The 72089-nt window shown below is 35.5% G+C and overlaps 2 protein-coding genes and 3 pseudogenes across 2 annotated transcripts; 2 read left to right on the top strand and 3 right to left on the bottom strand.

The window, feature by feature from the left end:
• Positions 1-1724, top strand: part of LOC107013870 — a 2209-nt pseudogene extending 485 nt beyond the window's left edge.
• A 37831-nt stretch (positions 1725-39555) lies between these two features.
• LOC107013182 lies at positions 39556-42741 on the bottom strand. The gene is made up of 3 exons (XM_015213158.1): positions 42272-42741; positions 41148-41240; positions 39556-39631 (listed from the first exon to the last, which is right to left on the bottom strand). Exons 1-3 carry the CDS (start codon positions 42739-42741, stop codon positions 39556-39558), a joined length of 639 nt encoding a protein of 212 aa, XP_015068644.1.
• A 7180-nt stretch (positions 42742-49921) lies between these two features.
• On the bottom strand, positions 49922-51882 carry LOC107013180 (annotated as a pseudogene).
• Positions 51883-59944: 8062 nt separating this feature from the next.
• On the top strand, positions 59945-61952 carry LOC107013179 (annotated as a pseudogene).
• A 2873-nt stretch (positions 61953-64825) lies between these two features.
• LOC107013019 (methylesterase 10-like) lies at positions 64826-68842 on the bottom strand. The gene is made up of 3 exons (XM_015213002.2): positions 68387-68842; positions 67317-67454; positions 64826-65415 (listed from the first exon to the last, which is right to left on the bottom strand). Exons 1-3 carry the CDS (start codon positions 68786-68788, stop codon positions 65131-65133), a joined length of 825 nt encoding a protein of 274 aa, XP_015068488.1. The 5' UTR covers positions 68789-68842; the 3' UTR covers positions 64826-65130.
• Positions 68843-72089: the final 3247 nt, after the last annotated feature.

The following is a 72089-nucleotide window of genomic DNA, read 5'->3' as shown; positions in this document are numbered from 1 at the left end:
TTTCTATATGCTTACACTACACAAAAATATGGAATTAATGATTGAAAGAACTTTGTAGCTAAGCAACAAAAATTTCATGCTAATCTTATTTAGCTACGAAAAATGACAAATTACAAAAAAATAATCAATTAGCTAGGACCTATTTAGTGAAGGATTAGATGAGGACTGCCTATAGATTACATAGCTAATTTCATTTTCTCTAATAATAATAATAACGATGTATAAAAACACTTTATAAAATTGAAATTAGCGATAATCTATTTAAGCAAGAACGGATTTGGGTGGGTTTTAAATTGTGTCAGAATTAATGAACCATCATTTAGTGGGAATCCTAATTGATTATTTAGGTGAAAGGATTAGCCATATGTGGCCTATCACATCAGTAAATATCTAAATTTTTCTCTCAAGGATATTTGTAAACTCTTGAGATAATAATAAGAACATCTTTAAATCCAAATAACAGAGAATATACGTGATCTATACATATCATTCAGATACAATTTTGACTCTTTGGGTGTGTACATGTATTACTACTATTATATTGCTGATACACAAAATATATTAGTAATAATTGTTTTGTTTGCAAATTGACAGTATAATCAACAAGTGGATCACATATGGATACTGAATTTGTGTACAACAACGGACTGGATAAAGCCCCTACCTCTCTCGTGTTAGGCCCTAAAGTCTTAGCAACCAACTTTTATCAACTCTCCCCTCCTGAGGTGACTATGTATAAACTATAAACTCTTTTTCTCTACCAAAAAAAAAAAAGAAACTACTACACACTTATTTTCCCCAACTTTCAATTTTTTACATCTTTTTGTGTGTTAATTTTACCTATAATTGTTGAATATCTTATCCACCGTACAATCACAATAATATGTTCACAAGTAAAATCTGAAGAAAATAAAATATACATAGACCTTTAAAACGAATTATAGAACAATATTGAGTGTAAGAATACAGTACTTTATTTTATTTTTTTCAGTTAATTCATACATATAGATAGTTCTTATATAGTTCAATGTCAATATATCTATTGTACTAGGGTATTAGAATTCTACTTCCTAATCATAAACTATACTTCCTTTAGTCCATATTAATTGAACGGTTTCTTTTTCAAAAATTCAAAATAAGTGAATTATTCATTGTTGCAATTTATTTTCACGTTTACTCTTCATTTAATGAGTTCCTAACTACTAGAGTACATATTTTTTAGTAATAATAGTTTGAAAACAATCAAAAGGATAATAATAATAATTTAATATATGTCCTTATCATACCCAAATTATTCGCTTTAATTTGCATTGTTATGGTATATTCAATTAATCTAATATGACAAATGAGTCAACTACTTTTTTTGATAAATTATGATAAAACTCAATAATTGTTGTCTTTGGGACTCTATAGGACTTAACTCTTGCAACATATTTGGTGAGACCCGTACCATTGTTCGATGAGTCAATCCTATTGACAAACACTACACTTTCAAAAGAGAAATATGGTAGTGTTCATCGTGTTTATGTTGTATGTGACAAGGACAATGTGCTCAAGGAACAACAATTCCAAAAGTGGTTGATAAACAATAATCCACCAGATGAGGTCCACATGATTCACAATGCAGACCATATGGTCATGTTCTCTAAACCTAGGGAGCTTTCTTCTTGTCTTGTTATGATTTCACAAAAGTATTATTGATCGTTAATCTTTTTGGCATCTTGTCAGTTGACTATTATTCGTAAAAAATTATATTGTATGCATAGAAAAGTAATATAAAATATATTGATTATAAATTAACTTTTGTAAATTTCTAATTTCGATATTATTGTTCTTCTATCGAGATTATCCTTTCTTTTGTCGAGCGTGTATTTGTTTGTATTGTATGTGGTGGACCAAAACTGCACAATCAACTCTTCATGGAGATAAAAATTGGTAGGGATGACAAATGGAGGGGTAGGGTGGGTGCGGGTTAAACCTGCAAGTCTTTACCCCGCTCCGCCCTGCATAGTACAATTCTTTTTTCTTCTTATCCCGCTCCGCTCTACATGAACCCGTCTTGCCCCGCCCCAACTGACAATGATTAATTCTTTTGTTGAAGGCATTGTGTTATTTAAATAGCTATGATACGGATTTCAAAGGTGGTGTCTTTTGAATGTTAATATTATATTATCTGGATGCTGGTCTTTTGAGCAGTTTCTATTCACTACAAGGCGAAAGTTATATTCATTCACCAAATTCACTAAAAATATTAAAAACACTAAAATTCACATTGTTATGATTGTAAAAAAAATAAAATCTGCACAAACTATATGCATAGACAAGTTGAAACACCAAAACTGATTCTGAACATATATTTTATTCCATCCAACTCAAATTCAAGAATTTTTTAACTTCTAAGAATTGAGATTTCAATTAAAAGAGATTGCTAATCACATTCTTGGATATTATAACAACAAAAGACTACTATCACATTCAACAAAATCAAAAGACATTCCAAGGCACTATTAATCATAAAATTTTTGAATCCCATGTGATCAACTATGGACAGTGGATATTCATGCAAAATGATGGCATGAGCAAGTTCTCTTCTTGAAACGTCTTTATCAGAGTATTGTTGTTGGCTGCCATAATTCACTCCTGAACCACTCTCAGTTATAAAGTTAGTTGGCTTTCTGGGACATCTACGGAAATGTTCTAACATAGATGTTGTCCCACAATTTCTAGTCGACTTGATACGAGCATTACAATACCTACAAACACTAAAACGGACACCATCAATATAATCTTCACTGGTTTAAAATGTTGCCAAGCTTTAGAAGTAAATCTTCTTTGCTTGATTTCAATAACTTCATTAGTAGCTTCATTTGTTTGTGAAGGCATTTGACTCTCATTTCCAATAGGAACAATATTAGAGGATGAACAAGTTGGATTTTATTCGTCTTGAGACTCAATCGGTTTACTGTAAGAAAATCAACAAAAGAAGATATTAAGAAGAGGTAAACAAATTATTATTATTAGTACTATAAGAAAATCAATGAAAAGGAATAAAACACACGTAATCGATTCGGATCAAAATATATGTAATAGATTTACATATATTTTATAGAATCAAAATCGAGTAACAACATATTCTACAAGACACGAATAAAAATGACCAATTCTAGATAAACTCATACAAGAATTAGCCATTAAAAGTCATACAAATCGTGGATTGAAACAAATTCAACACTCACTACTTCAAAAATTCAAAAAATCAATCAATTTGGATTATACACTTGCAGTCAAGCTCAAATACTCAAGTTAATGGACCAAAAATAGTAAAACTCAACAAATAAAAACAATATCTCGCCAGCAAGCTCAAATACTTAATTAAATCAACTGCATTATACTATGTGAAACTAGAGTTAACTAGAATAGAAAATAGACTGTTTGAGAAAACTTACTTAGCGGACGTTGAAGCTGCTTTATGGATAGTGACTCTTTCAGCAGAGCAATAAATCAAGTTTCTGGAGCAGAATCAACTGTAATACGGAGAGTAGTACATTTCGAAGAATCAACAAAGGAAAAGGTAATAGTTTACCTCCTCTTTCTATGGTATTTTGCGAGAGAGAGCCGAGAGGCAGAGCTTTTTCTTTGCTTCACTCCATTGCGTTTCGTCTACCGCTGTAAGCCCAATTTTGAATGGGCAACTTACGAGAGGCAGAGCTTTATTAATGTTTACCTGATCTACCAACATTGAAGCTTGTTTGACAACAAATTGTACTTTCTAATAAATTGTATAAAAATAGATTATACAAGATACAATCTAAAATACAGTGACAACAAATATATATAAAAATATACAATTTGAATTACAAAATGAAATTATGAATTTTTACAAATTGACATTGTAAAAAAAAATCCCAAAACAATGACAAAACTATTACAAATATATAATTTGGATACATAAAATGGTTCATATATAAAATCAATCATATTTCCTAAGTAATGTAAATTTTGAAACTGTATAACTACTTTACAACTAAACAAGTCAATATAGTTTATACAAAACACAAAACATCATAAATATACAATTCGAATAACATTATACAGTTTCAAGTACAACTGAGAAAGAAATCCCAAAACAAGGACAAAAACTATACAAATATACAATTTTGAATACCTAACAATCGAATTTCGTTTCCGATATAATATAAATTCTAAAATTGTATAATCATAGTAATACTAGACAATTCATTATAATATATACAAACATAAACATCAGAAATATACTATTTGAAAAAGCATGTATACAAAAATGCATTTTTCAAACAATGAGTACACATGTAGATCCAAACTTTAAGAGTTTATACAAATTATAATATATAGATTTTTTAATAAAAGGTAGGGAGAAAGTAAAATTGCATAATAGTAACCTTAAAAATCTGGTAGCACGATTTCAGAAAGAATAGATGAAAATTTTTAATTTTGGAATCAATTTGTTTTGAGTGATTAAAGGAGAAAATAAGGTAAGGGATGATGAAGAGAGAGAAGGAATGAACTTGTATATAGAAAGAGAGATAGCGTACAATTTATATAAAACTAAAAAATTGCACCACGTAATTATAACTTAATCTTAGAGGTGAGCTGTAATTTTTAATTTAGGTTAAGTTCAAAAGCAAAAGAAACACTAACTCATATTTTTTTTTTTGTAATTAGCAGCAAACATCTCATTTTTTGTCATTTGGTTGGATATACAATTAGTCATTTTCAGTATACAATTACTCATTCGATATACAAATGCATAAAATGCGTTTGTGTTTGATAAAGCGAGAGAAGTGTATATACAAGTATAAATGCATATATTTTTGTCTTATACACTTATAATCATACAAATGTAGATCTTATTAAACAAATTACAATGTATAAATGAATTTATAGAAAACTGAATAATTTGAATAAAATTGGATGTATCTAGCGAATTATACAGATCAAAAGCTCCATAGTAAACATAAAATTTGTTATGGAGCAATTATGCAAATTATAGCAATAACATATAAATATGATTTTTATGTTTGCTATATGTCAAAATTTCTCAATTAATAATGACTTAATTATTAGAATACACTACCTTAATTAACATATTCTTGTTATAAAATAATATATTGTGGATGTCCACTACACCAAAAGGTTACTACATTATCCCTCCATTATGAAGATAATCCACTACACCAAGAAGTTACTATATTACTTCCCTCCATTATGAAGATAACCTCCACCTTTATGATAATTATTCTTGTAACCTTTTATCTCCATAACTTCCTTCTATATATTCATGTTTAATGTCATGTTTATGACTAACCTTTTGTATGCCTCTATGTTACACTATAAATATAGACATAAGGATTCATATTGTATACACTTGAAGATTTGAGGAACACTTGAAAAAAGGAAAGTTAGCTTATATTGTTCTTCTATTGTCTTGTATTCTTCTTCTCTTCAACTTGTTATTGTTCTTTTGTTCATAAGTTTTATAACAATTCTTAATTTTTCCCTACTATTCTAAAAAGATACAATAATTCTTATTTTTCCCACAAAATTAAACTACCAGATACATTATTCTTGAAGAAGTCCAAACCTTAGTTTTTCACCTTTAAATTTACTCCTCTAATTTCTCCACAGATTTTACTGTTCACAACCCATGATTTCCACTCCAAAGTTTTCTACGCCATATCCTCAACATATTCACTCTCCTTTCAACCAATTTCGGTGTTTGAAATAGGTTGTCTCTTCATCTTCAATTTTTTTTTTTATAATTTATAATACTTCATGGATCATCCATCTTTTAGTATTTGGATTGCCAAAATAGTCATTGATCTGGGCATATTTATATGCCCATAATGCTACGTATGTCCATATTTATGCCCTAGTTTAAATTCACAAAGTATGTGTTTAGAGTCGTATCGAGTCAATTATGTATTTCTGATCTAATCGACATGATTAATTGTGTATGGAAGCTAATTGGGAGAAACGTGCACAAAAAGGGGATAAAGGGAGCAATCGGAAGATTCAAGTCAAAAGGAAGCAAGGAAGAAGCTAAAGTAAATGCTCCAAGGCATTCGCGTGCTGCCTCGCGTCGCACAAAGGGAGTAGAAAATCAGTATGAGAATTAAATTTGAGGCAAAAGGCCTAGTGTCACTTGCGCGTCACGCGAAAGAGCCAGAATCCTTGGACGAGAATTTGAAGAAGCTCGCGCGTCGCGCGCCTGAGGCCTAGAATCGGCCGTTTCGACTGTTAGTATAAATAGGGTCTTATTTTATTTTATTAATTATTCTTTTTTTAATTTCAAACAGAGACAACTTGAGAACTACGCTTTGGAGTTTTTAGGGTTAATTCTCTATCTTTTTTTTTTCCAATCTTAATTGATGATTCAGAGCCATTGTAAGATTGATAATTTGATTATGAGTAGCTAAATACCTGTCATGCCTCAAAACCCATTAAGACGGATAGGCATCTTAAAGTCCCGAGAGAACCAACCTGTAACCTATTCTTACTATGCATATAACTATAACAATCGTGACAAGTTTACCTAGGACGCATCGATACAAAACCAACATAAGTAGACCCAAAAGTTATATACAAAACTTGGCCCTTGAGGCCACAACTCCTTAAGACACAACTGAACCATGTACATACGTCTACAAAGACTCTAAAAAATAAAAGACTAGAGTAGGTCGGGACAGACCCTGCCTTACCCTTAACTACGATGCAATATCGAAATGAATTTTCAAGAACTCAATAAAGTTCCGAATCAACTTGGAGATCACCAAAAGTAGCAGAGTGTCGTGTGCTCCTACTGAGGAGGTCTACTAGCTGGAGTACCTGTGCCTGCAGCATGAAATGCAGCGTCCCCTGCGAGGGACGTCAGTTAAAAAAATGTACTGAATATGTAAGCAATAGCATATGTAATACGAGAGCTAAATGAAATCAAGACCAACATATGAGTGCATAGATTAGGAGAGAACACCACCTTTGCGTTGTGGGATCATGTAAGTTACATTATTTTCTTTACTTTTCTGTATGTTATAATCTTTGTAGGGAATGTGATACAAATGACTAGCTGATTAGTGGTAGAAAAGGATGATCCATAGGAATTTTAACCCCTGGGATGGGGTCCTCATAATTACACCATTTGGGATCGGCCAATGCTAGGCTTTTGCTCCTAAGCTGCCACCCTTATATACCAATACGGATCGATCCATGCTAGGCTTTCGCCCCTGAGTTGCCAGCCTTTAGTTGGGATCGACCCATGTTACGCATTTTCCCCTGGGCTTCCACCCGTAATTATATAGATTGCTTCACTTAGATTCTTTAATCTTTGAGATTGTTGTTTATCAATTCATAACTCTTTTGAGATTGTTCAATCATAACTCTATTGAGATTGTTGTTTTGGTGGTCATAATCATTTTGAAGATATGAAAATACAGACCAATAGTAGAAGACAAGAAAACAATACTTCAAGGCTGTAACAATGACATAAGGAGCTATGTAACATCAACACATTACTCGTGAGCTTAATGATACAATTGACTTCAATTGACTAAAAAAGGATGCACAAAACTTTCTTTTGCAAATACATTTCTAAACCAGCACAAGTGGCGGCGGCGGGGGGAGGGGGGGGGAGGGGGTATAAATTACACAAGTAGAGAATAATGAACATATAATGAAGTAGTTCTATGCACTAAGGAGAAGGGAAATATAAGTCGCTCCTCTGCTCGCGTCCTAAGAGTTTGACACTCCTCTTTGGACTATGTCCCAGTTTGCTGCTAAGAAAAAGTTCCACGTTGTGCTGCATCCTTTTTGATGTCGTCCGCACCAGTGGTTTGTTTTTGGAGAATTCATCCTTTCGGATTCTCTCGAGAAAGACTGAGATAGAACTCATTAGGATAAAAAATGCAATTAAAATGAGAGAAAGTGTTTTTTACCGTGTTTCCACTTAATTGTTCTCCTTGACATTTGACATCAACTCGATCGGTTTTGACGTAAAGAAAATGAATCTTATGTCTTATGTTTGCAATGTAATTTTCAATGTACTCTTCATGTGATGTCAACATAAATAAAAGTTGATGCAGTGCTAATATTTCTCTTGATGTCAGTGTATTATTCATCTGATGTCGACATAAGTGAAAGATGATGTAGCGGTGATATTTCTCTTGATGTCGTCTTCGATGCTCTTCTTGATGTTTACTTTTATCATAAATAAAAGAAATGTAGCTGATGCCGGTGAGTAAATATTTCTCTTGTGATGCACGACTTCTACCCTGGTAGTGTATGATTTCTTGTGGAGCATGAATATCTTCCCGTGATGCGTGATTTCTGCGAGACATGAATATCTTCTCGCGATGCATGAATATTAACACGCGATGGATGATATTCCATGATACATGATGATCTTCTACGGGGCATGAATATCTTCCTACTATGCATAAATTTCTGCGAGGCATGACTATGTACTAGCGATGCATAATTTTCTGCGAGACATGAATATCTTCTCGCGATGCATAATTTCTGCGAGGCATGAATATCTTCTCATGCTGCATAATTTTCTTCGAGGCATAAATATTTACTCGCAATGCATGGTCTTCCGCGATAAATGAATATTGACTTGCGATGTATGATCTTCTGCGATGCATGAATATTGATTCGCGATGCATGATCTTCCACGATGCATGAATATTTATTCGCGATTCATGAATATTAACTCTTGATGTCATCCTTGGTACCAAATGAAGATAGTGTTTCAATCAAGCAACATAGTGATCGTTTGGGTGCCTTCTGCATAATCATATCGTCTCAATTGAAAATAACGATAAAATGATTTTCCAGATAGTGTATTATCTTGATCAACAATAAAATAAATGACCCCTCCAGGTAATTTATAATATCATATCCGATATTATGCTGCAAATGACGTCCTTTACGAAAACCGTAAACTCTTTCTTGAAATTTTTACTTGATTCAACCTCGAATCTAGCTGGTCGTTTTTTATAGAATTCATATTGTTGGAAATTTGACTTAAATAAACCATTCATACACCCAAGTCTGTGGTATGAGGAGTGCAAAATAATTCCTGCGTCTAGTATCCGGATGTTTAATCATTGACGCAATTGTGACAAGGTCATCCGCCAACTAATTTTGTATTCTAGGAGTATGTCTGAACTCGATCTTACAAAACCTCTTGCACACCTTCTGCACATATTGCACGTACGGTATAATCTTTGGGTTCTTCACGACCCATTCTCCTTGAACTTGATGAATCAAAAGATCTTAATCTTCAATAACCAACAACTCGTAGACATTCATGTCTATGACCATTTTCAACCCAAAAATACATGCTTCGTATTCAGCTATGTTGTTCGTGCACTTAAATCGGAGCTTAGCCGTCATGGGATAGTGTTGACCGGATTCTAACACTAAAACCGCTACTATACCTTTCCCTTGGTGATTGGCCGCTCCATCAAAGAATAATCCCCAACCGGGATACGCTTCAGAAATATCTTCACCCACAAATGACACTTCTTCATCGTGAAAATAAGTCTTAAGCGGCTCATACTCTTCATTAACAGGATTTTCTGCAAGACGATCATCCAAGGCCTGTGCGTTTATTGTTTTCTGAGTGACATACACAATATCAAATTCACTCAATAGCATTTGCCATTTAGCTAACTTTCCGGTCGGCATTGACTTCTCGAAAATATACTTCAGCGGGTCCATTCTGGAAATGAGATATGTAGTATACGAAGACAAATAATGTCTCAACTTCTGAGCAAGCCAAGTCCAAGCAAAACATGTTCTCTCCAATAGAGTTTAACGAGACTCATATGGAGTAAACTTCTTTCTTATGTATTAGATAGATCTTTTGTTCTTCCATGTCTCATCGTGTTGACCGAGTACGCATCCGAATGCACTATCTGATACGGACAAATACAACAACAAAGGACTCCCTTCTCGCGGAGGAACCAACATCGGTGGATTTGACAAATAGTTCTTAATAGCATTGAAAGCAGTCTAACACTCTTCATTCCATTTTGTCGGGGCATCTTTCTTTAGCAGCTTAAAGATAGGCTCACACACCATAGTTGATTGAGCTATGAATCGGCTGATGTAGTTCAACCTCCCTAAGAAACTCATCACCTCTTTTCTCGTCTTCGGCAGAGGTAACTCTTGTATTGCTTTGATCTTGGAAGGATCGAGCTCAATACCTCCTCTGCTAACTATAAATCCCAACAACTTGCCAGCTGGAACTCCAAAAGCGCATTTGGAGGGATTCAATTTCAAGTTATAACGATGCAAATGGTCAAAGAACTTCCTTAGATGTGTCAAGTGATCTGAACTCTCGCGGGACTTGATTATGATGTCATCTACATACACCTCGATCTCCTTATAAATCATATCATGAAATATAGTCTTCATATCCCGCATATAGGTAGCACCAACATTCTTGAGGCCAAATGGTATCACCCTATAATGATATACACCCCAAGGTGTAAGAAAAAGCTGTATTTTCTGTATCTTTCTCATCCATCATAATCTAATTATAATGTGCGTAACAATCTACAAATGACTGCATTTCATGTTTAACATAATTATCGATCAAAATATGAATATTTGGCAACGGAAAATCATCCTTAGGGCAAGCTTTGTTGAGATATCTGTAGTCGACACAAATCCTAATTTTCCCGTCTTTCTTGGCAACTAGAACAACATTGGCTAACCAAGTCGGGTATTGTGTCACTTCCGCCAATTGAGACTCGATCTGCTTGGTAATCTCTTCTTTGATCTTTAAACTCAATTCAGGCTTGAACTTTCGAGCCTTCTGTTTCACCGGACTAAACCGTGGATTAATCGGCACTTTATGAGATACAACATCGGTACTCAGCCCTTGCATGTCACCAACTTCCAAGACGATCACATAAATATATTCAGCAAGCAAATGAATTAGATCCTTCCTCTGAGTTTCATTCAAGTGACACTGATTTTGTCCTCTTTAACACACTCTTGGTCTCCTAGATTTACAGTTTCAGTTTCCTCTAGATTCGGATTATTCTGGTTTTCAAACTGTAGAAATTTTTCAGCAACATATTCTGGTACCTCACTTTCTTCCTCGTAACCATCAACCTCGTCATCACCTGCCTCATTGCGTTCGTTCAGCTTGTGACATGACACGACATTGGTAGGTTTAAAACTTACATTACTAAAGCCATAAACAAACAAAGTTAGGAAAGCAAAGTATAACAGATGAATAAATTAAACAAATTTTAAAATAAAAGAGGCCTTCATTCAAATTGGGAAAAAATGGTGCAAACTTTGTCATGACATAGGGCCGTGTTTCCTTTTTAAACATCACGATGGAAAATTAAAAATTCAAACAATTAAGAAAAATTCAAAGTGGTGGGTCTCGGGCCTCTTCCGGACTACCACTGATTTAAATATGCATAAAACGACGCCCTTCTACCAAGGAGTTCGGGGAATCAGGATGGGCGTGGAGGTCCAATTCTGCAGCATCTCTCCTGGCTCAGCATCGCGGAATCCTGTCAGATCGACCTCTTCTTCAATGATAGCATCAATCTCTTCAAAAATACCACATATTCCTTCCCTAAGGTCCTCCTGCTCAGCATATTCATGGACTGGAAAGGATTGATATAAATGAGGGATTGGCTTGGCCAATGCTTGATCCTTCTTCTTCTTTGTCTTCTCATCATCATCTGTGGGGACGTACCCCAATCCATACCTTGACCCTTTGACAGGAACTTGAAAGGGCTCAACAATTCCGTGGGAATTCCTTCCCTATCCGAAACCTAGTTCAAATCCACTTTGCAACATCACAGTAGCAATCATTTATACACATAAGGCATGAGAGGCTGTGGGGCCAAGTCTTCACCAGTGGCATTTACCATCTCCACCGTGTAGAAATCAGTACCTCAAGACACTGCATCATAATCGGGGCCTGTCTGCCAAAATGACTGCCTTCCCATGAATGACTAGCTCTTTATTCTTCCAAAATGAGTTTCATCATCTAATGCAGGGTGGAAGAAGCACAACTCCAGCCATGTGAATGAAAGGCCTTCCTAGAAGAAGGTTGTAGCTGGTGTCAATATTGAAACTGTGCATTAAACTCGGCAGGGCCCAATTGGATAACCAGATTTACGGCTCCCAAGGTATCTCTTTGGACCCCATCGAAGGCTCTCACGTTAACTTGATTTTGCTCAAGTTTTCCCATGTCAAACTTTAACTTCCTTAGCATCGACAACGGGCAGATGTTCAGACCAGATCCATCATCTACTAGGACGCAATTGATAACCTTTTCGCGATAGACAAAAGTGATATGCAATGCCTTGTTGTGGGACTTGCCTTCAAAGGGAAGCTCATCATCATAAAAGTTGATTCGATGCTCTCGAATAACCTGGTGGATCATAGCGGCCCTATTATCGCTGCTTGTGCCCGCGGGTACATACGTATCATAGATCCTTCATCAAAGTCTGCCTGTGCAATTGAGAACTCATCAGCAGGGCCCATACAGAAATCTGGGTTGGAGTCTTCTCTAAATGCTTGACAATAGAATAATTTTTCGGCTGCATTCTTCTCTGAACTCTTCTGCCTCATCACCGCTTATTGGCCTTTTAGCTTGATCCTTCTTTTGACCTCCGAGAGCAAGCTTCTCAAGAGTATAAAATCTTCCCAATCGAGTCATGCCTTGTGCAACAACACTCTCAATCACAAATTTTTGTTTGATAAGAGTTTTTTATGGAACCAAGGCAACAACCTTTGCGGGTGTCAAGATAACGAACTCTTTCTTCTCTTTGATGCTCAAGGAAGCTACAACCTTTTCCAATTCGTCATGAACGATTGAAGTTATCACTGTTGTTCCACACCAATCATCGTCTGTTTCTATCATACTGATGTTACCACCTCCATGATTCGGCAAAGGATTGGTATTGACATTAGGTGCAGCTGGTTGGAGAGAAACCATCTCTTGGTCAATTAAATCTTGAATATTGTGCTTGAGGTTGATACAATCCTCAGTATCATGCCCAACACTGTTAGAATGATAAGCACATCTCTGATCTGGCCTATAGAATTTCAAATTGATATCCACGGGTATGGTCCCCACTGGGTGGATATATCCGACCGCAGCCAGTCGCTTGTACAACTTTGTTCGGCTTTCTGTGAGCGCGGTGAAATTCATTGAAGGTTTCTTCTCAAACCGAGGTCAAAGGGGATCATATCTTCCTTGTGGGGGAGACATCTGTTGATAACCTTGATTGTTCGAACAGGGAGCTTGATTTCTGGGATATGAGTTTTTCTGGAACTTTGGCATTGGAGCTTGGTAGTTCGGGTGGGGATTTTGATATGGTGAAGCTTGGACTTGATACGCAGGAGGGGGTGTTCGGTAGCTCGACTGCACGTTAGCACAGTTGGGAGCAACACCCTGGCAGGGAGATGGAATTTGGTAGGGTGGAGGATGATTTGGGTAAATGAGAGATGAATTTTGGTAATTCGGGGGTGGACTTTTGTGTAGTCGAGCTTGGACGTTTGGATAAGTGGAGGTAGCATTCTGTTAAATTGGAGGATTATTGGGATGACTAGCTTGCGTGTAGCAAGCTTGGTAGGAATTTTGGGAAGGCCCAGAGCGACCTTGGGAATATAAAGAGCTTCTGGGGGTTTTGTTTTCCTATATGAAACAACATTCTTCTTAAACGTTCCTGATGATCCGGGTAATGCAGCAACACGGGATATGTCCACCTTTGCCTCTTCTTTTGCCCTCCACTCCCTTTCTTGTTCCTTATAATGGCCCAGCTCAGAACCGTGCACATCGTGCACGGCAGGGACGTGAATTTGTAAAGTGGTTCTTTTAGGTAAGGGTGGAGCTACAGAGGGACTCTGAGCATTTTGAGTAGTTTGATAATTCTGTGGTAAGTCTTAGGATTGGTGTTCTGATTTAAGTGGTGGTGGGGTATTTGGGGATTGAAAGTATTTTGGTTTTGTTTTTGTGGTGGTGGAGCGGTTTGATGGTGGGTATTGAGGATGGGGTGGCATTTGGGGGTGTTTCTTTTAAGGAGGAGTTGGAGTTTGGTAAGATGCGGAAGCATATTGGGAATTTTGGGTAGTCAGATCTTTAACCGACGGATTCTTAGCAGGTGTAGATGGCTGGTTCTGAGCTGTATCCATATTTGACGAAGGGAAGTAGATTGAGGTCTCCCATCAGCAGCGTTAGCAGTAAATCCTGGTGGAGGCAGATCCTGTCTCCTTTGCATTTCTACCCTCATCTCTGCAATCGTTGCATCAGTTGCAGAATCAACTCATTCTGGTCCGCTATGGTAGGTTGAGACACCATAACATTAGTAGGACTTACTTTTTCATTACTATCTCCCATAACTGTCTTTTTTTTTTGTCTGAATTTTGTTTAGAGAAGGAATCTGCACGACCTTTTGATCTGGTGAAATAGGGATGATCTGCCAACTTTTGATCGACACAGATCAGTTTCAAAGTACCTGAGAAGGAAAACAACTCAAAGACAGATTTGCCAGTGCAAATTCAGAATACAAAATGCATTATATCGCATAGAGAGTAGATAAACACACAAGTTGCTTTGTTTGAGGATATCTTCAACTCACGAGTAAGGACGGAAACACATTTTTTAAAAAGCAATAGTTTGCTCGTTTTAGTTTTGACACTGTCTTAGAAAAGCTAAATCACGTTGAGCTGCGGTCTTCTTGAAGCTTCTCTTTGACGTCCGTTGATTTGGTCTTCGTATCTTCTCGTAACATGAATGGGGAGAATGAAAATTTTAAAAAGATAGGGGCCGGGCCAGGTTAGGCTGCCTACGTATCTCACAAGGAGAATTCAGGCCCAACGTAGTTCGAGTACAAGATAAAACATTTTCATTCATTTGTTCATTACGATTACAAGGAAATTGAAAGGCAACAATAGAGCTTTTAAAGATAAAATGATGACGACACGTTAGTCATTTTCCTTCTTGTTGCAGCATTAGTCTCCTCCTTCCAGACGATTTCGTCATTGTCGTCTTCCCCGGTCGCTCCATGGTGAGGGTTATCGGGATCACTATTAGCTTCCTGCTCGTAAACGGGGTATTTTTCGCGCATTCTCTGAAGTTTATCAATCATGTTGCTATAGAAGGCTTTGTTCTTCTTCCTTAGTGCGGCCATCCTTTCTCTCATGGAGGCGAATTTTTCCATTTCCACTGTCAGCTCCTCATCAAGTGACACACTTTTAGCTAACGGAGCGGCGATTTCCAATTCTATCCTCAACTCTCTCGCTTCTCTTTCTTGCACTTTCAACCGAAGCATGTCCAACTTCACTCACAAGTCCTCTGTCTCCATCTCAACATTCTTCTTTCTCTTCATCTGTGATGCCAGATCCTCATCCAACGTCACGATTGCAAATTTGTAGATTGCGGTGTCCATGTTGACTCTGCGCTCTTCCTCCTTAGCCTCTTGAATTTCCCGAGTGATCTGTTCGATCTTTTTTTTGTAGTTCTTCTCTAGTGAGTTCCATTTGGATGTTCTTACCTTTGTCCGTAACAGTGATTTTTGCCTTTCCTGAGATGGTAGAGTAGTGTTTTAGGATTTGTGGTATAGGAGGTGTCATTTGAGAAACTTAAGACTCGGAAAATTTTGGTCGGACATTTTGTGATAGTGACTTGTACATTTCTGGGAATTTCTTCGAAGGAGTGGGTTAACGATATCCTCATTCAAAGCAACATATCACATAAATAGTTAAAACACATATATCGCGTCCTAACCATGCATGTGACCCTTCTGTGGCAAGGGTAGGCCTAGCGATATGAAGGATGTATTGCATTATTTGAAACATATTGTTGCAACCCCCAAAATAAACTTTGCTTAAAATCATAACGTCCGTTACATAGTTTCAATCAAATCGGGATACATTCAGGGAGGGGAACACAATGCGAATACAGATTAAAAACAATCCTGCTCAGGGGAATTAAAAGGTCGATGGCTCTGCTCCTCCTCTGGCTTTCTCTACTTCTTCAGGGATGATGCACTTGCTTGTTAACACGTACGGCTAGCGAACACAGCTTTGGAGGATATCGGCATGACTTGTAGAGTGTTCATCTGCTCATCTAGGGTCGCATCCAAACGCATTAGACAAGCTCTTGCATCGGCTAGTTCTTGTGATGTCACAGCTAAAACCCTCTGACTTTCTAACTCTTTAGACTGATACTCTTGCTCCCTACGCTGAAATTCTTGCTCCTTCCGGTCCCATTCTTCCTTAAGATGGTATGCATGGATCTGAAGCCTTGTTTGTACGTCTTCGATTTCTCGACCAACGCGCGATGTTGGATTCATTACACCATGCAGATCATTCTGCAACCATGTCTTGTATTCGTCGACATACCCAACTTCATATCTATTTTCAGCCATGTCCCATTTCATGTTGACATGTCCAACCCATTCTTGAGGATGATCTTAGCAAAAGGTATTTTGCCGCTCCCGCTGTAATCGACATCAGAAAAGCTAGCATCCCCTTGGACGGGTGTGATTTGTGTTCTACCAAATTGTCGCATCACTCTTGCTGGGTTGTAGGGCTGCAATCCCCTATGCTGCTATCCTCTCGGACATGATGTTTGGTAACCCACTGTATATCTCCGTCTCTCAAATCATAAAATACCCTTTCCCACGCATCCTGGTGGTGTGAATTAGGAATCTGCGGATGCTTAGGTAGAATTCATAATTATCGAGGGGACTCGCCTGGCTTGGCTTGGAAAACTCTTGTGGATGGGCACCGTCCCTTTTGCAGAGATGCTCAATCATCCACCATTGAAGTAGAATGTTGCAACCTTGGAAAAAGGGGAACCCATTCTTACACAAACATAAAGATCGATAAATGTCGGCCAAAATGACCGGGGCCAAACTACAGTATTTCTTTTCTTCTTATTTCTTACCAGTTCCTCTGAAGATGGAGTCTACTACCATCATGACCCGGGTGTCGATTTCCTGTCCTTCATATTTAGGGAATACCATTGTTCCTAAAAGGCATGCAGAGAACGCATTGACCTGAGTTTGTCTCCAAATACTGTGATCATGGAATTCGTTTGGAAATTGCGCGAAATAACTATCGTGCCCCCATATTTCGAATAATCTCATTAGTGGTATACTTTGGGAATCTAACCAGTTAGCCCTTACCAATAACAACATGTCTCTCAATTGTCCACTAGTTGGCCTTTCTGGCAGAAGCATGTGATGATCGGAAAATTTTTTCCTCTTGCCACATGTCCCGATAGAGTTCAAACAGTCCTTAATTTCCTTTAGTGTTGGTGTTATTTCGACATCTCCAAATCAAAAAACTATCTTCTTATCGTACTAGAACCGAGTGATAACCTCGATAAACGTGGGCCAAACCTTGAAGTCCATCATTGAAGGTAAGTGACTCAGGTGAATCGAGATTTCTCTCTTTTGTCAATCTTTGAGGTTGTCCCACCATACGCGGAGAATGTCTGGCGTCTTAGTGACCATGTTGAATTGGAGGAAGTGAATCGATATCTATGAAAACATACAACTAGTTAATTTCCACCCCTACGATACAACAAACATTTGAAAACGCAATACATCCTTCAGATTTAACACGCAAATATGATCGTCCTATCGAGCCGTGGGCTCATTAGACTCAAGGCGGTCTTTCTAATGGGCCCAACACTCCTTGGGTGTTGGGTCATCTTAGGCCAATGCGCTATTTTCGGGATTGGGTTTCGCTCTATTTTGGTTTAATTAGGAGTGGGTTGTATTTAGAGTAGAAAGGGTAACCCAAGCGGACTACTTAGGCTGGGACAGTTAACGATCGTTGACTATCAAGTAGCCAACTACACTCGTCAGGGTGCCCCGAGAAAATTTTGGTTAATGAATGACTGCGAACCCGCATAATTGTTATTTAGTAGAAATGAAAAAATCATCGTTTGACGGAAAATGTTATGTCATGAATGCAACAGTTTAATAAAGCGATAAAGTAAGCAAATAAAAAATTATGCATATAGCCAAATAATGTCAATTTTAAGATTAAAATCCTTCTGTCTCCCCAGCAGAATCACCATTTCTGTTTTATCGAAAAAATAATTTTTAATATGTTTTTGAATTTTTAGAGTCGCCACTTAATTTTCGAGAAAAATTAAGAAAACTTCTAATTTCAAAAGACTTAACAGAAAAATCAATTTAAAATAATTTTAAAGGGGTTCGGGGATTCCTATTAACGTCTTATGAAGGATTAAAAGCACCTAAGATGTCCACTAACTTGCGGTTATCCGACAACTAATTTATTTGGCAAAACTTAAAATCACGATAAAAATATTTCTTAGAGTTGTTTGAAAAATGAATGCCCAATTCATTTATGATTGTTTTGAAAGTGAAAAATTATTCATCTAAGTGAATTATAATTTGTAAAACCTAAACCATTTACTTGATTTGATTGAGTCGTTAAAACCAAAGTGGCATTTTGCGGAGAATCAAATTTTCGTAACCCAAAGAACCAACGACAAGTAAAACATATAAGTAATTAAAAGGAAGTAAAGAGAGAGCGGGAAAGAGATTTGGGTCCAAATCCGGGTTCTGTTCTCGTGGACCGGATTTTGGACCCACCTGCTTTCGGATTTTGACTCGTTGGTTTTGGGTCTTTGGCCCACTTCACCTGTGCCTGTCCTAAATTCTAAGAATACATTAAGCAAATAAATAAATGGTCTTAGTCCCAACAACAACAAAATATAAATTTTAAAAGAATAAAAGTTGGGTCCTAATGACCCAACTTTCTTCAACTTTTCAATTTACTTTCTTTGGATTCTTCAACTTTGGGAAGTGCGAGTACCTAAGTTAGCACTATTTTAAACTAAGCATAGGGTGGTGTGCGCACACCACTCGTCTCTTGCTCGTCAATGTAGTGTGTTGGGATGAACGTTGACATATCTTGCTGGTACTAATGTTATGTCACAACGCCCCAGAAAAGTTGTGGCTCAGCCATCACAAAAGAAGCGGCCAAGTAGCGTAAATGTATCTATAGCACTTTCGACTACAAATGGGAAAACTAAGAGGTTTGGAGCCAAAGCAGTGTCAAAAGAAGGCAAAAATTGGTATAAGAAGCATACTGAGGCTTCTTACTTCTCTATTGTTTGTATTGATCGTGATAGCCTAGGTCGTGAATTTTCTTAGATCTTAATGCGGATGCGAGAATTGAGAATAAACTTTAAATTTGTTGAGCCAGATGAATGCAAACTTAGCGTCGTTCATGAGTTCTATGTGAATTCGGTGTCGGAGACTCGCTCCCATTATGTCACTGTCCGAGGGATGAACGTGCCTATCACACCTGCAAGCATCAATGCCATCTTGAGCACGTCTGAGGAGACAAACCCATTGGTTTTAACACGGCTGAACATCAGACTTCCCTACCAGGACATCCAACACTTGCTTTGTGGACCGCAATCCATGGCTTATTGGACCAAGCATAGCAACAAGAGATATCACAAATCTCTTTCGTATGCTCACCTGCTCCAAGAGATACCGGTTTGGTTGAAGGTAGTGATGAACTCTCTGATTCCAAGTTAGCACTACACGGACATCACCCATGACCGACTGTGTTTTTTTATATGCATTGATGACAGATACAGGGCTCAACATAGGGGCCATCATTAAATCAACGATGCCAAAGGCTCAGGTTTTCAAGGGCTACATGTATGCATTTGGGGGGATCATTACTAATATGTGTCATCTTGCAGGTGTTTTGGAGGAGAGACTGGATTACATGGCACAATTGAACCCAGTAACAGTGGATATAACTCGTACGAAAGGGTCAGACACTAATTTAGGCCCCACTCTCATCACTGTTGAGCCCCACAGAACAGATGAGCTGATCATGGCGAGAATGTATGGATTGGAGATGCTACGACACAGAATTGGTGGTAGGACATCTAATGTGGAAGAGCTTGGTGAGGTCAACAGGTTTTACCCATTGAATGCTCATGCTGAAGCATTGTTGGGTATTGTTTTGGAATTAGCCGATTGATAATGACATCCCAACGGATGAGGAGAACTTGCACACAGGGTCTGATGTTGACTAGTATTCTGACGAAGAGATGGACCAAGAACAGGCGGGTGATGATGCATATTGCAATGACGCCATGGAGGATTGATCAGGGAGTTGTTCTACCTTATCCTTCGAACTTGGTTGAATTTTTGTAATGCACTGGGGACAGTGCTATTGTATAAGTGTGGGAAGGGGTAAGCAGTATGTCTGATTCGTACATATTTTAGGACTTATCTATGTTTGTTTTGATTTTGGGTTTCTTGGTAGTTGTTTTTGGTTCTTTAGCCAAGGATATCGTACAAAAAAAATCTCTATGAGGATTGAGTCTGTAGTCATATATTGAGTCAAACTGCCTAATGGTAGATAAATGACAACCTTTTTAAGGGAAATTTCATCATCTGAGTCGTAGGTTGGGTTGTACTGAAGCTGTAACTCTCTGAAAATCGTATGTATGAAAAAAAATGTTTGAATTGATGTATGAATGCAGTGAAATTTTAGGCATGTGATGGAAATGTACAACTTAAATTTAAATGAACATTCAGCATAACATGATTGTGTACCGGAATTGATCTTTATGAATACAACTTGTGCCATGAGTGGTGAGCTTTGTGATGATATCCATGACATGTTTCTGAGTCTAGAACTTGCCTAGGTTGTTATTGAAGTGAAATGTAGGTGTTATTGTGCTTAAAAAGATGAGAGCAACACACCCAACCCTAATCGAATCGTTCATTGTAAAGATCCTAACGGTGCAGAAAACAGGTCTAAGAACTTGCATGATCCTCTAACAATGAATAAGTGAAGTTTCAAGAAGTCAAAAGCTATAAAGGAGGTACATGATAAAACACCAAAGAAAAATGGTAGAAAGATTGACACACCATATCCAGGTCTGCACTACCAACTGTATGTATTTTAATATTATTAATATTTTTTTATAATTTTCTGTATTCACATGTTATGAGTTTTGTTAAATAGTAGATCCATTATTGTTAATTAAAATTTATTATGTTTATTGATTAAAATATTCATTTGTTACACAAAATTCTAAATTTTGGTACATTTTATTTATTTATTACAATTAATGTATCAAAAAGTTAAAATTCAAATAATGAGATAGAACTGTTAATATTTACTATAAATTTATCAAATGATGGTTTTGTTTATAATTTATTCATTTTACCAGATAAAGCATTATTGGTCATTTTTTTCGTTGTCAAAAGTGTATGAAAGTTTAAAATTCAAATTAAAGGATTACATGTATGTTGTAAAACAACATAATGTTTCATCATTTGGCTTATTGTTTCTATTAAGTATCGTTTTGACTGATATATAATTTGTAGTTAGAATTATGTATCAAGTACAATTTTTACATTTTTGTGTATCATGTTAAAGCTTATTGTGTATATTATGTATCAACATCATTTTTTTGAATTGCATAATATGAATTATGTAGTTAAATTTGGCTCTACTTACAATACAAATTTCACAAGTGACTTAGCTAGCGTTTGGCCATAGATTTCCAAATATTCTTGGCAAATATTATTTGATCAAAAATTTGGGTAAAATTTCACGATGTGTTTGTCCATAGTATTTGGGAAATAAATTTCACCTTTTTAGAAAAATATGATTTATACCCATAAGTTTTAAAAACTTTAAAAACTAAATATAAGTTTGAATTACAAGTCAATTGGATGTTCGTTGCTACATAACAAATAGCGTTCATGACACTAGAGCAATCTGGTAGTTTGGAGTGAGTGAAACAAACATTATTCCATATATCGTGAAGTAGACAAAGCACATGACTTTGTTACCTTGATCTAATTTTTTATTATTTTCATCAATAATCATATCATTATTTAATATTCACTCAATACATGTAATACAACGCAAACAACTACTATAGTGGGTGTTTTTGTAAAAGATAAAAGTTCGGGGTAAAATTTCAATTTTCAAAAGATCCCAAGTAATGAGATTTGACCTCAATACTAGAAAAAACTAGTATTGGAGAATTTGGGATATTTGCCAAAAAATTTATCAAATAATGACAAATTATATGGACAAACATTATTTGCCAATTTTTTTCCCGAATATTATTTGGGAAATCATGGCCAAGCGGGCCTTTAGTGTTGTCAAGAGGGGATGAGGGTATCCAATTATTCAAGGATACTATATTTGGTTCATAACTGAATATTCCTAAATGCAACTATCAAGGTCAGATCATGATATACCGTGGTTTCACGGTACTTTCAATGCTTTTTCCTTAAGTTTAGTGTGTGTTCTAAGGCCTTTTATAGTAATTCTAATGTATTTTTATCTCTGTTTGCAGGAAAACTTTCCAAAACAGAAACCTAGAAGACTGTGTTGAAATCAGTGCAAAAGTGATGACCTACGGACCCATTGACGGTCCGTAGGTGGTAATCATCGACTGGAGGTTCAAGCTGCTGAAATCAAATCGGGGAATTCTGACTAAGTGTGGGGATACGGAAGGATCGGTGATCCGTCAACTGATCGACGGACCATCCTGGCAAACCGTTGATTGTAACAAAAAGTATTCATAGTACCCAACTTGAAGAAATCACTAAGTACGGAAGAACGGAGGCATCGACGGACCGTGTTATTGGTTCGTCGGTTGTAACAGAAAGGATGCAAAAGTGGAGGCTGAAAAAGATTCTAAGTGTGGACCGACGAAGGCAGTCGACTGTCCGCCGTTCCATCGGCAGACCGTCGTTCCATCGACGTACCGTCGTTCCATCGACGTACCGTCGTTCTATTGACGGACCGTCAGTTTGGTCATCGACTGAAGACGCGTTTTGGACAGATTTCCTTATTTAGAACTACTTTTATTTTAGGACTTTATTATTATAATTAGGGTTGAAAACCTCATTTTTGGGGTTATACTTTTTGTTATTTTTCATACTCTTGTTATTGGAAGTTGAACTTTGGATTTTGGGAATTACTTCAAGTTTCTGGAATCGATTCTCAAGATATTTTCTTTAATTCAAGTGTTATTTCTGGATTTTCTTCAAATTTTTCAAAGTAAGTACATGAATTCTTGTTTAATAACTATGAATTGTGTACTTCTAAGCATGGTAACTAAATCCACAACTAGGGTTGTGGGAACCATGGGTAATTAACAAGGTAAATCTAGCTAATAACAATTCTAGAATAGGTTCTTGCATGTATTGATAATTCTTTCATTTAGAAGTCTTTTTAACGAGTGCACGCGTTAGAACTTGCCCTATTTCTACTTGCTGGACCAAGGAGATAGTTGATAGGAAAAGAATTATCAACATAGATTTAGTATACACTATCTAATAGGCTAGTTTCAGTTGGTGCAAAGTAGTAACTTAGTCATACATTAAATATGATGCTTAATATGAGGTAAAGGTAAGGTTTGGTAAAGTAGAAATGTAGTCGTACCAAGGTACGGAGTGAAATTCTCTAGTTGTCGGACCAACGAATTAGGGACACATAACTTACCACTTTGCATGCAAGACACTAAGAAAGAATTGTTATAGCTAGGATTACCACATTATGAACCAATGGGGAACACTTACACCCTAGTTTCTCTCATCACTTGATAAACACCAAAGTTGTAAACTTTCTATTTGTATTACTTAGAAATAATTAAACATTTTTGTGACATAACCCCCCCCCTTTAATTAATTGTTTTCGGAAAGGACTTGACTAAATAGACGTAATCGTAGATTAAAGTTAAGCCTAAACCATTTACCTCATGAGATTGACCCCAACCTAACAATTGGGTTCTTTACTTGATACGACCGCTTATACTTCATTAGGGAAGTGTAATTTGAGCGTATCAGATCACCAAGTGTTTACTTCTTTTAGAGGTAGAGCAGGATAATCCAGCCGTAGAACTTCATATTCGTCATACTAAAGGAAATATCTTGAATTGTAGTATAAAAGAATTTGCGATTATTACTGATTTGAAATGTAAAGGAAATAGTACAAATTTTACATATCCAGTTTCAAAAAAAAAGTAGGCTAGTTTAGAGGAATTTTTCTGGGCCTGATTATAAAGTAAACAAACAGCATGTGGTAGATCAATTCTTAATGGGTGGTTGGGATAAGATTGATGATGCCTTTCATATGGACATCATGTACTTCATTCATACTTTTGTATTATCTCAACTTGGTACTGCAGCAGTTCCAATTGAAGACTTCTTAATGGTTGAAGACAATAATTATTAGTAGTTTTCGTGGGGAGAACGGGCCTTCGTAAGGTTAATGAATCACTAAGACAAGAGTTCAAATTTGAGAAACAAATGTATTGCTTAAATGGTATTCCATACGCACTTAATATATGGTTATATGAATGTGTCTTTGTGCTATATAATGATATTGTTAAAGAACGAAATGTTATTCCAAGGATATGAAATTGGAAAGTTGTGGCTGAAAGCCCAAATTTGAAATATTTATGGAAAGCATTTTTATGGAGGTAATTAATATACACGAACTTTTTACTTTCTTTTTTTACAGTTCTCGATACTTTTTCGTTGCTTCTAATCATGATTCAACATTTTGTTTTACAGAATAATTGTGTCGATATTCAGTCAACTGCCGAGGAAATCAAATCACTTAATTTTCCTCATTTCATTCATGTATCTCCAACTGAAGTTGCCCCATCAATTATTAATCCTATGGTTGAGCAGACACGAAAGGTGTCTAGATTTGAAAACTTCTCCTCTAAACCTCCAGATCAATTGTTAAGGAGATCAATACGAGTCTCTCACACAGGATACGAGCAACCACATCAGCCATCTAAAACTCCGGATTTACCAACGTCAGAAGTTGACAATGTATCTGGTGTTCCTGATTCGAAAAGTAATTTTTGATTATTCACAATTAGAATTAGGGGTGTGCACTATTTGGATTAAACCGAAAAATCAAACCAAGCCAAACCAAATTGTATTTTGGATTGGTTTTTTGGATTTTTGGTTTGGGTTTGGACTTATAAGTTACTTCGTTTGGCTTTGTGGTTTGATTTTGGATTTAGAAAAATGAAAATAAAAACAAACCAAAATTTTATATATATATATATATATATATATATATATATGATTAATAATTACACATATAATATTTAGATTTACCATGTAGGGTACTAGGTTTACCATATCAAAGTCATTAATATAACTATAAATATCACATATTACTTGAACTTTCATGAAAAACAAATTAGCGGTGCTAGTCAACTTTTTACATTTTGCCGTTTGCTCTTTTTTCTTGCTTTTAGCTTTCTTTTTCCTTGCATCATTGCTAGTAAGTTTTTCTTGTATTTTTTAAATGTTATTCTTATCTATTAATCGTATAAAGTATAAATTTATTAATAGTTGATTTCAAATAGTTTTCATAGTAATATCTTAACATATATAAAATCTACTTCTCTTAAATGGAGATGTGCAAAACAATATGCAAATTTTGTTAGTTAATAAATAATAAAGCATGTATGACACCAGTTTTAAACTCTCTCTGTACAATATTTGTATATGATGTACAATAATGGCTCCAAGGGACCTATATAAATTTGACGTGAAAACATATATAAGGAAAAGGAAAAGATGTTTGGAAGACCACCATCTGCAAAATTTTCCCATTCTATGTTTGTTTATAAGAAATATCTTGCCATAATTTGGGGATGTCATGTACTAATGTTAGTCAAGTATTAACTTGTTTTGGACAATATTTTTAATATAATTATAATTTTTTTACTATTTTACATAGATGAAAGAAGTTCAGACTAATGATGTTTCGACCACGGTTTCAAATGAACAGATATCCAAGACTCCTATTTCAAGTGATTCTTCAAAAAAAATCCATGAAACTAAGATCAGTGGTTTGGAAACATTTTGAAAAATGGATTGACGGAGATGGAGACATTAAAGCAAAGTGTAAGTATTGTGGGAACAACTATGGAGCTGATACAATCAATGGCACGTCACAAATGCTTACTCATGTGAGGAAGCATTGTAAGGTATATATCCATAATAATGTTGATAATACTCAATCACTGCTAAACTTTGAACGAAAGTTAGATGGTTAGAATGGTGATGTAATTGTTAACACTCAAAAATTTGATCAGTAGTTAATGAGAAAAGCTTTAGCTCGGATGATAACTATATATGAGCAACCTTTTAGTATGGTTGAAAAAGAAGGTTTTAAATAGTTTGTGAAAATGGCATAACCTTTATTTTGAAATGCTTCTCGTACAATTGTGACAAGGGATTGTTTTGAGTTTTTCTGTGAAGAGAAAAAAAAATTAAAATCTTTCTTTAAAAAATCCCACCAAAGAATTTGTATTACAACTGATACGTGGACTTCGGTGCAAAGAATAAACTATATGTGTCTTACCGCTCATTTTATTGATAGAGATTGGAAACTGCACAAAAGAATATTAAATTTTTATCAAATTTCTAGCCATAAAGGTGATGATATAGATGATGTGATTACTAAATGTTTACACGATTGGGGTTTAGAAGATGTATTTACTGTTATAGTTGACAATGCTAGTTCGAATGATACCACAGTGAAAGGGCTATCTAAATAATTGAGTAAATGGAAAACTAATCTGATGGATGGTGTACACCTTCATGTGAGGTGTATGGCTCATATAATCAATCTAATTGTTCAATATAGTTGAAGGAAGTTGGTGAGTCGGTGAAACGTGTTAGGCAAGTTGTAAGATATGTTAGGCAATCCCCAGCAAGATATAAAAATTTAAAGATTGTTGTGACATTGAAAAGATAGAATGTAAGAAAATGTTATGTTTGTATGTTCCTACTAGATGGAATTTCACATATTTAATGTTGGATACAAAACAACAATTTGAAAAAGCTTTTGTAAGGTATGGCTGCCTTGATTTTGGTTTGTTGAATTATCTTCTTACACATCTTCGTAAGGATGGAATGGCTGCAGGTCAAGTATAAGTGGTGATTGGATGAAGGTGAGACATTTGAAAAAATTTCTTGAAACTTTTTATACTTTTACCATAAGAATTTCAGGTTTATTTTATATCACATCTAATGTTCATTTCCAAGAAATTAGTGGAGTTTATTACTTCTTGAATGGGTTGATGGAAAATGAAAATATTGTAAATGCAATGGCAAAAATGATGAAAAGGAAGTTGATAAGTATTGGGGTGATCCGTCTAAAATGAATAAGATGATACTTTTGGCCTGTGTGTTTGATCCTTGTTTCAAGTTTGATTACGTGCCATTTGTACTTGTAAAAATGTACGGAGAAGTGCAAGGGTGCAAAATAAGAGACGAAGCAAAGTCATACCTGGTTTCATTGTTTAATGAATATCAAACAAGAAGCTCAATGAGATCTCATCCTCCATTGCCTATTGTACCGGATAGCAACACATTTGATATTTCAGGAAATGCATGGCAACTAGAATACCAGAAACATAGAGTTGAATGTGGAAGTATGAGTAAAGTAGAATCGGAAAAATATCTTCTTGAAGAAACTGAAGCTGAAAGTGATAATTTTAATATTTTGCTTTGGTGGAAAATTAATTCAAGTAGATTTGATGTTCTTGGTGATATGGCTCGTGATGTGTTAGCAATATCAATTTCTACTGTTGCATCAGAAAGTGCATTTAGAATGGGAGGTCGTGTTCTAGAATTCATTTTTGAAGATCATTAACTCCTAAATTGGTGCAAGCTATAATTTGTCTTCAATCTTGGCTTTTATCTTAATCTCAACCTATTAGATTGGAGGAGGATATAGAATATCTTGAGCAACTTGAAGATGGTAAAATTTTAAGCTTTTGAATATTTTTTTAATTGTAAAGAGTTTAATATGTTACTTGTTTGATGACATCTTTTAGCAACCTATACAGATTGAGCAGTGAGGAAAAAGATACATCCATAAGTGACATTTAGTCAAATACGTTTATTGTAAGTTCAGTTTTATTTGTTTTATTTGTGTGCTAATTGTTTTTATCTATTTCTTTTTTTTAAAAAAAAAATCATCATATTGCAGGTTTAAGACTTGATTGAAGACATGAGATGAATTGCTGGTTCAACCTCAATGCATTTTGTGTTTAGTGATAGTACTCTAGAGTTTAGAGTTAGTTTCACTGAAATTATTGATAGTATTGTGTTTTAGTGTTTTACTTATGATTATAATGGAAAGGTATTTGAGAGAATCAATATTATTACTTTTCCTTGAATGAAATTTTTATTTTTGAAGCATGCAAATATAACTTCGATTATGTTATTAATTAGTTACGATTTGAGTTATAACAGAATAGCCAAACCAAAAAAAAACAAATCAAAAAGAGGAAAATCAAATTGAACCAAATTTATTTTGATTCGGATTGGATTACACTTCTTTAAGATTGAAAATCGAAAACCCAAACCGAATTGAATAAAACCAAACCGTAACACCGAATGCACAGCCCTAATTAGAAGTACTGAAGCAATACTTGAAGGGTTATGCAAGTATTACAATCATTTGTTTTATACATCTTGTTATTTGACATTAATTCTTTGAAACATGTGTAAGTTGAATATAGGTTGACAAACAAGTTAATTATCTTGGGGAGTTAATAAAACAAAATCATTCTGAGTTTATCAAAGCTGTTGGCGCGAAATATAACAAAAGTGAAATGTTATTATTTTTCCTTTTTTGTTTGCCTTTTCATTTTGTGTTATACTGATTTTTTGATTAATGAAGGATATTGGTGGCATTTATATGCCATATATGGTGGATGATTTTGTAGAGAAAGATAACGTTGATCCACAATTCACTTCTGACCAATTCTTTCAATAACCTATTTCACCAATACACATGATTTTTCAATTCATGATCAAGATGTTGATCGATCTCCTGTTGATGTTAAAGAACAGTTATTGAGATCAATATCACAAAGGTATGTATTCGATACATAAAAGTATTATATACATTAATATCATTCTACCATTTGAAATAGTTAGTGGCTGATTCAGAATTTTACAACAATGAGTGCTTAACTTTTTTATTTTAACATAAATTTAGTACCAATTACATAGAATTATACATGTAGAATTAATTGATTGGAATCGTTTTTTTTCTATAAGTAAAAACAAGGTAATGAAAGACTTACAATTTTTATCACCTTTGTATGGAAAATTCAAGAACATTATAAAAAATTTGACGTCATTATATTATGATATTCATTTGTGATATAATCCATGAACGAGAAAACTCACTCATAGATATATTTTTCTTCTTTTATTTAAAAATAATAATTATTTAGAAATATTCAAGCCTTCATCAGTGGTAGTTTATTGAAATCTTTTAAAAATATTCTTTTTTTTTCTACAATAAATTTGTAATTTTACATTTTCCTTTTCACTTATCTAAAATTAAATTACATAAGAGTAAAAGAAAAAAAAAAGATCAAGAGAAACTAGAATTGGGCAAACTAAGCGCCAATGAGAACTGAGAAGAAAAATAATAAAAAAGGCACCTTAGATGGGAATCGATCCATCATCTGCCTAAAAGAAGAGCCTTAAGCACCTAATATCAACCAATGCGCCATAACAAACTTATTGTTATGGGTGCTCAGTAATATTTTATACCTTTTTTCTTAACTTTCTTTCTTACCTACCTAAACTTTACATCGATATCAATGGGTGCTCGAGCACCCACAATGCTATATGTAGGTCCGCCTCTGGGAATAGTGAATCTGACAGACTAATAATTTCAATAAAGTATTCTATTAGTGTATAATTGTTATTATGTTGTCTAGTTATTATTTTTCTTCAATTCTGGCTCATTTCATGAAGAGAGCTTTAGCTAATTATTTTTCTATGAAATTGAGTAATCCTAATCTTCCTAGTACTACTTTGTTTGATTTATTTGTTGGGGTATTAACAGAAGAAACATATATAATTAAATTGGGAAAAGGCATAGATTTTTCTTTAAACTTGTACCGAAAAGTCAGTTATACGCTTATACTATCATGACGATCTATTACACACCTCTACTATTTAAAAGTGAATTAATTTACCCCCTAAAGCTGACATGAAAAAATAGTAATAATTATATAAAAAAATGTGCGTCAGGTCATTAAGAAAGTAAAAAAAATCAAAATATCTACTATACCCTGATATACCGTGGTTTCACGATATTTTTAATGTTTTTTCCTTAAGTTTAGTGTGTCCAAAAGCCTTTTTGTATTAATTTTTATGTAAGTTTCTCTTTATTTGCAGGAAATCTGTCTAAAAGATGAATGCGGAGGTTTTTGAGCAAGAAATGCATAAAAGTACCACCTACGGAGCTTGTGACGGTCCGTAGGTGGCATCGTAGTGAAACTGCTGAAGAAAGATGGGGAAGTCTTACCAAGTGTGGGGTTACGGAGTGTGTGACGGACCGTCGTAGCCATGACGGTCCGTCTTGCTGGTTCGTCATTAAGATCAGAGAAGTAGTCCAGTACCCAAATTTCAAGAGTTCAAGTGTTATGGAACGGAGACCCTCGATGGACCGTTGTGCCTGTGACGTTCCGTCATACCTGCCGTCGAGGATAATGAAGAGAGCAGCAGAAGAATTTGCCAAGTATGGGACGACAGAGTCCATGACGGCCCGTCGTGACCACGACGACCCGTCGCTAGGTCCGTCGATCCAGCCGCGTTTTGATAGATTTCCAGCAAATAGAGTCTTTCTTTAATTAGGTTTTTGTGTTTTTATAAATAGTTCAAAAAACCTCGTTTTTGGGGTTAGACTCTTTGGTTATTAGACTCTCTTATAGTTAGACTCTTGATTATTTTAGCTTCTTTTGTGGATTATACTTGGTGATTATTATTACACTTTTGGAGAATCTTTAGTCTTCAATTAATTTCAGTAATTGATTGTTGGTGATTTTTTTGATTAATCAAATGAATTTCTGGATTTTATTCTTTCTCATTGAAGTAAGTGCATGAATTCTTATATTACATATTTGAATATTGTGATTATGACTATGGGTAGCTAAACTCCATAACTAGGGTTGTGGGAACCATAGGTGAATAATGAGATAAACCTAACTAAAATACAATTCTATNTTCTCTTTATTTGCAGGAAATCTGTCTAAAAGATGAATGCGGAGGTTTTTGAGCAAGAAATGCATAAAAGTACCACCTACGGAGCTTGTGACGGTCCGTAGGTGGCATCGTAGTGAAACTGCTGAAGAAAGATGGGGAAGTCTTACCAAGTGTGGGGTTACGGAGTGTGTGACGGACCGTCGTAGCCATGACGGTCCGTCTTGCTGGTTCGTCATTAAGATCAGAGAAGTAGTCCAGTACCCAAATTTCAAGAGTTCAAGTGTTATGGAACGGAGACCCTCGATGGACCGTTGTGCCTGTGACGTTCCGTCATACCTGCCGTCGAGGATAATGAAGAGAGCAGCAGAAGAATTTGCCAAGTATGGGACGACAGAGTCCATGACGGCCCGTCGTGACCACGACGACCCGTCGCTAGGTCCGTCGATCCAGCCGCGTTTTGATAGATTTCCAGCAAATAGAGTCTTTCTTTAATTAGGTTTTTGTGTTTTTATAAATAGTTCAAAAAACCTCGNTAGAATTATCAAGTTAGGAACCTGTGGGGAACACGTAAACCCTAGTTACTTTTATTAACTGATTGAACTCCAACATTTGAATCTGTTAGTAGTCTACTTGAATTTAGCTAGTTATTTTCATTCATTTAGAAGTAAAAAAAACCCTTTTATTGTCTTTGCTTTCCAAGGAAATAATTGACTAAATAATAGTAATAATAGATTGAAGTTAAGTCTGAACTATTTTCCTCGTAGGAACGATCCCAACCTCATTAGTTGGGTTCTTTACTTGATACGACCGCTTTACTTCTTATTTGAGAAGTAAGTTTGAGCATATCATACCCCACCCCACATCTCTTCTTCTTCACACCCCACCATCCTCATCTTCTTCACACCCCACCATCCTCATCTTCTTCACACCCCATTAAACTTAAAATAAACCAATAACAAGAAGCAACCAAGAAATAAATTACTTCATATGGGAGTAAAATTTTGAGAGGTTTCAATTGGAGCTTCATCGGACATTTTGAGTGAATTGGGCGATCGATTGAAAATGGGAAGAAAATTATTTTTCTATTATCTTGATTTTTAAGAAACCTCCATGAAAAACATGGAAAAAGAACAAAGAAATATATGTCTAGATCTGAAAAATATTTACAACTACAATTCGCAACAAATAACAATAGAATCTCATTTTCCATGACCAAAGAATGGAAGAAATTTAAGAAACCTTCTTGTGGGTACATTTTGAAATTGAAGAACTCTTCAACTCCACGATAAACTCCAGATTTCGGATAATCTTTTTGATGGTCATTTCTAAAAGTTTCTTCTTTTCCATTTTGCTATGATCAAGACATAATTATTAGAGAACTTAAATAATTGATTAGAAACTAATTAGTGTAAAATATAATTAATAAAATAGAACATAAGTAATAAAGAAAAGAAAGTAAAAAAGATTTAAAATATACAATTTCTGACGTGGCGTTGATATGGCGAGTGTAATACACTGCATACACTGAGAGTGGTGTTAAAAATATCAGGGCGATATTAAACTCACTTTGAAGTAGTTAAGGTGTGTAATAGATTGTTATGATAGTTAAAGTGTGTAACTGACCTTTCAGTACAAATTCAGTGTTAGAAGTATTCAAATCCATAAATTCACTACGAAAGAAGTTTATTCACTTGTGATTTATCATTTGAAATGTCATTAACTTTTTCTTTGGTTGCATACATTGTCCATAAATTCAATAGATTACGGGATGAAAGTGCATAAATTTGTTTCTTTTTAAATACCATAAGCACATGCCGACATAAGATTCCCATGAACTCAAACTTACGACAAGAACAAGTAGCAGCTTTCATTATAAGGTTCAATCTAAACATGTGTGTAGGAGTTTATTTTTTAAATAAATTAACTTTATAGATATGTATTTTATTCCGAACCTCAATCTTTTCTGAAATAAAATTTTGAGACTGAATCAATTCTTCTTGTAATTTTCAAAATATTCTTCATGTAGATATATACCTTTGTCGCTTCATCCTCCATTGGATATAAAGTCTTCAATATAGATTTTGAATGTTTTGTCTTATATTCCCTTTCCCTTATTTTATCATCCTAGCATAAATAACTTTGTCATATTGTGCTACAAATACACTCATCGGTATACTAGAGTTAAGTTAATCTTTGAAAAAATGTTCATACTTTCACCTCTTTGAGTTGTTGATATTCCTACACGAAAATTTCTTCTCACATATGCTGAAATTCATTTTTCACAAATTGCATATATTCTTTGCAATCAACTATTTTCTTTCAAATCATAGGTTTTTATAATATCAATCCATGCAGCTTAAAATTCCTTAGGCATTGTCGTACCATGTAGACACTTACTAAATTTAGTTTTGAAATCATCAAAGCTATGATAGACGTGATTTAAATATTCAGGAATTTTCTTGTCAATGTGTCACATGCAAAAGTGGTGTGCATAATTTGAAAACACATTTGCAACTGCATTTTTTATTGTAGAATCCTAATCCGTGATAATTGAACGGGGCAAAAATACCAAACATTGCCTATTGAAAGTGAGAAGTAAGCCCTCAAAAATTTCTTGAGTTTCATTCCAGAGAAGAGCACAACTAAATAAAATGGATTGATATTAACTCCATTAAATGAGACAAAAAACATCTTATATCTATTTGTCAAGTATTTAGGGTAAAAATGACTACATCGCCAAAATTTTTATAAGATATCCTAGACATAGCACCTACCCGAAACCAATTAGCGAAATGGCTTTCTACATCCATTTGTATTGTATAAAAGAAGCCTATATTTTCATATTGACACTTTTGAAAGTAATTCAACATCAATTGTACATCTCCTTTCTCAAGGTTCTTTTGCCTTTTAGTACATAGATAATTTTGAAGTAATAGAGATTTTCTATACCCTTTCTTGAGTAATGAATATTGATGCAATTTTACTTGGACGAACACGTGAATGATCTAATAGATCAACAAGATTTTTGTGAGCTTCTGACTTTTTTTATTTTCGATCGCAAGAATTTTGGGCTATATGGAGAAGCAATTTCATGATTATGGGTTGAGATCAGCTTAGAAACAACCCACTTTTCCTCTTCTTTCTTCGACAAATGTATTAACACTTTACACCCTTCTCTAGTTTCATCTCGTTGTATATTTTTCTCGAGGCTTTTTTTTAGCAAAATTCTTCTTTTGAACAAACATATTCTTGACCTATTATTTGATTTATCTTTTCTTGATCTAGTGATTCGATTTTTGCGGACACTAAAATCACTACGATGAGCATAATCAAGATAAAATTTAAATTCAATACAAGTGATTGAAACTCCATATTGATTCATCACTAAACTGTGGAATATCCTCATGTGAAGATCTAATATTTTCTGTATTTTTTTCAGGCAAGTTAGAGAATCCTAATTTGTCCTGCAACATGAGGATAATAGTTGTTAGATTAACAAGATAAATATAGCTTAATTAAATATTCAAAATATTTTATTCAAGAAAAAGATTCTTTATAAACAATGTATCTTAAGTTACTATTAAGCTCATTCAAAGTGAAGTATATTAAATATAATGAATGATGATAAAGTAACTATGTTGTTATAAGTTGAATCATGTTTTCTAGTCACGACTTTAAAAAAATTGAAATAGAAAAAATTTATTGAAGACCGATTCAAAGTATGACATAGTCAATTAAGATTGTTAGTAGTGTCCTATATTGTAGAACTAGTTGTTTGAAAATATGTTTATCATGGTCCAGTACTTTCTAGTTGTATTTTGGTTAGTAATTAGTCATTTAATCAATGGAAGTAGTGGTCAATTAATGACTTAGTAGTTTGTTATTTGTAAGTCTATATAAACTTGTATTTTCCTGTGATTTCACAAACTGAAAAACACGAAAGACTTTAGCATATAATTATGTTAACCTTCGAGCCTCTGTTTCTTCTTAAAGTTAACTTCCTGCCTTTTTGCTAAGTAATGACAATGCATTGAGCTTGGCAAAACCACTCATTCCCATCTTCAAGGGATAAAACTACAAATTTTGGAGTATTTCTATGAAAACATTACTCAAATCGCAAGATCTTTGGGACTTGGTAGAACGGGAATTTGCAAATCCTGACGAAGAAAAAGATGCTAAAGCACTGATTTTTATCCAATATTCAGTTCATGAGTAGCCACTTTCCACAGATCGCAGTAGCAATCACATCAATGTAAGCTTGGTCCATTCTGCAGAAGGAGTTTCAAGGTGATTCAAAGGTCATTGTGGTGAGATTGCAATAACTTTAGTATGAGTTTAAAACCTTGATGATGAAAAATGGAGAATCAATTGTCGATTTCTTGTCCAGAGCAGTGGATATTGTCAGTAGAATTCGATCATGTGGCGTGAAATTTTCTGATCAAACGATTCTGGAAAAGATACTGCAAAGCTTGACTTCAAAATTTGATCATGTAGTTGTTGCTATAAAAGAGTCTAAGAATGTATCAGTTTTTTCCTTTGATGAACTAATGAGATCTCATCAAGACCATGAGGTGAGACTCAATTGATCTATTGAAAAGAATGAAGATAAAGCATTCCACATGAAGGAAGCAACAACCAAATATGGTGAGAAATATGGTCCAACAAGCAGAGATCGAGGAAGAGGAGGATTCCGTAGTGGTCGAGGTTGTGGCTATAGAAGAGGCAGAGGAAGGAATTATGGGCATAGGCAGTCCAATGAGAAAAGTAACAGAAAGAATGACGTTCAATTTCACCATTGTCATGTCTACGGACATATAAATGTGAATTGTTGATATAAAGAGCAGAAAATAAACTTTGTAGCAACAGAAAATGAGGGAGAGAATTATCTCTTTATGACTTGCATTAATACGGATCACAAGACAAATGATGTATAATTTGTAAATAGTGGTTGTTCAAATCATATAACAGGCACCAAATCTTTGTTCTAGGAGCTAGATGAGAAGCAAAAAAAACGTGTAGCTTGACTATGCAAAAGAGATGTATGTTGAAGGAAAAGGCATTGTGGATACTGACATTAGCCACGAAATGTAAAATGTTGGACAACGTTCAATTTATAACTAATTTAGGATACAATTTGTTGAATGTTGGACAACTAATGTCCGATGGGAATTCTCTTTGGTTTGATGATGATGCTTGTGTCATTATAAACAAGAAGTCAGGCAAAATGGTTTGCATCACTATGACACCAAATAAGATGTTTTTGCTGGATGTTTCTAACATAGAAAGTTTTGTTCTTGTTGCAAGTGCTAAGGATGAGTCTGTCTCATTTGAGGTATGATCACCTTAATATAAAGGACATGAAATTTCTAATTGACGAAGGAATGATCCTTGTACTATCAAAAATTAATTCTATTGAATTGTGTAAAGGGTGCATTTATGGAAAACAAACTAGAAAGTCTTTTCATGTTGAAAAAGCTTGGAGGGCTTCAAAGTGTCTTGAATTAATAGATATTGATTTATGTGGACCTATGCATACTACATCTTTTGGTGGGAGTCGTTACTTTCCACTATATATTGATGATTGTAGTCGAATGAGTTGGATCTATTTAGTAGAAAGAAAATCAGAAACGTTTCAAAAACTCAAATACTTTAAAGTTTAGGTTGAGAATCAAAATGGTTTGTGCATAAAAACATTTCGCACAAATAAACAGCGAAAAATTCTTGTTCAAGGAGTTTAATCTCGTGTGAGGAAAATGACATTGGTAGGGAGTTGATAACACATTATACTTTGGAGAAAAATGGTGTTGCTGAGCAAAAACATTGGACTATTGTGGAGATGGCAAGAAGCATGTTACAAATGAAGGGAGTTCCGAATTAATTTATGGCATATAGCGACATAACTCCATTTATTGAATCTGTCTCCAACAAAGCTTGTTATGTAGCAAACTCCATTTGAATCTTGGAAGGGTAGAAAATCATCTGTAAGTTATTTAAGATTTTTTGGTTGTATTGCTTATGCTTTTATAAATTCCCAATTTCATCGTAAGTTGGATGAAAAATTCAAAAAAATTGTTTTTGTTGGTTACTGCACACAATCTAAAGCATATAGACTGTATCACTACAACAAAAACAACTTTTAGTGACAATAAATAGATACATAATAAAAAGTGTTTAAGCTTTTACGGTCATTAGTTAAGTTTCATTAGATCCAATATCGCTAAAGCCTTTAGGGACATATACAAAGAGTGCTAATTGCTGCTAAACATATATATTTAACAACAATTGCTAATTAATTATTGCTAATTAAAAATATGACAAGATGGATTTGGAGAGGAAGCAATGATAAAATGCAAGAACAAATTCCTATGTCCACTAGAATCATTTTTGATGCTATTCAACATCCAACTCCTACAGCTACAGCAGTCGGTTCTAGTACCACTTCTTTAGATTTATTTTCTTCAACTTCATGGAGCAGAAACTATTTATCGACTACTCTTTAAGAGTCTTCAGACGAGCCAATTTCATTAAGAAGATCAACAAGGCTTAAAAAATTGAACCCAAGTACGTCAATGACATTTATACAACTCGTTAATTTTCTTTTGCTATTTCAGATCCTACACTTTCTGGAGAAGTAACTGAAAAGGAAGAGTGGCACAGAGCGATGTTAGAAGATATGAAATCTATCAACAAAATGGCACATGAAAAATGGTGGAACTACCAGAAGACCAAAATGCAATTGGTTTGAAATGGGTGTTCAAGACAGTGTTTGCAACGAATAGAAGCCTGCCGAAGCATAAAGCTCGTTTTGTGGCAAAAGGATATGCACAACAATATGGTATTGATTTTGAAAAATATTTTCTTCGATTGCTCGATTTGAAATTGTTACTTGTTCTAGCATTGATTGCAAAGTCACAATGGCTAGTTTATCAATTTGATGTCAAGTCAGTATTTCTTAACGGAGACCTATAAGAAGAGGTCTACGTAGCACAACCTTAAGATTTCATAAACAAGGGTGATAAAAACAAAGGTCTATAAACTAAAAAGGGCATTATATGGTTTGAAGCAAGCCCCTCGATATTGCATGATTAAAAGGATGATCTGGCCAAGTAAGTGTGTTAGTAGTGTCATATATTTTAGGGCTAGTTATTAGCTAATATATATGTTGATCATGGTGCAATACTTTCTAGTTGTGTTTTTTGTTAGTAATTTGTTGTCTAGTTAATGAAAGTAGTGGTCATTTAGTGACTTAGTTGTTTGTTATTTTTTAGTCTATGTAATGTTGTACTTTCCTGTTATTTCACATACTGAAAAATAGAAGAGACTTCAGCATACAATTATCTTAACCTTCGAGTCTCTGTTTCTTTTTAAAGTTTTCCTGCCTATTTACTCCTACAAAAATAATGAGTAAATATATAGTTACCATACATATCAATGATTATAGTTTTAAATTTCTTTAAGTGAATGATGGTGATACGAAGAAATAACAATACCACGATGAATCAAGAACAGTGAAAAAGAACGACAATGGAATATTATCTGTAGGTTTAAAAAAAAGAATCCTAAACTAATTTGGTAAAATAAATTTAAAATCATAGTGTTACCTTACAACAATATAATTAATATTTGTGTTTCATAAAATAAAAAGTAAAAATAAATTGAAAAACCTAGCTTCTATATGCCTTAGAATTAAATGATGGTGCAAAAAGATTTCCACTGAAAGAGCACGCAAGTTAATCTCTAATATTTAATGGTACACAATTCGAAATTAATGAGATAAATATGAGCTAATAACATTTTCTGCCATAATTTATTATAAGGGATCGTTAGGGTGGGTAGTAGTCTGGTGGATCTTTGTACTTGTATTCGTTTGTATTTTGGACCCTTCTACTTACCCTTTTGTCATCTAGATCCCTGAACTCAATAAAAAAATGATTGTTAAACCCCTCTAACCATGTGTGTACCTCACTCTCCCTTGCATAGATGACATGTCAAATCCATGTCACTCACATTAATACCACGTCATAATTATATGTATTATCTATTTTAAAATAAAATATTCATTTATTCCAAAATAGTGAAACCACCATCTTCTCAAAGCTGTCACCATCAACCTTCCTCATAACCACCCAAACTCCATTTTCGGCCAGCTTCAACCAACAATACAGAACCCCATTGTTCTGACCTCCATGGATCAACCTGTGACCTCGAGGTTCACCAACGAGCAACATAAACAACCAACCCACGTTTCTCTTTCATTTTTCCATTTCTAGCGAATTATTGAGCTCCAAATCACCGGAAACCAACCACAAAGTCACCAAGGACCCATTTTTCAAGCATTTCCAACTAAAACAACAACCGAAAAATGGATCTCGACTTGATCCAAAACCCCATTCAAGTCTCCACTGGTATCCCAATTATATCGATGCAGGGCAATTTCCTATTGCCCTGCATCGATATAAACGCCTTTGTCCTCTGTTATTGCTTGCAATCTTTCATCTCCAAAATCATCTTGACTGAAACAAAACAAAGAAGAAAAATTAATCAAAATTATGAACAATTTTTTCGTATGTATTGATTTTAAAAATTAATTAACCCTTTTTTTCCGGCGAACAGCCGCATAACCCAACTTTTTCAGACCCAAAACCCAAACTCATTTGTTGTACAAAAACACTATCAACCACTATTGACACCATTCTCCGGTGAAACACCCGTCAATAGTGAGCTCACAAACAGTGGTGAGCCACCACAAAATCTGCTACCAAGGCAAAATCAAGCCAAACCGACACCTTTAGGTCTCCATTCAATCCAGCCGTGAAATGGAAAAAATCCGCTGGAGAAAGCTGCCACATCCACCATTCGTCTTGTCGGATGAAAGAAAAAAATGGTTGAGCAGGGATGATCATGCCTGAAAAAGTAGGTGGGTGGGATGAAGAAGGGTTTTTTTATTTTTTATTTTTTTATAATTAATTATTTATTCCTTTATAATTTAATAATTTTTAATTTTAAATATGGTGTTCAGTTGCTTTTACACGCGTGTATTCACTCTGTCAAGCCAACTCAGACATTCAAATGCCACATAAGCTTGGTCAATGGTCAGAGGGACTTATTAAATTGTGTTTTATTGAGTTCAGGGGTCTAGATGACAAAAGGATAAGTAGAAGGATTCACAATACAAATGCATATAAGTATAAGGGTACACAAGACCATTTCGCCTATCTTATATACAGATTTTTTCTAGTCTAAATTGTGACTGGATTTTTGTATTAATTCCCCCAAATGTTAATAGTTGAACAAGCCAAATAACATCATGTATAACCATAAGAAAATAAATCCTTACAAAACACACACTAATTTTAACCTTTTAAGGTTTTCAAATTTTAAACTTAATAAGTTTCAACTTTAAATATATGTCTTGTCAATTAACTTCAACACCAATAAACATTGTTTTGATTTTTTTTGGAAAATGCACAAGTACTCTCTCAACCTATGTCCGAAATCCCAGAGACACACTTATACTATACTAAGGTCCTATCACCCCCCTGGACTTACTTTATAAGTAATTTTCTACCCCTTTTCGGCCTACCTGGCACTAGCTTGAAAAAAAAGTCAACCATTGTTGGGCCCACAAGATAGTGACATGTAGGCCGAAAAGGGGTAGAAAATTATTAATAAAATAAGTTCAGGAGGGTAATAGGACCTTAGTATAGTATAAGTGTATCTCTGAGATTTCGGGCACAGGTTAAGGAGATACTTGTGCATCATCCCGATTTTTATTACTAATAATAAATATATGACACCGACTAATTTATTATATCACACGAATTATAAATTTCAATTTAATGTGTTAGACTTTTAATGACCTCCTTTACGGAAATCGTAAACTCTTTCTTGAGATTTTCGCTTGATTCAACCTCGAATCTAGTTGGACGTTCTTTATAGACTTCATGTTGTTGGAAATTGACTGAAATCATTCATACTCCCAAGTTTCCGGTATAAGAAGTATAAAATAATTCCTACGACGATAGAAACTCTGTCAAATTCAGGGAGGGCTTCCTCCTCCCCTCGACTTCTCCATATTCATCTATCGGAGGAATTTGCTGATATCGAAGCAAAGCTATAAACCTGCGTCCATAGAAAAATTATTAGTTTTAAAACAAACTAATCTGTCTCGATTTCTTCAGTCGTCTGCTCCTTGTCGTGCTATCTCCGATTGATCTTCCTGGTCTCCCAAATCATGATAGATAAGACAAAATATTTTATGCTAAAACAAATAAAACATAGAAGGAAAATCTTTAAGAAAATAAATTTTTGAGAAGTAATACTTTAAAAAGGTCATTGCCAAGTGTCATGTCACGTCAGGCTTAGCGAACTTCTTTGAGCTTGATGCTTGGAGGTATATCTGATTATTCGACGGGGATTATTCCAAGTACTCTAGACATGTCGATAAACCCATGTTGAAATGTTGAGGCCATCCTCAATATTTCTGTCCCAGTTACATGTCTCAAATTTATCTTTGACAATTGGTGAGCAAATCACGAAATTTTGAGATCCTCTCAAAAATTTTGTCCCGGTTGCGAATCTAGACATATTTTCAGTCTTGGCTTGTTGCTGAGAATATTCTTTTTTTGAGAATTTTTGAGTCATTCTAAAAAATTCTGTCCCGATTTCTATTGTAAAGAGAAATAGAAACCTTACGGGATATATGACCGAACCCTTATGGAGCCTAAGTATCGCGTTGAGGCAAGAATCAGGTCAAACGTAGTCCCCCCCCCCCACGGTTGACAATAATAATATATTACAAAGAAACCGACCGAGGCCGACATAGGCCGCCTACGTATTTCATTCTTAAGAATTCAGGTCAACTGTTGTTCAAATAAAAGAAATGTTTAGAGGGGATAAACGGGTATACCGAGGCCGACATAGGCCGCCTACGTATCTCATTCTTGAGAATTCAGGACAGACGTAGTTCATTGCAAGAGGGATAAAAATTTTAAACAAAACAAATACAAGAAAAATAGAACAGTTACAAATAAATGACAAAAATACAAACTGAAACTTCACATGTAGTATCTCTTGACAGCGTCTGAGTTGATAAGTTTTGGCCATGCGGTGTCATCCATCTCCGACAGGACCAAAGCACATCCGGACAATACCTTGTGAACCATGTAGGGTCCTTGCCAATTTGGCGCGTATTTTCCCTTGTATTCGTCTTGATGAAGAAAATGCGCTTAAGGACCAAGTATCCAACTTCGAAAATTCTGGTTCTTACTCTCTTGTGAAAATCACGAATCAATCTCTGTCGATACAACTGATCATGAAAAACGACAACTATTCTCTTCTCATCAATCAAAGTTAGTTGATCAATTCGCCTGCTGACCCATTCAGCATTACTTAACTCAGCTTTTTGGATGATTCTCAAACACGGTATTTCGACTTCAACAGATATGACTGCTTCTGTTCCATATACTAGCAAGTATGGAGTATCTCCAATCGACATTCTGACATTCGTCCGATAACCCAATAAAGCATATGGCAACATCTCATGCCAACCTCGATGATTGTCGATCATTTTTCTCAAAATCTTCTTGATATTCTTATTGGTGGCTTCTACGGCTCCATTCATTTAAGGATGATAAGTGGTTGAGTTTTGGTGAGTGACCTTAAATTGTTCACAAATATCTCTCATCAAGTGACTGTTGAGACTTGCACCATTATCAGTAATGATGGATTCTGGTACTCCAAACCCGCATATCAAATTGTTGTGAACAGAATCAGCTACAACTTTCTTGGTTACCGACTTGTAAAAGATGCTTCCACCCACTTGGTGAAGTAATCAATAGCAACCAAGATAAATCTATGTCCATTAGAAGCGGCTGGCTCTATCGGACCGATAACATCCATACCCAAAGCTACATAAGGCCAATGTGAACTCATAGAATTGAGTTCGTGAGGCGACACTCGAATCAAATCACCATGCACTTGACATTTATGACATTTTTGCACAAACTTGCAACAATCATTCTACATAGTCATCTTGAAATAACCGGCTCGAAGGATCTTTCTTGACAAAGTGAGACCATTCATATGCGTGCCACAAACTCCAATATGTATCTGTTCAATAAGTTTTGCAGCTTCAACAGCATCAACACATCTAAGAAGACCCAAATCTGGAGTCCTTCTGTGCAGTATTTCTCCACTTAGAAAGAAATTGATAGCCATACGGCGTATCAACTTCTTATGGTTGATCGTAGCATCTACAGGATAAATCCCGAACTCTAAGTACTTCTTTATATCAAAATACCACGGCAAACTATCTGGTTCTGCTTCAACATGTGAACAATGGACTGGATGTTCTTTCACCTCTATATCCAGAGGATCAATATAATCAGTATCTTGATGTTTAATCATTGAAGCGATGGTGGCAAGAGCATTGTCCAACTCATTCTGTATTCTGGGAGTATGTTTGAACTCGATCCTACGTAATGTTGCACAACTTCTGTACATACTGCACATAAGGTATAATCTTCGGATTTTTCACGGCCAACTCCCCTTGAAACTGATGAATCGCTGAATCTCCAATAACCAGGAACTCATGGACATTCATATCGATGGCCATTTTCTAACCAAGAATACAAGCTTCATATTCAACCATGTTTTTCGTGCAATTAAATCGAAGCTTCGCTGCCATGGGATAATGCTGACCAGATTCTGACACTAAGACTGCTCTGATGCCTTTCCCTTGATGATTTTCCGCTCCATCAAATAATAGTCTCCAACCTGGATATGCTTCAGAAATATCTTCACCCACAAATGACACTTTTTCATCGTGAAAATAAGTCTTAAGTGGTTCATACTCTTCATCAATGGGATTTTCTGCAAGATGATCAGATAAAGCTTGTGTTTTTATCGCCTTTTGAGTCACATACACAATATCAAACTCACTCAACAGCATTTGCCACTTAGCTAATTTTCCAGTCAGCATCACCTTCTGGAAGTTATACTTCAGCTGGTCCATTCTGGAAATGAGGTATGTAGTATAAGAAGACAAATAATGTCTCAACTTCTATGCAAGCCAAGTCAAAGCACAACACGTCCTCTCTAATAAAGTGCAACGAGACTCGTATGGAGTAAACTTCTTGACCAAGTACGCATCCGAATGTACTATCTGATACGGACAAATACAGCAACAATGGACTCCCTTCTTGTGTAGGAACCAATACCAATGGGTTGGATAAATAGCTCTTGATTGCATCAAAAGCAGTCTGACACTCTTCAGTCCACTTTGTCGAGGCGTCTTTCTTCAACTTCTTGAAGATAGACTCACACACCACCGTCGATTGAGCTATGAATCGACTGATGTAGTTCAACCTCCATAAGAAGCTCATTACCTCCTTCTTAGTCTTCGGGGAAGGTAATTCTTGAATTGCCTTAATCTTAGAAGGATTGAGCTCAATACCCCTTCTGCTGACTATAAATCCCAACAACTTTCCGGATGGAACTCCAAAAGCGCATTTGGCGGGATTTAACTTCAAGTTGTAACAATGTAAATGATCAAAGAACTTCTTCAAATAAGTCAAGTGATCCAAACTCTCGCGGAACTTGATTATGATGTCATCTACGTACACCTCGATCTCCTTATGAATCATATAATGAAATATGGTCGTAATAGCCCTCATATGAGTAGCACCAGAATTCTTGAGGCCAAATGGCATCACCCTTTAATGATATACACCTCATGGTGTGATAAAAGCTATCTTTTCTGCATCTTCCGTCCATCAGAATCTGATGATAACCTGTGTAACAATCCACAAATGACTGCATTTCATGTTTAGCACAGTTATCAATCAGAATATGAATATTTGGCAATGGAAAATTATCCTTAAGGATGGCTTTGTTGAGATCTTTATAGTCGACACAAATCCTGATTTTCTCGTCTTTTTTGGCAACCGGAACAACATTGGCTAACCAAGTCGGGTATTGTGTCACATCCACCAATCGAGACTCGATCTGCTTGGTTATCTCTTCTTTGATCTTTAAAATCAATTCAGGCTTGAACTTCCGAGCCTTTGTTTCACCGAACTGAACCTTTGATTAATCGGTAATTTGTGAGACACAACACTGGTACTCAGTCCTAGCATGTCGATGACTTCCCATACAAACACATCAATGTACTCACAAAGTAAATGAAAGGCCTTTTCTTTGATCTTCATTCAAGTGGACGCTGATTTCGACCTCCTTGACACACTCTTGGTCTCCCAGATTTACAGTTTCAGTTTACTCTAAATTCGGCATATGCTGATTTTAACTGCAGAAACTCTTCAGCAACATATTCCGGCGCCTCAATTTCATCTTCGTATTCATCAACCTCGTCATCATCTGCCTCATTTTGTTTGTTCAGCTCGTGACATGACATGACATTGGCAGGTTTAAAACTTATATTATTGAAACCATAAATAGACAAAGTTAGGAAAATAAATAATTAAGCAAATTTTCAATAAAGGAGACTTCTAATTTAATTGGAAAAACAGTGCAAACTTTAGCCATGGCAAGGTCCATGTTGCCTTTTCAAACATCACAAGAAAATTTAAAAGTTCAGATAAGCAAAATGATGGGTCTTGGGCCTCTTCCGGACTACCACCGATTTAAATATGCATAAATGATGACCTTCTACCAAGGAGTTTGGGGAATCAGCGTCGACATGGAGGTCCAATTCTGCAGCATCTCCCTGAGCTCAGCATCACGGATTCTAGCTAGCTCGACCTCTTTCTCAATAATAGCATCAATCTCCTCGAAAAGACCGTAAATTCCCTCCCCAATGTCACCGGGCTTGGCGTATTCTCGAATCAAATGATTGATACAAATAAGGGATTGGCTTAGCTAATGCTTGATCATTCTTCTTCTTAGCCTTCATATCATCTTCTGTGGGATGTACCCCGAATCATATCTGGCCCCTTTGACGGGGACCGAAACAAGCTCAATAATTCCTTGGGAATTTCTTCCCAATCCAAAACCGGATTCGAACCCATTCTGCAGAATCACAGTGTCAATCATCTTATACACGGTGGGCATAGGAGGCTATGGGGCCAAATCGTCACCGGTGGCATTTATTAGCTCCACCGTGTAGAAATCAGTACCTCGAGACACTTCATCGATAATAGGCGCCTGTTTTCCAGAATGACCACCTTCGCTACGAATGACTAGCTCTTCTTTCTTCCAAATAAGTTTCATCATCTGATGCAGGGTAGAAGGCACAGCTCCATCCGTGTGAAAAAAAGGCCTTCCTAGAAGAAGGTTGTAGCTGGTGTCAATATCAAGGACTTGAAACTGTGCGCTAAACTCGGCAGGGCCCAATTAGATAACCAGATTTATGGCTCCCAAGGTATCTCTTTGAACCCAATCGAAGGCTCTCATGTTGACTAGATTTTGCTCAAGTTTTCCCAAGTCAAAATTTAACTGCCTTAGCGTCGACAACGAGCAGATGTTCAGACCAGATCCATCATCTACTAAGACACGATTGATAACCTTTTTTGCAACAAACGACAGTGATATGTAGTGCCTTGTTGTGGGACATGCCTTCAAAAGGCAGTTCATCGTCACAAAAGTTGATTCTATGCCCTCGAATAACCTGGTGGATCATAGCATCCATGTTATCGCTGTTTGTGCCCGCGGGTACATACGTATCAAAGAGAGCCTTCATCAAAGCCTTCTTGTGCAATTGAGAACTCATCAGCAGGGCCCATACAGAAATCTGGGCTGGATTCTTCTCCAAATGCTTGACAATAGAATAATTTTTTAGCTGCATTCTTCTCCAGAATTCCTCTGCCTCACCCTCGCTTATTGGCCTTTTAGCTTGATCCTTCTTTTGACCTCCGAGAGCAAGTTCCTCAGGAGTATAACATCTTCCGGATTGGGTCATACCTTGTGCAGCAACATTCTCAATCACAATTTTTGGCTTGATAAGATTTTTAGATGGCACCAAGGCAACAGCCTTTGCAGGCGTCAAGATAACGAACTCTTTCTTCTCTTTGATGCTCAAGGAAGCTACAGCCTTTTCCAAATCGTCATGAACGATTGGAGTTATCATTTTCGTCCCACACCAATCATCTTGTGTTTCTATCATACTGACATTGCCGCCTCCATGATTTGGCAAAGGATTGGTATTGACATTAGGTGCAGCTGGTTGGAGAGAAACCACCTTTTGGACAATCAAATCCTGATTCTTGTGCTTGAGGTTGATACAGTCTTCAGTATCATGCCCAGCATTGTTGGAATGATAAGCACATCTCTGATCTGGCCGATAGAATTTTGAATTGATATCCACGGGTTTGGGCCCCATTGGGTGGATATATCCGGTTGCAGCCAGTCGCTCATACAGTTTTGTTTGGCTTTTTGCGAGCGCAGTGAAATTCTTTGAAGGTTTCTTCTAGAACCTAGGTCGATGGGGATCATAACTTCCTTGTGAGGAAAGCATCTGTTGATAACCTCAATTGTTCTAACGACGAGCCTGATTTCTAGGATAGGAGTTTGTCTGGTAGTTTGGCATTGGAGCTTAGTAGTTCGGGTGGGGATTTTGATATGGTGGATCTTGGACTTGATACGCAGGAGGGGGTGCTCGGTAGTTCGACTGCACGTTAGCAAAGTTGGGAGCAACACCCTGGTAGGGAGAGAGAATTTGGTAGGGTGGAGGATGATTTGGGTAAATGGGAGATGGATTTTGATAATTCGGGGGTGAATTTTTGTATAGTGGAGCTTGAACGTTTGGATAAGTGGAGGTAGCATTATGATAAATTGGAGGATTATTGGGATGACTACCTTGCGTGTAGCAAGCTTGATAGGAATTTTGGGAAGGCCGAGAACGACCTTGGGAATATGACGAGCTTCTGGGGGTTTTCTTTCCCCCATATGAAACAGCGGAGATTTCTTCTCTTTTCTTCTTCAGCGTTCCTGATGATCCGGGTGATGCAGCAACACGGACTATCTTTCCCATTTTCAACCCATCTTCAATAGTATCACCAACTTTGACTATCTCGACAAATTTTGCTCCTACAAGCAATAGGATTCGATCATAATACTCGGGCTCTTGCGCCTGCACAAACACTTATACAATTTCCTTTTCTGACATAGGTGGTCTGACCCTTGCAGCTTCCTTTATCCACCTATAAGCAAATTCTCTGTAGCTCTCGGTAGATTTCGGCTTTATCTTCTCCAAAGAATATCGATCAGGAACGATTTCAACGTTATATGCAAACCGATCGATAAAATCCTTTGCTAGAGCATTCCAGCTGGGCCATTGCCTGGTTTCATGCGAGGTAAACCATTCAAGAGATTCTCCGCACAGGCTTCGGCTGAAGAGCCGTATCAATAGAGCTTCATCCCTACCAACTCCAACGAGATCGTCGCAGTAGGCTCTCAAATGAGACATAGGGTTCCCCACTCCTCCGAAAGTATCAAATTTTAGGATTTTGAATCCTTCTGGAAGGTCCAAATTTGGATGAATACATAAATCTTCATAACTAAGCCGGCGATATCAGGGATGCATTGGAGATCTTTCATGGCTTTTTTGATCTCTTCTTTTATGTCCACCTTTGCCTCTTCCTTTGCCCTCCACTCCCTTTCATGTTCCTCATAATGGTCCAGCTCAGAACCGTGTAGATTGTTCTCGGCAGGGACGAAAATTTGGAAAGTGATTCTTTTATGTAGGGTGGAGCTACAGAGGGACTTTGGGTATTTTGAGCGGTTTGATAATTCTGTGGATAAGTCTGAGGATTGGTATTCTAATTTAAGTGGTGGTGGGGTGTTTGGGGATTGAAAGTATTTTGGTTTTGATTTTGCGATGGTGGAGCGGATTGATGGTGGGTATTTTGAGGATGTGGTGGCATTTAGGGGCGGTTGTTTTGAAGAGGAGGTGGAGTTTTGTAGGATGCGGAAACATATTGAGGATTGGGTGCTCAGATCTATAACCAATGGATTTTGAGCAGGTGTAGATGGCTGGTTATGGGTTGGATCCATATTTGAAGAAGGAAAGTAGATTGGAGGTCTCCCATCAGCAGCGTTAACAACAAATCCTGGTGGAGGCAAATCCTGTCTCCTTTGCATTTCTACCCTCATCTCTACAATCTGTTGCATCAGCTACAGAATCAACTCATTTTAGTCCGCTATAGTGGGTTAAGCCAACACAACATCAGTAAGACTTACTTCTTCATTACTATCCCCCATAACTGCCTTTCCTTTGTCTAAGCTTTGTCTAGGGAAGGAATCTGTGGGACCTTTTGATTTGGTGAAATAGGGATGATCTTCCAGCTTTTGATCGACACATATCATTTAAAAGTACCTGAGAGGGAGAACAACTCAAAGGCAGATTTGTCAGTGCAGATTTAGAATATAAAATGCATAATGTCACACATAGAGCAGATAAACACACAAGTTGCTTTGTTTGAGGATATCTTCAACTCACTAGTAAGGACGGAAATGCATTTTTAAACAAGCAGGAGTTTGCTTGTTTCAGTTTTGACACTGTCTCAGAAAGGCTAAATCACGTTTAGCTAAGGTCTTCTTGTAGTTGTTCTTTGATGTCCGCTGATCTGGCCTTCGTATCTTCTTTTAATATTAAAGGGGAGAATGAAGAAATTTTTGAAAGATAGGGGTCGGGCCTTACAAGGCTGCCTACGTATCTCACAAGGAGAAGTCAGGCCCAACGTAGTTCGTGTACAAAAGGGAAATATTTTCATTCATTTATTCGTTGGGATTACAAGGAAATGGAAAAACAACAAAGCTTTAAAGATAAGCTAACGACTCCATCTCAGTCATTTTCTTCTCTTCGTCAACCTCATCTTAGCCAAGGGGAACGGTCTCAACTTGAATCTTTTCCATGCCGATAAGGGATTCGAGGTCGTGACGAAAGTTGAGACATTTTTCAATATTGTGGTCTGTGGCGTGATGATGATAGGGACAACGCTTTTGGATTTCGTGCTGAAGAGAATATTGCATGTCCAAATTCTTGTAGTAATGGGTAAAGACGCCATTATGAACCAAATCCGAGTAGATTTCCCTCATTGTTTTCTTAAATGGTGTGAATGAACAATGAAAGAATCTGGTTCCCTCTGTGACCGATATGTGAAGACGTGGTTCATCACATGCAAGGATGACGTCGTCACCCTAAGTGTTTGGAGTACTATCCATGCTGAATAATAGTGGAGTGCATTTTAAACCCAACATATTCCTTTATTGTGTGTTCTTTCTCCCTAGGATGACATTCACACGTCTTGCAGAGATCTCCTAATCCCGCTTGGGGGGATGCCTTCTTAACGGGTCTTAGCAGGTCCCTAGACCGATATTGATCAAAAACGAGAGTGCATGAAATGACCTCTATCTTCTTCCTGCCTTCGTGCGGATATGCCTCGAGAGAAATTTTACTGTCTCCATTTGCCAGACATCCCTCGAAAGAAAGTGAGCGGGAGAGTAACACCTCATCACTTTCCTCCTCATAACTTTCTTCATTGATTTCCTCTTTGAGGCTCTAGGAGGAAATAATAATTCATATAAACGTTTTCCGCGCTGCTTTTGCCTATCGATCCTCTCTTCTTCACTTGGTTTCGTTTGAGTAAACTTTCCTTTGTTTATAGCTGCAATTTTGCCTTTCCTGAGATAGTAGAGTAATGTTTAGGATTTGGAGATGAGATATGTCTTTTGAGTGAGAAATTTAAGACTCGGAAAGTTTTAGTCGGACATTTTTGATAGTGACTTCTGTATATTTCTTCTGGAAATTTCTGGATAGGAGTGGATTTATGATATCCTCATTCATAGCAACATAGCACGTAAGCAGTTAAACACACATATATCGCGTCCTAATCATGCATGTGACCCTTTGTGTCAAGGGTAGGCCTAGTGATCTGAAGGATGTATTGCGTCATTTAAACAAATTGTTGTATCCCCAAAAATAAACTTCACTAAAAATCATAGCGTTCGTTACATAATTTCAATCAAACGAGGTACATTTCAGGGAGGGGGATATAATGAGAATACAGATAGAAAACAATCCCACGCAGGGGAGTTAAAAGGTTGATGCCTCGGCTCCTTTTTTGGCCTTCTCTACTTTGCGGATGATGCACTTGCTTGTGAACACGTACGGCTCAGCAAACACAACTTTGGAAGATGTTGGTACGACTTGTAGAGTGTTCATCTACTAGTCAGGGTTGCGTCCAAACGCATCAGATAAGCCCTTGTATCAGCTAGCTCTTGTGACGTCACAGCTAAAACCCTCTAACTTTCTAACTCTCGGAACTGGTAGTCTTGCTCCCTTTGCTGAAATTCTTGCTCTCTTTGCTGAAATTCTTGCTCCCTTCGGTCCCATTCTTACTGAAAATGGTATGTATAGATCTGAAGCCTTGTCTGTACGTCTTCAATTTCTCGACCTGCGCGTGGTGTTGGGTTCATTACACCTTGCAGATCATTCTACAACCATGTCTTGTATTCTTCGACATACCCAGCTTCATATCTATTTTCAGCCATATCCCATTTCATGTTGACACGTCCGGCCCATTCTTGGAAGATGATCTTAGCGAAAGGTATTTTGCCGCTCCCGCTGTAATCGACAACAAAAGAGCTAGCATCCCCTTGGACGGGTGTGATTTGTGTTCTACCAAATTATCACATCACTCTTACTGGGTTGTAGGGCCGCAATCCTCTGATGCCAGGAAGGACTACAAATGGAAGTTTGGCCCCCTGTGTTGCTATCCTCACGGACTTGAGGTTTGGTAACATCCATTGTATATCTTTTTCTCTCAAATTATTAAATATCCTTGCCCATGCATTTTAGGTGGAATGAATTGGGAATCTATGGACACTTAGATATAATTCATAATTATCAAGAGGACTCATCTGGATCGGTTTGGCCAACTCTTGTGGCTAGGCACCGTCCTTTTTTGCAGAGATGGTCAATCATCCACCATTGAAGTAGAATGTTGCAACCTTGGAAAAACAGGAACCTATTCTTACACATACTTAAAGATCGACAAATGTCGGTCAAAATGACAGGGGCCAAACTCCAGTACTTCTTTTCTTCTTTTTTCTATCAATTTCTCTGAACATGGCGTCCACTACCATCACGACCCGGGTGTCGATTTCCTTTCCTTCATCTTTAGGGAACACCATAGTTCCTAAAAGGCATGTAAAGACAACGATAGTCTGAGTTTGCCTACAGGTACTGTGATTGTGGAATTCATTCGAAAATAGTCTGAAATAGATGTCGTGCCACCATCTCTCGGAAAATCTCATAAGTGGTATATCGTGGTTTTCCAACCAATTTGCATTTACCAGTAACAACATGTTCTTCAATTCTTCACTAGTTGGCCTATCCGGCAGAAAGATGTGATGATCGGAAGATTTTTTCCTCTTGCCACATGTCCCGATAGAGTCCAGACAATCCTTAATTTCCTCTAGTGTGGGTGTTATTTCGACATCTCCAAATTGAAAAAAACATCTTTTTATCATCCCAGAACCGAGTGATAACCTCAATAAACGTGGGCAAAACCTTGAAGTCTATTATTGAAGGTAAGTGACCCAGGTGAATCGAGATTTCTCTCTTTTGACAATCTTTGAGGTTGTCCCACCATACGCGGAGGATGGCTGGCGTCTTGGTGACTATGTTGAAATGGAGGAACTGACTCAACATGTACAAAAACATACAACTAGTTAATTGCCACCCGCCACGATACAATAAACATTTAAACACACAATACATCCTTCATATTTAACACACAAATATGATCATCATATCGAGTTGTGGGCTCTTTGGACTCAAGGCGGTCTTTCTAATGGGCCCAGCTCTCCTTGGGTGTTGGGTCGTCTTAGGCCAATGTGCTATTTTTTGAGATTGGGTTTAGCTCTATCTTAGTTTAACTAGGTGTGGTTTGTATTTAGAGTGGAAAGGGTAACCCAAGCGGACTACTTGGGCTGGGATAGTTAACCATCGTTGACTATCAAGTAGCCAACTACACTCGTCAGGGCGCCCCGAGAAAATTTCTGGTTAATGAACCACTGCGAACCCGCATAATCGTCCTCTAGTGGAAATGAAATAATTGTCGCGTGACGTAGTAATGATATGCCATTAATGCAACAGTTCAATAAAGCGATAAATAAACAGATAAACAGTTAACTCGTTTAGCCAAAACACGTTAGTTTTAAAGTTAGAATTCTCCAAATATTCCCCAGCGGAGTCGTCATTTCTGTTTTAATTGAAAAAACATTTTTATAAGAATTTTTGAGTTTTTAGAGTCCCCACTTCATATTTAATAAAAATCAAGAAAATTATTGTTTTCAAAAGACTTAACAGAAAAATCGATTGAAAACTTTAAAGAGGTTCGGGGATTCATATTAACGTCTTAGGAAGGTTATCCGGCAACTAACTATTTGGCTAAAAAATTTGATTTTAACTTGATTTTTAGATAAAATAAGTTGTTTGAGAAATAAAATATTTAATTTATTATCTTAATCAAAATTGACTTGCAAAATTTGCTTATTGCTATTTAAACTCATTTAGTTGCGATCGATTTAATTAAGTTGTTTAAACAAAAAATAGCGTCTCGCGGGGATTTGGGTATTTAACGACAGAAACAACAAGTAATTAAGCAAATAAGAGAGAGAGAGAGATTGGGTCTAAATCTGGGTTTTCTATTTTCCTGGACCTCTATTTGGAGTTTTGGGTTTTTGACCCATTTGTTTTTGTACCTGTCCTAAACTAATCGGGTAGTTAATACAAAAGGCCTTGGGCTCGAAAATTAACAAAATATAACATTAAAAAAATGTGTGGACTTTGGGCCCCAAAACTTCAACTCTTCAACTAGCTTCATATTCTTCAAACTCTGAAAGGTACGCCGATTTTTATGGCTGACTTGAGAGGAGAAATTTTGGGGGGACTTCGGGGTGGATCCCCGAATTGATGAAGTCGACTCAAAAGGATCAACTAGGTCTCATCCCAACAGGAAAATGCAGAGAAATAGAAGTCTCAAAACTCATTAGGGAAAGTCCATGCGCAAAAGATGAAAAAGAAGAGTTATATCCATATTAATGCTTATGGATACCAAGTACTATGTTTCAAATATAATAAGCAAAACATACCACAATTGATTCACTGCTAATGACCTCATTTGACATAAATAAAATAAAAAATATTAGAGCTATGAGTTAGCTTGGAAATTAATTTGGGATAGAAGTATCACATACTGAATGTCAATTAATTTCTCAAGAGAAATATTACATGCTCATTTACTTAAGATAAAGGAAATGAATTCACATGAAAACACTTATAGATTTACCCAACTAGAAAAATAATAATGATGAATAACAAGGGAACACCATATCATGCTAACATGGTATTTGGCAGAAAGCTCGACTTAAGACAAGGTATTCAACGAAACTACAAAAACAAAGCAAACGAAGAAGAGAAAAGAAAGGGAAAAAAAAAAGATCATAACAATAACAAAATTTTACTACCAACAGATTATCATAACAAACTTTCAACGAAGCACGACTCACATGTTAAATCTCATTAGACAATATAGGTTGTAACTGTTAAAAACTAAACATGATAACGAGAAAACCAAAAGCTTTGCTAATGGAAAGAAATCCGAACGCAAATGCTTTTATGATGATCTAATCTTAAGATGTTAGCATCGTCTTTAAGGATTCAAATGTCTTATAAACATATAGTTATCCTAACGAATGATACCAAACCCAAACAATCAAGTATTATGCCTCATGCTTACACAAATAAGAAACAACAACTAAAAGAAAAAAACATAAAATGAGGCAGTAAAATATTCTTTTCATACTCTAAACACTAACCGAGATGCGAAAACAAAATCAGCCCACAAACAGAAATAAACCCACCTATAGTGGTTGAATCTAGAATTTGAAACGAAACAGACTACAACATGAGGTTATACATGGTGTTGAATGCCTTGAATTGGACCCGTTACAAACAGAAAGGACGGTATACAATGTTGTTGTATTGGGCCCTTAATTATCTGTCAATTCTGTATGTTGGGCCCAAGCCTGTTAGGGCATAGCTTAGCACTATATATAGACGCTATGGCAAACCCTATTCTGTAATTCTGTTCTTGCCTCTCCATAATAAAACTGCTCTCCCTCTTCCCCGTGGACGTAGCCAATTTATTGGTGAACCACGTAAATCTGTTGTCTTGTTTTTCGCGTTTATATTTTCTCGTATTATCTCAAATTCCGCATAACAAATTGGTATCAGAGCCTCTCGGTTAATCAGGTGTTCTTGAAGAATTCGAGATGTCTGCTTTGAACGTGAAAATCGACAAATTCACAGGGAGGAACAGTTTCAGTTTATGGCAGATCAAGATGCGGGCTTTGTTGAAACAACAAGGATTCTGGGCGCCGTTGTCGAAAGACAAGAACGCCGTCGTTACTCCTGAGATGGCGATTCTGGAGGAAAAGGCGCATTCGACGATCATGCTGTGTCTCGCGGATGACGTCATCACGGAAGTCTCGGATGAAGAGACTGCTGCTGGTCTGTGGTTGAAGCTGGAGAGTTTGTACATGACAAAATCTCTAACCAACAAGCTGCTTCTGAAACAACGTCTATTCGGTCTACGAATGGCTGAAGGTACACAACTCAGGGAACATTTAGAGCAATTGAATACTTTGTTATTAGAATTGCGTAATATCGATGTGAAGATCGAGGATGAAGATGCTGCCCTGATTCTGTTAGTATCTCTCCCAATGTCGTTTGAGAATTTTGTTCAATCGTTCATTGTTGGGAAAGATACTGTGTCGCTGGAAGAAGTCAGATCGGCCCTTCATAGCAGGGAATTACGGCATAAGGCTAACGGCACAAGTACGGACATACAGCCTTCCGGTCTGTTCACCAGTAGCGGAAAGGGAAGGAAAAACGGCGGAAAGAAAAATAAGCCGATGTCGAAGGGTGCAAAGCCAGATGATGTTTGTAATTACTGCAAGGAGAAGGGACATTGGAAATTTGATTGTCCGAAGAAGAAGAAGCAATCGGAAAAACAATCAGTTTCTGCTGCTGTTGCTGAAGAAGACACCAATTCTGAAGAAGACATTGCCCTAGTTGCGGATGAGCACACTCATCATTCAGATGTGTGGGTTCTCGATTCTGGGGCATCCTATCACATCTGTCCTAGGAGAGAGTGGTTCACGACTTATGAGCAGATAGACGGAGGCAGCATCTCGATGGCCAACAGTTCTGTCTGCAAGGTGGTTGGGACAGGCTCGATCAAGATAAGGACACATGACGGTAGCTTCTGCACATTGAACGAGGTCAGGCACGTTCCATTGATGACGAAAAATCTGATATCTCTCAGTTCTTTGGACAGCAAGGGATTCAGCTGGTCGGGAAAAGATGGAGTCTTGCGGGTCTGGAAGGGTTCAAATCTGATTCTGAAAGGTGTCATGCGTGGTACTTTGTATTTTCTACAAGGTTCCACGGTTACAGGTTCAGCCCATGTTGCATCGTCAGAAGTTCACCAGGAGGATATGACTAAGTTATGGCACATGAGACTTGGTCATATGGGTGAAAGAGGGATGCAAATTCTGTCAAAGGAGGATCTTCTTGCTGGTCATAAGGTTAAAAGCCTAGAGTTTTGTGAACATTGTGTCTTTGGAAAACTACATCGCAACAAGTTTCCAAAAGCCATTCACAGAACAAAAGGCACTCTTGATTATATCCATTCTGATTGCTGGGGTCCATGCCGTGTTGAGTCTTTGGGAGGCTGCAGATTTTTTGTGTCCATGATTGATGACTACTCAAGGATGACTTGGGTGTACATGATGAAGCATAAAAGTGAAGCTTTCCAGAAGTTCAAGGAGTGGAAAATTTTGATGGAAAATCAAACAGGGAAGAAGATCAAGAGGTTGCGAACTGATAATGGGCTGGAATTCTGCTGGTCTGAATTTGATCAATTCTGTAAGGATGAAGGGATTGCTCGACATCGTACAGTCAGAAATACACCACAGCAGAACGGTGTAGCTGAGCGGATGAATCAAACACTTCTGGAGAGAGCAAGGTGCATGCTCTCTAATGCTGGGCTAGATAGAAGATTCTGGGCAGAAGCGGTTAGTACAGCTTGCTACTTGATTAACCGCGGACCACATACAGGCATACAGTGCAAAACACCTATGGAGATGTGGTCAGGAAAAGTTGCTGATTATTCAAATCTGAAAGCTTTTGGTTGTACGGCTTACTATCACGTCAGTGAAGGTAAGTTAGAACCAAGAGCTAAAAAGGGAGTATTTGTGGGCTACGGAGATGGAGTGAAAGGTTTCAGAATCTGGTCTCCAGCAGAAAAGAGGGTTATTATGAGCAGGAACGTTGTCTTTGATGAAAGTTCTCTGCTTAGAACCATTGTGAAGCCTACAACTACGTCAGAAACTGGGAGTCTTGATAAACAGGTGGAGTTTCAAGTCATTCAGAACGAGAGCGATTTGAAAGAACCTGAAGAGGAGGATCAAGAGCCACAGACAGAAACAGATATTCCAGAATCTATGCCATCAGATATCCATCGGAGTATAGCTCAAGATCGGCCAAGGAGGGTTGGAGTTCGTCCACCTACGAGGTATGGTTTTGAGGACATGGTGGGTTATGCACTGCAGGTTGCTGAAGAGGTAGATACATCTGAGCCGTCTACTTACAAAGAAGCCATTTTAAGTCCTGATTCTGAAAAATGGTTTGCTGCTATGGGAGATGAGATGGAGTCCCTACACAAGAATCAGACATGGGATCTGGTCATACAGCCTTCGGGGAGAAAGATTATTACTTGCAAATGGGTTTTCAAGAAGAAGGAAGGGATATCACCAGCAGAAGGAGTCAAGTATAAAGCCAGGGTTGTTGCCAGAGGTTTCAACCAAAGAGAGGGAGTGGACTACAATGAGATCTTCTCACCAGTGGTCAGACATACTTCCATCCGAGTGTTACTAGCGATAGTTACACATCAGAATCTGGAGCTTGAACAACTTGATGTGAAGACAGCGTTTCTACATGGAGAGTTGGAGGAAGAGATATACATGACTCAGCCGGATGGTTTCCAAGTTCCAGGGAAGGAAAATCACGTCTGCAAGTTGAAGAAGTCCTTATATGGACTTAAGCAGTCTCCAAGGCAGTGGTACAAAAGGTTTGACAGCTATATGGTGAAGTTGGGCTATACTCGGAGCTCATATGATTGTTGTGTCTACTACAATAGGCTCAAGGATGATTCATTCATCTATCTGGTGCTTTATGTAGATGATATGCTGATAGCTGCAAAGAAGAAGTATGACATTCAGAAGCTGAAGGGTTTACTTAGTGCTGAGTTTGAGATGAAGGATCTGGGAGCCGCTCGGAAGATTCTAGGGATGGAGATCATTAGAGACAGAGAGAGAAGGAAACTTTTCTTGTCACAGAGAAGCTACATTCAGAAGGTCTTGGCGAGGTTTGGCATGTCTTCATCTAAGCCTATTGATACCCCCAGTGCTGCCAATATCCATCTCACTGCCATGTTCGCTCCACAGTCAGAAGAAGAGAAGGAGTATATGTCACGAGTCCCTTATGCCAGTGCCGTAGGAAGTTTGATGTATGCTATGGTCTGTACAAGGCCAGATTTAGCACATGCAGTCAGTGTAGTGAGCAGATTCATGGGACAACCAGGGAGAGAACATTGGCAGGCTGTGAAGAGAATTTTCCGGTACCTTAGAGGTACATCTGACGTTGGTCTCATTTATGGAGGTGATACTCAGTGCTTGGTTACTGGCTATTCTGATTCTGACTATGCTGGAGATGTTGACACAAGAAGATCGATGACTGGCTATGTGTTTACCCTTGGAGGATCTGTCGTCAGTTGGAAGGCAACTTTGCAACCTACAGTGACTTTGTCTACTACGGAAGCGGAGTACATGGCCTTGACAGAGGCTGCAAAAGAAGGGATTTGGCTGAAAGGGCTGGTTAGTGATCTTGGTCTGCATCATGATCAGGCTACGGTGTATTGTGACAGTTTGAGCGCAATTTGTCTAGCCAAGGATCAAGTCCATCATGAGAGAACCAAGCATATTGACGTAAGGTATCATTTTCTGAGAAGTGAGAAGAGAATCAAGGTGAAGAAAGTAGGAACTGCTGATAATCCTGCTGATATGTTCACAAAGCCGGTTCCACAGAGCAAGTTTCAACACTGTTTGGACTTGCTCAACATCAGAAGCTGTTAATTGCCCTGCGGGGCAACTCTGAGGAAGAGGGGGAGGCCTGGCACTATCATAGTGCGTCTGAAGAATCTGTTTGGAGAATTCAAGTCAAGGTGGAGATTTGTTGAATGCCTTGAATTGGACCCGTTACAAACAGAACCGACGGTATACAATGTTGTTGTATTGGGCCCTTAATTATCTGTCAATTCTGTATGTTGGGCCCAAGCCTGTTAGGGCATAGCTTAGCACTATATATAGACGCTATGGCAAACCCTATTCTGTAATTCTGTTCTTGCCTCTCCATAATAAAACTGCTCTCCCTCTTCCCCGTGGACGTAGCCAATTTATTGGTGAACCACGTAAATCTGTTGTCTTGTTTTTCGCGTTTATATTTTCTCGTATTATCTCAAATTCCGCATAACACATGGGATAACAACTTATTAATTTAAAGAAATCGTCTCAATATTAAGATGGGATCAGCCAAAAAACTTCGAGCAAAGGGACTGACCCTTGTCAACTTCCAACCAACAATAAATCAAATACTCCCAAAATAATAACATTCAAAGCAGCTCACGCGATTGAGATTTCAAACAATTAACGTATCAAGAATAAAAGCTACTTGAATTGAAATGGGCATTACCTTTCGAGGTGCAGCAAACGGAGACGAGAAACAAGTTGGAGACGACTTCTTCCACCCAAACAGACGAGAACCCAAAACACAAGCAACAAACTCTATTTCTCCTAAGTTGTTCAATTGGGATGGGTAAAAACAGTAGCCAACTTTTTCAATTTTCCTTCCTAAGACCAAAACTTTGGATGTAAGACATCGATATCAATTAACCTCAACTGTGGATGTAAGACATCGATATTGATTAACCTTAACTTAAAAGGCACGTTTATGTCTTATTGTCTTTATGTTTTCTTAACTCTAACTTGCTCTAAATTGAGGGTTGAGTCAGGTAAGGAATTTAGAGAATTAGTCTACAAATTTATGGAGGAGTTCGGTAAGCCCAACATAGTAGATTTCTTTCCTTTGCTTAGAAGGATGGATCCTCAAGGGATTAGGCGACGCATTAACATTCATGCTAGGAAGTTGCTTAAGCTTTTTGAGGGGTTGATTGATGAATGCGTAGAGCAGAGGAAGTTGCATACTAGTACTCGTAGCAATGACAATGTTCTTGATGTCTTGCTCAATGTTAACCAAGAAGATCCTGAGGCAATTGAAAGAAAAGACATAGAACATATGTTCCTGGTATGTACTGTTTATTTTTTACCAAATGTTGCTATGTTTGGCTTCATTTGGTTTCTTTTTGATGTTATTTGTTTGACATATATATGTTTTCACCTCTAATTTTAGGTGATATTCTTTATTTTTAGTCCGTCAAAAGAAAAAAGAATGATATAGTTCTATATGAATGTGAAATTAGTTCTTAGGCCTAACTCACACCCTACAAGCTAGCTCAAAAGGAGGAGGATTGCTCAAACCTTATAAGGAGTCCACCCATCTCATTAACCACCGATGTGGGACTTTTGTCATTCTTGAACACCCCACCTCACGCCTAGTTCTTAGCATCTGGTGCGCGGACAATTTTGATTTTGGGGGTCCCAACATCGGGTGAGACGGGCCCTGCTCTGATACCATGTGAAATTAGGTCTTAGGCCTAACTCACACCCCAAAAGCTAGCTCAAAGGGAGGAGGATTACACAAGCCTTATAAGGAGTCCACCCATCTCATTAACCACCGATGTGGGACTTTTTTCATTCTTGAACAATAAAGTAATAATTTTATTTTACAATGTCTGTTTGACTCTGAATTAGATGATTTATAACCTCACAAACTAGATGGTCTCAACTGACAAATAAACACTCTAACTTTGTATTGTAGGACCTTTTTGTTGCGGGAACTGAAACAACTTCAAATACAGTAGAATGGGCAATGTTAGAAGTCATGAAAACCCCAGAAGTTATGAAGAAATCCCAAACTGAGCTCGAAAAAGTTATTAGCAAAGGCAAGATAATAGAATAAAAGGATGTTCCACTCCTCCCTTATTTGCAATATATTGTGAAAGAAACCATGCGATTACACCCACCAGGTCCCTTGTTTTTGCGCACTGCCAAACAAGATGTTGAATTGTGTGGCTACTTCATCCCGAAAGGCTCTCTAGTTCTAATTCATGTATGGTTTATGGCCCGCAACCTAACTATTTGGGAGGATCCTTTGTTATTTAAGCCAGAAAGATTTTGGGGTTTGGAATTTAAGGTTAGGGGTCAAGATTTTGAGTTAATTCCATTTGGTGGTGGACGGAGAATAAGCCCCGGGTTACCTTTGGCAATGAGGACAGTTCCAGTTATATTGGGTTGATTGTTGAATTCATTTGATTGGAAGGTTAAAGGGGAGATAGAACCAAAGGACTTGGACATGGAAGAAAAGTTTGGTCTTGCACTAGCCAAATCGCGTCCTCTGCGTACTATACCTCTTCCAGTTTCTAACACAAAGATAATGCAAGTATTATTTTTATTAATGCACTCTATAAAACGACCTCTAAAAGTCTGTCACTCAATTGCCTTGTACCATGATTTAATGGATTTAATTAATAGTGAGTCTACATTTGCTTTATTTTTATGCAGAGCGTTTGAATATTCGGACAAAAATGTATATATTTAGTCATTATTTGTCTCATATTTTAATTTTGAGTATTAATAAATTGTTTAGGTTAGAATATACACAACAATTTTTTGGGACAAGTGTATGTTTTTTCTGGAAAAGATGATTCTTTTTTTAAAAACAAAAGTGTCTTTTTAATTCTCAATTTCCATTGAAGAAGAGAGGGGAAGGGCACAATATTTTCATCCATTAAAGATCAAAAATGTTTTCAGCCTTTAAGGGCAAAACTTTTCCTTTATTAGTTTGTTTGATACTCACTTTTTGCTTCTATACTTGCGTAGACTTCGAGCCTGATATAGCGTGATTGTTTTTTCTCTCTGATCTTCGAGGCTTGCCAAAGAGCTGTTGGGTGTGTCTCTAGATCTTTTTTATGCTTTGTTCTATTTGAGAAACAAAGAGTTGACACTTGTAGTTATTTCTTAATTCCGTATTTTATGTATTAGTGGCTCGTACATGTGACAAGCATGTTTTGTGGTGTTAATAGTAATAATAATAATAATAATAATAATATAAGGTTGGTAGTTTAAAGGGTAATATTGAAATTAAAAATGTTGGATGAAATATATTTTAACCCTATAAGTGGATGAGAGGTATTTTTAAACATTTTCAAAAAGTACAAAGATATTTTTGATCCTTTTCCAATAGGTAAATAGTACAAGAATAATTTTAATCCTATTGGCGGATGAGAGACACTTGTTGGTGGATCAAATGTAAATTGGCAATCCATAAGCGACTCCACTAAAGTCCTCCTGAAGTACTGGAATGTGATCGTATATAAAATAATTAATAATAACATATTTGGTACATATTTTAAATATTACAATGAGACAAATTGTCACTTTAAAGTTTTGTAGAATTATTGTGAAGCTAGAATTTTCAATAATACAGTGAATATTGTACTAAATATTTGTAACATTTTAAAGAGATCACAAATGTTAGTGGATAAAATTTTCAAAAGAGATTAACTTAGTCACTGAGGTGAAATAACTTGGATTAAGTTAGTACATACCTAGAAGGGAGACACTTTGGGAAGTGAATGAGCTATTATCATTCAACTCCCTATATTAAAGAGCTATCAAGTTTGGACAACAAAATATCATAGCATGGGACGACATCTAATCATTTTGCTATCACAAGCTAGCTAATCGTATGAAAAAAAAAAAGTATAAATAAAACATTTTTACTAGTGTTAGAATTTTTTGAAAGATAACTATTTCAGTTTCGTAGGTAAATTTATGTAGAATTTCTAAAAAAACAAATCTCTTTCGTGAAAAGGAATATACATCTTTGGGATATATTATTTACTGTTGGTCAAGACTTTAGTGGCACTGATTTTTTATAAATAGGATCATATCTTATTCCATGATATTTACTTCAAACCTATCCTAATCTAATAAATTGAGCATTAAAAAATAATCAAATGAACTCTCATAATGGAGAAAGCAGAAGGCAAAGAGTATAATACAAATTGAGATAGTAACGTAATTTTTTCTTTTTCCTATTTTGACGAAAATTGAACTCAGATGAATTGCAAAAATTACCTCAAGAATAAGACGAGCTAAAAGCTATGAGTCATAAATTGATGATAAATCAACTCTTAAAAAGCAAAAAATAATATATAAATTGTGACAAAACGGCAAAAAATACCACATAAATGAACATATAATACTTTTTTGTTATGGTATCATATCAAAATTGAACGCGTAAATCTATTATCTCAAGAATAAGAAGAGCAGGTGGATCAACATGATTAGGCATAAAAGCAAAATTTCTTAATTTCGTTTTATGTACTAGTGACTTGTACACGTGATAATCATGTTTGGAGGTGTCAATAGAATAAACAATTTTTCCATTTTATCTTATTTTTGCTTTATTTTTCTGTTTTTTCATTTATCATCACGCTTATTTTTGGATGGTAACAATTTTGCATTTTGCTGTGATGGAATAAAGAGATGTAAAATGCAATGATTTGAAGTAAAAAAAATTAAAAAAAATAGAAAGGGAAAAAAAAAGCAATAAAATAGTTTATAATCAAAATTTAAAAGAATATTTTTGATGGGGAAATGAGCTAAGACCTGTCAACAGACAAAACTGATAAAGACGTAAGGAGCTGTTGATGGCTACCTCTACTGCGACGCGGTGGACATCGCATTTCAAATATTTTTCGGATTTATATATTTAATACTTATTTTAGATTTAGTTATTTGCTTGAATTATTATTATTATTATTATTACTATTATTGTTATTATTATTGTTATTATATTTCAAATTTGAATTGAATTAGAAAGTGAAAAAATTCAAGATCGCAAAAGTGAAAAAATTCAAGGCTTAGCTTAAAAGTTGATCAACTTAACTTTTAAATAGTTTTCAGCTCGTAGAGCAAGATATTAACGACATAGATTGGATAACGAATTTGTACTTAGAGTAGACACACAATATACCTAAATTTTCTTGCTAGGTTAATTTACAAAATCCATTAATGTATTTATGTTAAAGTCCATAGACATGTAGACGTGAAAGTAATATGAGTAGACGTTTAAGAATTAGAAAGATTTTCATTCATAATATTAACTTTTTAGAAGTTGAATTTATTGAAGGTAACGTGATAAATTGTAAATATTTTTTAATATAATATATTTATATGAGTTTCTCTACATAAAATCCACTATTTTCGATAAAAGTTCATTTATCATTTTCTTTATATTTAGCTAGAAAATAATTATAATTTTGAAATTCATATCAACATTAGTTAATTTAATAAATATATTAATCATATTAAATACAGTTGAACGCTCATTTAAAATAACAAATCTTTTTAAAGAAAAAGAGTAATAAATAGGTATGTTTTGAAAATATCAGTAAAATGCCTCATATATGTTTTTTAGCCTATTTTCTAGCTCTTACACATTACAATGAGCGCAAGGTCATTTAGACATGGGAGTTTACATAGAAAATATTATAGCTTACACGAACAACAATAACATTTCATGATTTAAATATTAAACAAACAAGACAAATCGAAGGACATATATCGAGACAAAGGCATGAGTTTTGAAATTCTTATTTTCGTTCTAACATGAGTAACTAAACGATAAATTCACCATTATTATAATAATAATTATATCTCACTCTTCGAAAAATTGAGATCATCAATTATACGAATTTTCAATCATTTCTTGTAGGCATAAAAAAAGCTCGTGAGGTCGAGATATCATAACCATATGGCCAGAATTGGCAATAATTTGGACTTCATGAGGAGGACTTTTGTGTATATTATACATTTGAAATTCTTCTTGCATGACTTGATCATCTTGTGTTACAATGTAAACTCTTTTTACTGATCCATACTTTTCTTGTGTCAATAACCCTTCCTTTGACATGTCTTGTATGTAAAACTTTCCTGGTCTAATCAACATTTTTGACAATTCCAAGTCCTAACAAAAATAGCATGTCTCATCAAACTTTTTAATATATGTAAAATCCAAGGAGATATAATTGTAAAGCAATATTAAATATTTGATGGAATTTTGGACTTCTAAATTTGGGACCCAAGTGAAAATTCTCCTAATGTGAACAGAATATTAATAAATAGTGCAAATTATCATGATCTCCTTATGTGTCACTTGCATTATTTGTTATACTATTCACTCCGTTTACTTTTAATTTTTATATTATATTTTTTTAAAATTAATTTGACTAATTTTTAAGATAAATTAGATTATATCAATTTGATATTTTTAAAAAATAAAAATAAATATTTAAAAGTTATACAAAAATTAATATAAATTGCAATTTTTTGCATATCAATATAATGAAAAAGCACATTATAAAATGTTGCATGAAATTTTGGTAGTTTGACTCTAAAAAGATATCATGACAATTAAAAATGGACAAAAAATATTATACCTTTAACATTAATTACTATTTTTCAAGATATAATACAATGGATAGTTTAGAACAATAGTCATGTCAATCATTAGCATGTCAAATCCAAATGTCACAAGTAAAACAAATAAAGAAAGTACTAATGATAGGGATAGTTTAGAACAATAGTCACGCCAATCATTAGCATGTCAAATCCAAATGTCACAAGTAAAAACAAACAAAAAAAAAAGTAAAAGTACTGATTAATATTAGGATCTCAATGAATATATTGTTAGTATTTCACTAAATATGTTATTATCATTGTATAACAAACGCCTTAGTAATGAAGCTAATAACTCACATTTATCTGTAGTTTACTCATCTTTCAGCAGGTTAAATATGAGTTTAGTTCATAATTTATCTGCTGTTACGTATTACTAATTCATCAACCAATTTAATTATAAAAAAATCTGGATGAGTTAGTAAAAATTGAGTTCGTAATCGCCTTTCCATTTAATTTCACTTTCTTTTGGCCCCCAATCAAAAAGAAAAATAAATGAATACACAAATAATTTAGAATTGCCAACGTTATTGATAACGTTATTGATAATAAGAAGGATTGATTCTTAGATGGTTACTCAATTATAGTATCTTATAAAATTATATTTTTAATTTTTTTTTAATAAATATAAATTAAAATAATAATTATTAATTGAGTGAGTATAAGAAATCTATCTTAAAATAGATGAACTTTTTTAGCGCTAATGCATCATATTATATCGGACATGTTTCAAAGGACACATATACGATCCTAATTGGTGTTTATTCATTTCAATATTAAATTAAAATAGTGAAGTGCATAGGTTAATAGGTATATCTTTTTTTTTGAGAAGGTCATTATTTCTTGATTGAACTTATGTATCCACTAATGTCATAATCTAGTACCATTAACACCCACGAACCACATGTTCTACAATATTATTATCTCACTTTTTTGCTATTTAATATATGGAAAATTTCACACTTATAAATAGAAAAATATTTATGTTTCTTTTTGTGTGAAAGATGGAAAAAAGAAAGAAAAAAAAAGAAAAAGAAAAATTGAGTGGGATAATATTGTTGTATGTGTAGTCAAAGAAAAAAGGAAAGAGAGAAAAATATTTTAGATCTTAACACAAAGAAATTTGATATTGAATGAAGATATTCTAAGGATGAAGCTTTAAACTCCTCTATTAATGTAGATTTATTTGAGTTATACGATGTTATTGAATTGTTGTATTTAAAAAAGACAAGTTATAAATTATACGATTCAATTGATACATATCATAAATCTTCTTAAAGAGATGATATAATATGTCTTAGTCTGAATATTTATTTTTTATTTTCAATTTTAATTTATTATAATTTATGATATATTCATCGATAGATCTTATAATCAAATTTGTTAAAATAAAAAAGAAGGGGTAATAACCTCTGGTTGGCAATTCTTGTAAAGATTAGCGTGCATGTACTGTGGGCCAAGAATAGCACTTGTTGGTGGATTTTCCATGCCTTGATCAAACTTAAATTCGCAATCCATAAGTGACTCCACTGAAGTTCTCTTGAAGTACTGCAATGCACCCATAATTATGTGAAGGAACGACAATAGATAAATTGAATAACAGAGACATATTTATACTATGGTTGGATCATTGTTATTCATTATATTATATTGTATCGTTACTATACTTATAATTTTAGTTTTGATTGTTATTTAAAATGTATTGTACTGTATTGTTAAATTTTGTTATTACGTACTAATAAAAATCCTTATTTTATGGAACAATCAATTTGGTGCGTTATTTCTTTTCCAATTATATCTTTACATAATATTTCAAAATACTTTTTACTCTTTACCTTAATTATTTAAACCTAGTCAAATTTCCTACCCTATAATAATTAAGGATATTTAAGTAAATTTATAAATTATAATACAGTACGATACAATCAAACCAAACAATTAAAATGTTACTAAACAACAACAAACAATACAATCTAGCCAAACATTATATCTAACATATAATAATACAGTATAATATAATATAATATATTATTATAAAATAATAAATAATAATAATCCAAACAAATTGAATAATAATAACATATTTAGTGAAAGGTGTTAAATAATATTAAGTAGAATCTTTGAAAGCAGATTTCGTTTATGAGAAAGAAAATAATGACGAGATCTGATCATTTACTATTGTTCAAGACTTTAGTGGACTGAATCTAGTAGGATCAAATCCTATTCCATGAAATTTACTTCAATCTTATTCTAATATAATTAAATTGAGCATTAAAAATTAATCAAAGTAACTCTTAAAAAGCTAAAAAGTATAACACAAATTGAGATAAGATAGAGTACTTTTTTTTCCTTTTTTCTTTTTGATGAAAATTGAACTCATGGATTGCAAAAATTACCTCATGAATAAGAAGAGCTAAAAACAAAAAGTCATAAAGAAATCCTCAAAAAGAAAAAAAAATCATATAAATAATGAAAATTACCTCAAGAATAAGAAGAGAAGGTGGATCCACATGATTAGGCATATAAGCAGAGATAAAAACTCCTGTTGAAATTTTGTGTGGAAAAGCTTCCATAGCAAGAGAAATACAAAGACCACCATAACTATGACTAACCAAAATAATCTTTTCATCTTTAGACAAAGATATCATAAGATCCATCAAAGGTTGAATATAATCAAATATTGAATCAATTTCATTCAATTGTTTCATATTAATTCCACAACCACCAAGGTCTAAAGCAGTCACTTTATGACCACATTTTTCCAATAAATTGATAATTTTGTACCAACACCAAGAACCATGACAAAATCCATGAACTAGAATAAAATGCTTCTTTGGAATTTTCTCCATGTTAAAACTTTTAATTTCTCCAATTTTCTCCATATTATTATTGTGTAGATAAATGCTACTTAAAAGATAGCCACATTTGTATTTATTTAAACTTTTCCTATCTCTATTATATAGTTTTTTTATTACACTCGCTTATCATGTGTTGGAGTTTTTGGCCAAAATTATTGTTAAACTATTTTCCAAACTTAAACTACATCCTTAAAGTATCATCTTTAGCAAGAAATATCTTTCAAGTATTTAAAGGTGAATAATTTTCATCCGTATATTTTAATTTTTCGGAAAATTAACAAAATCAAGTCATTCCTTCCTAATTATTATTCTTAGATTTGTCAAAAATATTATCGTAAACTTTTTTTATTATTGAGTTTAGCATTATGCAAAATCTTTTAATTTGACAGTTTATTCATTTATTTTTCATGTATTTTATATTAAAAATATTATTAGTTGAAATATGTTTCTTCTCAATTCAATATACTAGAAGCGGCGGTTGTGGAGACTTCCGATTCTAATAATGTAGAAAGAAACTCAAGTGCGAGACATACTCAATATTTTGATCACTTCAATATCACATTGGTCCAAAAAATTTATTGATTTAAACACAGTTTGGCTATGAAAAAGGTAAAGATAATTAAGCTCCAACTTCTTTCCGTTACTAAATGAGAGAAAGAGCAGATAATGTACCGTCACACATTCCAAATATTTTTTATTTCTGTAAGCAATAATGTATAAGATTTTAAATATTTTTTTCAAGAACTTCATATAGCAAGTAATGAATATGCAGGAAAACTTTTGTTGATAGTCACGTGAATTGCTCATATTTTTGTAGGATCCCTTAGTTTTTTGACGATATCTCACATAAGAATGAAAATTGTTCACTTTTAAATACTCGAAGGATGTTTTCTACTAAAAAATAATACTTTAAGGATGTAACTTAAGTTTGAGGTATACTTGAAGAATATTTTTTGCCAAAATAAAAAGTGTTTGACTAGAATTTCACATTTGAAATTATTTGTAAGTAATAGTCATTACATCTAATTACAAAAATATTTTTTAAAAGTACACAATTACAACTCTATTTATTTTTAAAAATAATGGAATTCTATTTTTTTTTAAAAAAAATTGTTAAGCTTGAGAAGAAAACAATAGTTAAATAAATATTTCATTATATTTTAAAGAAGAAATACACCGTGGGTACTTTATAATTTGGTGGTAGCCTCGTTTCATATTTATTGCCTCAATTTTAAATGTGCATAAATAAGTACTTTAATTTTGTTTGCAATGAAAAATAAATTGTAATCATATAAAACAAGTAGAAACATAACTTTATTGATCAAGATAGATTGTGAGTACAATTCTGTTGATCCCTTAATTCTACTTTTCTAGGATTTATCCATGATTTGAGGGTCGCTAATGACGTAGTTCTCGAACTAGGATGATTTAGGTTTGACTTCTCTATATGAATAATCCATCAATTTTGTGGAGTATTCGAGATCTTGATCTCTTTATGCAATTTCTGAGATGTCTTTTACGAGAATTCAGTTGCCTTTATATAGGCATAAACTAGGGTTTAGAGTTGAGTAGCTTCCAAGAATCCTAATTTGAGTCGAACATAATTTGTAGAGTCTTAACTCGAATTGAACGCTCTTGTAGACTCCCACAAAATTTCAATATCTACAATGTCCCCTGCTTCAAGGCTTATCGGAGTGTAGATTTGATGAAACTGAGAGACGAGGCTTGAAGTACTCATTCTTCCACCTTTGCAGCTTCAGAGTTTTCATATTTAATTTAAGAGAGAAGAGATGAAGGCAGATTGGGTCCCACTAGGCGTGCCAAATTTGTTTACAACATTTTAAAGTGACAGAAAATAAATTTCGATAACAATAAAATAAGTAAAAACGTAACTTTATTGATCAAGGTTGATTGCGAGTACAATTCTGTTGATCCCTTGATTCTACTCTCTTAGCATTTATCTATGATTCGAGGGCGTTAATGGCGTAGTTCTCGCACTAGGATGATTTAGGTTTGACCTCTCTACATGAATAATCCATCAATTTGTGGAGTATTCGAGATCTTGATCTCTTTATGAAATTTCCAAGATGCCTTTTAAGAGAATTTAGTACTCTTTATATTGGCATAAACTAGGGTTTAGAGTTGAGTAGCCCCACACACACAAGAGAGAGAGAACTTTAAGTCCACCCACATGACGCACTACGTAGCAGGATTCTCGTTTAATTTATTTATTTCAAAACTAGCATTCACCTTTTATGAAAATTTGTGACTTTTAAGATAAATTGCAATTTTTACGAAAAAATTGAAAGTGAATGGGAGCGAAAAGATAGCATAGGTATATAAAAATAAATCTTTGATTTTTTTAAATGTGTGATCCCCAACCGATTAAAATAAAACTGAGTTGGGAAGAGATTTTAGGAGAAATTGAAAGAAAATGAGAGAGAAAAAATAGTGAAGGAATTTTTATAAAATAAATCTTTGGTATTTTTCTTAAATTCATGGGTCCCAACTGAATTACCAAAATGTTGTAACATTAGATGCACATTTACTGCAAAATACAAATATATGAAATAGTAGCTATAAGATTTGTTTTGATTTAAACGTTTGTTATTATTATGTTGTAATATTTTTTTAAAAACCTATTTTTCCCATCATTTTTAATGTATAGATTTAATAAAGAATTATTTGCAAGTTTAATACAATTATCATTTATAATCGTGCGAAACGCAAATATATTACTTAGTAATACTCATATTTCATTCCTTACACTCTCTTTGCCACACCAACTTTACTACCAATTATCTAAGACCTAATTAAACTTGAATTTTTGCGTTACAATACTCATCTCATATTTAGAAAATAATTTTTTTTAAAAAATCTATTTTGAGAAATTCCTACCCGCTCAAGTGAAGAAATCCCAAATTAGTTAAAACTGTTGCCCATTATTATAAATTAAAATAATGAAATATGTTAGGCAGGAATTTAGTCTTATCTGTTGAGCTAAGCTAGGATGGGAAATTAAGTGGACCAAACACAGCATATGCCCACGTGAATAATTGGTTATTAATCACCCGTGACGCTTGCGTACCGCATTTTACCGCATTTATTTTGATAGTACCATAGTTATAAATATCCCTTTTTAAATAATATTAAATATAAAATTATCTATTGATTATGATTCCATAGAGTAGATAACTATTATTATTGGGTAAGGGAGTAGTATTTTATCAACTAGTAGGGCTTAGATACATAGATACATGACCTCATGGAGTGTGCAAATCCCTAACCAATAAATTAAATCTTCAATTTATTTTATGAGGTGTCA

Source organism: Solanum pennellii, chromosome 3 (genome assembly GCF_001406875.1).
Source record: "Solanum pennellii chromosome 3, SPENNV200".
Lineage (NCBI taxonomy): Eukaryota > Viridiplantae > Streptophyta > Magnoliopsida > Solanales > Solanaceae > Solanum > Solanum pennellii.
This window is presented reverse-complemented; position numbering and strand designations above follow the sequence as displayed.

Coding starts and splice junctions, on each gene's coding strand:
- LOC107013182 (XM_015213158.1), bottom strand. CDS start 42,741: ATGAATGGAGCCGTAGAAGCCACCAATAAGAATATCAAGAAGATTTTG. Junction 41,241..42,271: donor GACCCTACATGGTTCACAAG/GTATTGTCCGGA, acceptor CTATGGACGCAG/GTTTATAGCTTTGCTTCGAT. Junction 39,632..41,147: donor CCCTCCCTGAATTTGACAGA/GTTTCTATCGTC, acceptor GTTTTGTTTCAG/TCAAGATGATTTTGGAGATG.
- LOC107013019 (XM_015213002.2), bottom strand. CDS start 68,788: ATGGAGAAAATTGGAGAAATTAAAAGTTTTAACATGGAGAAAATTCCA. Junction 67,455..68,386: donor CTTCTCTTCTTATTCTTGAG/GTAATTTTCATT, acceptor GGTGCATTGCAG/TACTTCAAGAGAACTTCAGT. Junction 65,416..67,316: donor ACAAGAATTGCCAACCAGAG/GTTATTACCCCT, acceptor TATTTTTGTTAG/GACTTGGAATTGTCAAAAAT.